This window comes from Lepidochelys kempii, chromosome 23, assembly GCF_965140285.1.
Source record: "Lepidochelys kempii isolate rLepKem1 chromosome 23, rLepKem1.hap1, whole genome shotgun sequence".
NCBI lineage: Eukaryota > Metazoa > Chordata > Testudines > Cheloniidae > Lepidochelys > Lepidochelys kempii.
Window position 1 is genome coordinate 8,154,587 of NC_136402.1, and position 68,455 is coordinate 8,223,041.

At 59.5% G+C, this 68,455-nt stretch overlaps 2 protein-coding genes and 1 long non-coding RNA gene across 6 annotated transcripts; 2 read left to right on the top strand and 1 right to left on the bottom strand.

The window, feature by feature from the left end:
• The first annotated feature begins 7,472 nt into the window (after positions 1–7,472).
• On the top strand, positions 7,473–11,869 carry LOC144929723 (uncharacterized). The gene is made up of 4 exons (XR_013634933.1): positions 7,473–7,573; positions 8,412–8,570; positions 10,357–10,431; positions 11,545–11,869. It is a non-coding gene; the product is annotated as an uncharacterized LOC144929723 (long non-coding RNA).
• A 9,445-nt stretch (positions 11,870–21,314) lies between these two features.
• On the bottom strand, positions 21,315–26,411 carry PPM1N (protein phosphatase, Mg2+/Mn2+ dependent 1N (putative)). Its single transcript, XM_078850355.1, has 5 exons — positions 25,506–26,411; positions 24,559–24,676; positions 24,155–24,266; positions 23,876–23,936; positions 21,315–21,431 (listed from the first exon to the last, which is right to left on the bottom strand). Exons 1-5 carry the CDS (start codon positions 26,409–26,411, stop codon positions 21,315–21,317), a joined length of 1,314 nt encoding a protein of 437 aa, XP_078706481.1.
• Positions 26,412–29,950: 3,539 nt separating this feature from the next.
• RTN2 (reticulon 2) lies at positions 29,951–52,567 on the top strand. 4 transcript variants are annotated; one of them, XM_073321717.2, is made up of 11 exons: positions 29,952–30,162; positions 34,496–34,540; positions 35,952–36,440; positions 38,212–38,466; positions 39,780–39,875; positions 43,952–44,159; positions 45,558–45,696; positions 50,012–50,081; positions 50,248–50,294; positions 50,906–50,964; positions 51,783–52,567. In XM_073321717.2, the coding sequence occupies exons 1-11, from the start codon at positions 30,132–30,134 to the stop codon at positions 51,823–51,825; spliced, it is 1,482 nt and encodes a 493-aa protein (XP_073177818.1). In that variant the 5' UTR covers positions 29,952–30,131; the 3' UTR covers positions 51,826–52,567. The 4 variants fall into 4 exon arrangements, with proteins under 4 accessions (XP_073177817.1, XP_073177818.1, XP_073177815.1 ...); XM_073321714.2 differs by lacking the exon at positions 39,780–39,875 and adding an exon at positions 41,684–41,740 and having other exon boundaries at positions 29,953–30,162; XM_073321716.2 differs by lacking the exons at positions 39,780–39,875; positions 50,248–50,294 and adding an exon at positions 41,684–41,740 and having other exon boundaries at positions 29,951–30,162.
• Positions 52,568–68,455: the final 15,888 nt, after the last annotated feature.

A 68,455-nucleotide genomic window follows, 5' to 3' on the forward strand; every position in this document is an offset into this window, starting at 1 on the left:
CCCCTAGTTTGTGTGTTATGAGAAGGAGTAAACAACACTTCCTTCCTTACTTTCTCCACACCAGTCATGATTTTATAGACGTCTATGGTATTCCCCCTTAGTCCTCTGTCTTCCAAGCAGAAAAGTCCCAGTCTCCTTAATCTCTCCTCATACGGAAGCTGTTCCATCCCGTTCTCTGTGCCGTTTCCAATTCCAATACACCCATTTGGAGATGGAGTGACCAGAACTGCACACAATAGTACAGGAGTGGGCGCACATGGATTTCTCTAGAGGCAATAGGATATGTACTGTCTTATCTATCCCTTTCCCAACACTGTTCACTTTTTTGACTGCCGCAGCACCTCGAGCAGGTGGTTTCAGAGAACGATCCACAGTGACTCCAAGATCTCTCATTGCGACCCCGTCATCTTGTAGGTACAGTTGGGATGATGTTCTCCAATGTGCATTCCTTTGCATTTCTTAACACTGAATTTCGGCCGCCATTTTGTTGCCCAATCACCCAGCTTTGGGAGATCATTTCGCATGCTGCTTTGGACTCGTTACATCACAGCCCCGACCAGATGACACCATTTCCTTCCACTGCATCACACTGTGAAATCAGAGGCCCATGCTGGGTTTGTCCCTGGGGAGCAGCTGTCAGGACCCCACAGTGTGTCCCTGGGATTTGAATCCAGCTCCACTGGGCAAGGGCTAAGGGGGCAACCCCGTGAGCAGGGAGCAGCACTCGCTTCTCACGAGGCAGCTGTGTGTATTGTGACAAAGTTCCTCCGAGACCTTGGTGGGTCTTGTGCTTATTGGCGGATTTGCTCGCCTTGGAGCTTCACGGCAGCCCTCAGCTTGGCCGTTTTTCTGAACCCACAGTCTAGGTCGACGACTCCTGTGTCTGACCAGGAGTTGGGAGGAACCCAGGCCCGCCCTTTACTCCGGGTTCCAGCCCAGGGCCCTGTGGAATGCAGCTGTCCCGAGTGCCTCCTGGAACAGCTGTGTGACAGCTAAAACTCCCTGGGCTACTTCCCCATGGCCTCCTCCCAACACCTTCTGTATCCTCACCATAGGACCTTCCTCCTGGTGTCTGATAATGCTTGTACTCCTCAGTCCTCCAACCGTCCGCGTTCTCACTCTCAGCTCCTAGTGCCTCTTGCTCCCAGCTCCTCACACGCACAGCACAAAGTGAAGTGAGCTCCTTTTTAAAACCCAGGTGCCCTGATTAGCCTGCCTTAATTGATTCTAGCAGCTTCTTGATTGGCTGCAGGTGTTCTAATCAGCCTGTCTTAATTGTCTCCAGAAGGTTGCTGATTGTTCTGGAAACTTCCCTGTTGCCTTACCCAGGGAAAGGGACCTACTTAGCCTGGGGCTAATATATCTGGCTTCTATTACTTTCCTGTAGCCATCTGGCCAGACCCTGTCACAGTATGCATACACACGGGCGGGGGATGTGCACGCACACACACATGGAGTAGGGGGATGTGCACACACATACACAGAGTGGGGGCTCTAGATTTTATTCTAGAGGAGGTTCTAGATTTGATTATAAAGGTTCTAGAGGCTGTTCTAGATTTGGTTTTGACAAATAGGGAAGAACGGGTGGAGAATTTGAAAGTGGAAGGCAACTTGGGTGAAAGTGATCATGAAATGGTAGAGTTCGTGATTCTAAGGAATGGTAGCAGGGAGAACAGCACAATAAAGACAATGGATTTCCAGAAGGCAGACTTTAGCAAACTCAGGGAGTTGGTAGGTAAAATCCCATGGGAAGCAAGTCTAAGGGGAAAAACAATTGAAGACAGCTGGCAGTTTTTCAAAGGGACGTTATGAAGGTTACAAGATCAAACTATCCTACTTTGCGTAGGAAAATAGGAAGTATGATAAGAGACCACCCTGGCTTTACTAGGAGATCTTCAATGATCTGAAACTCAAAAAGAGTCCTACAAAAAGTGGAAACTCGGTCAAATTACAAAGGATGAATAAAAACAAAAACACAAGTCTGTAGGGACAACGTTAGAAAAGCCAAGGCACAAAACGAGATCAAACTAGCTAGAGACATAAAAGGAAACAAGAAAACACCCTACAAATACATCAGAAGCAAGAGGAAAGCCAAGGACGGAGTAGGCCCGTTACTCAATGAGGGGGGGAAGACAATAACAGAAAATGTGGAAACGGCAGAGGTGCTTAATGACTTCTTTGTTCCAGTTTTCACCAAGAAGGTTGGTGGCGATTGAACGTATAACATAGTGAATGCCAGTGAAAATGAGGTTGGATCAGAGTCTAAAATAGGGAAAGAACAAATCAAAAATTACTTAGACAAGTTAGGTTTCAGAGTAGCGGCCGTGTTAGTCTGTATTCGCAAAAAGAACAGGAGGACTTGTGGCACCTTAGAGACTAACAAATTTATTTGAGCATAAGCTTTCGTGAGCTACAGCTCACTTCATCGGATGCATCCGATGAAGTGAGCTGTAGCTCATGAAAGCTTATGCTCAAATAAATTTGTTAGTCTCTAAGATGCCACAAGTCCTCCTGTTCTTTTTTAGATAAGTTAGAGGTCTTCAAATCACCAGGGCCTGATGAAATGCGTCCTAGAATACTCAAGGAGCTGACTGAGGAGATATCTGAGCCATGAGCGATTATCTTTGAAAAGTCATGGAAGACGGGAGACATTCCAGAAGACTGGGAAAGGGCAAATATAGGGCCCTTCTATAAAAAGGAAAATAAGGACAACCCGAGAAATTACAGACTGTCATGGAGTGTGGGGGAGTCCGGGCCCTGCACCCCTCTTCCTGGGTTTCACCGTGACTCTCAGCCAGCCAGTAAAACAGAAGGTTTATTGGATAATAGGAACACAGTCTAAAACAGAGCTTGTAGGTACAACCAGGACCCCTCAGTGAAATCCTTCTGGGGGGCAGGGAGCTTAGACCCCAGCCTTGGGGTTCCCTGCATTCCACCATCCAGCCCAAAACTGAAACCCTACCCCCCCCCACTCCGCAGCAGGCTCTCTCCTGCAGCCTTTGTCCAGTTTCCTGGGCAGAGGTGTTACCTTCCCCTCCCCCTCCCGGCTCAGGTTACAGGCTCTCAGGTCTCCCATCCCCATCCGATGAAGTGAGCTGTAGCTCACGAAAGCTCATGCTCAAATAAATTGGTTAGTCTCGAAGGTGCCACAAGTCCTCCTGTTCTTTTTACGAATACAGACTAACCCGGCTGCTACTCTGAAACCTGTCATCCCCAGTAAAACTCCCCCGCCACATTCCCAGGTCAACACTCCCCGCTCCCTGCTGCGGCACACAGACCAGTCAGCTTAACTTCTGTACCCGGAAAGATAATAGAAGAAATAATCAAGCAATCAATTTGCAAACACCTAGAAGCTAATAAGGTGATAAATAACAGTCAGCACTAATTTGTCAAGAACACATTGTGTCAAACCAGCCTGATAGCTTTCTCTGACAGGGTAACAAGCCTTGTTGAAAGGAAGGAAGTGGTATATCTTGACTTTAGTGAGGCTTTTGATACTGTCTCCCATGACTGTCTCATAAACAAACTAGGGAAATGCAACCTAGATGGAGCTACTCTAAGGTGGGTGCGTAAATGGTTGGAAAACCGGTCCCAGAGAGTAATTATGAGTGGTTCACAGTCATGCTGGAAGAGCATAATGAGTGAGGTCCAGTGGGGATCGGCTCTGGGTCTGGTTCTGTTCAATATCTTCATCAACAATTTAGATAATGGCATAGAAAGTACACTTATAAAGTTTGGGAGGGGTTGCAAGTGCTTTGGAGGATAGGATTAAAATTCAAAATGATCTAGACAAACTAGAGAAATGGTCTGAAGTAAATAGGATGAAATTCAATAAGGACAAATGCAAAGTACTCCACTTAGGAAGGAGCAATCAGTTGCACACATACAAACTGGGAAATGACTGCCCAGGAAGGAGTACTGCGGAAAGGCATCTGGGGTCACAGTGGATCACAAGCTAAATATGAGTCAACAGTGTAATGGTGTTGCAAAAAAAGCAAACATCATTCTGGGATGTATTCGCAGGAGTGTTGTAAGCAAGACAGGAGAAGTAATTCTTCCACTCTGCTCTGCGCTGATTAGGCCTCAGCTGGAGTATTGTGTCCAGTTCTGGGCGCCACATTTCAGGAAAGATGTGGACAAATTGGAGAGAGTCCAGAGAAGAGCAACAAAAATGATTAAAGGTCTAGAAACCATGACCTAAGAGGGAAGATTGAAAAAATTAGGTTTGTTTAGTCTGGAGAAGAGAAGGCTGAGAGGGCATCTGATAACAGTTTTCAGGTACACAAAAGGCTGTTACAAGGAGGAGGGAGAAAAATTGTTCTTCTTAACCTCTGAGGCTGTGACAAGAAGCGATGGGCTTAAATTGCAGCAAGGGCGGCTTAGGTTGGACATTAGGAAAAACTTCCTAACTGTCAGGTTAGTTTAGCACTGGAATAAATTGCCTGGGGGGGTTGTGGAATCTCCATCATTGGGGATTTTAAGAGCAGGTTGGACAAACACCCGTCAGGGATGGTCTAGAATAGATAATATTTAGTCCTGCCTTGAGTCATGCAGGGGACTGGACTAGATGACCTCTCAAGGTCCTTTCTAGTTCTACGATTCTATTCTACACACACACACACTGTCCTGCACCCCACAATGCCAGGGCTCCTGCTCTACTCCCCAAAGACTGCCTACCCCATCCCCTAAAGCACCCCCTGCCCGACACCCCACAGCGCCCCCTCCCACATCTCCTACAGTGCCAGGGCTTCTGCCCTGCCCCCTGCCCTGCACCCCACAGCACCCCCTTCCCTGTGCCCCACAATCCCAGGCTTGTGCCCCACATCCTACAGTGCCTGCTGTCTACCCCCAACTCTGACTTTGCCTGGCTTGCACCCCCCCAGTTCTGACTGTGCCTGGCTTGTGCCCTTCCCAGCTTTGACTGTGCCCAGCCACTCCCCCCAGCTCTCACTGTTCCCTCCCTGTGCCCCCCCAGCTCTGACTGTGCCTGGCCTGTGCCCCCCCCCAGCCCCAGTTGTGCCTCCCCAGCTCTGGCTGTGCCTGGCCAATCCCGCTCCAGCTCTCACCTCTGCCTGGATTTTGTCCCACCCAGCTCTGCGTGTGCCCAGCCTGTGCCCCCCCCAGCTCCAGCTGTGCCCAGGCACCCCCCACCCCGCCCACCAGTTCTCAGGACCACCCAGCACTCCCAGGGGTCTCCAGAGCTAGCAGCTGCTGGACTGGGGGGGCACCAGGTTCCCCCCCACTCCTCTCCCAGGCTGCCCCAGGGCCCTGCTCTGAGCCTCCCCTGGAGCTGAGCAAACCCCTCCCATTGCAGTGTTGGGGGCTCCCATCTCCCCCCACTACCACCTGGCTCAGACCCCTCCCACAGCAGGGGTCAGGCGGGGGCTTCCCCAAACCAGCCCGCCAGTCCCGCACCGTTCAGTTGGGCCAGCCTATGGGGAGCCATAGGCCAGGCTGGGCCTGGGGAGGGGGGTGTCGGCTCCCTCCAGGACGGGGCCCAGCACCAGGGCCTGAATCTGCAGCCCCTGCAGCCAGGCTAGGCAGCCCTACACACCTGGGCAAGAGCAGCGGGGGGACGGCAGGGACTAATGGGGTGCTGAGGTTAATGGAGGGCCGGAGCTCATGGGGATGTTGATTGGGGGGCCGAGAGTTGATGGGAGACTGGAGTTCAGGGGAATGTTGATTGGGGAGCAGGAGGTTGATGTGGGGACTGGGTTTCATTGGGACACTGATTGTGGGGCAGGGAGTTGATGGGAGCCAGGGTTCATGGGGACGTTGATTGTGGGCGAGGGGCCTGATGGGGGGCCGGGTTCAGGGGGATGTTGATTGGGTGGCAGGGGGCTAATGGGGAGCCGGGGTACATGGGGATGTTGATTGGGGGACAGGAAGTTGATGGGGAGCTGGGATTCAGGGGGACATTTATTGGGGGTCAGGGAGTTAATGGGGGCCAGGTTTTATGGGGATGTTGATGGGGGCAGGGGGGTCAATGCGGGGCTGGGGTTCAGGAGAACATTGACTGGGGGGCCAGGAGTTGATAGGGGCTGGGGTTCATGTGGATGTTAATTGCGGGGCAGGGAGTTGATGGGACTGCCGGGGTTAAGGGGAATGTTTATTGGGGGGCAAGGAGTTGATGGCAGATGATGTTTCTGGTGACATTGATTGGGGGGTAGAGAGATGATGGGTGGCCGGGGTTCAGGGGAACGTGGATTGGGGGGCAGGGGGTGGTTGGGGTGGGGCCGGGGTTCATGTGGATGATAATTGGGTCCCAGAGTTAATGGGGACGAGTTCAGGGGGATGTTGATTGGGAGGGCAGGAAGTCGATGGGGGACCGGGGCCAAGTGAAAGTTTATTGGGGGGCAGGAGATTAATGGGAGCTGGGGTTCAGGGGGATGTTGATTGGGGGGAAGGAAGTTGATGCGGGGGGCCGGGGTTTATGGGAATATTTATTGGGGAGCAGAGGTTTGATGGGATTGGGGTTCAGGGTAACAATGATTAGGGGTTGGGAGTTGATGGGGCCCAGGGTTCATGGGGACATTGACTGGGGGACCGGGAGTTCATTGGGGGCAGGGAACAGGGGAACGTGGAATGTGGGGCAGGGAACAGTTGGGGGGGCGGGGTTCATGTGGATGATAATTGGGGGGCAGGGTGTTGATGGGGTGGGTTTCAGGAGAATGTTAATTGGGGGACGGGAGTTGATGGGGGGTCGGGGTTCAGGGGAATGTTGATTGGGGGGCTGGGAGTTGATGGGGCCCAGGGTTAATGGGGACATTGATGGGGGTGCATGGGGTTAATGGGGGCCAGGGTTCAGGGGATGGGGAGCTGAGTTCAGGGGAAAATTGATTGGGGGCAGGGAATTGATGGGGTTCTGGGGTTCAGGGGAATGTTGATTGGGGGGCCAGGAGTTCATGGGGGGGCTGGGGCTCAGGAGAACGTTATTTGGGGGCCAGGAGTTGATGGGGGCTGGGGTTCATGTGGACATTAATTGGGGGACATGGGCTTAACGGGGGTTGGGGTTCAGGGGAACATTGATTAGGGGGCAAGGGGTTGATTGTGGGCCGCGGTTCAAGGGGATGTTAATTGGGGGACAGGGGTTGATGGGGGCTGGGGTTTAGGGGAACGTTGATTGGGGATGTGACGATGTGACTCAGCAGGGAGGGGGAAGTGTTGACCTGGGAATGTGCCCTGGGGATGGGAGACCTGAGAGCCTGTCACCTGAGCCGGGAGGGGGAGGTGACACCTCTGCCAGGAATGTGGACGGAGGCTGCAGCAGGGAACCTGCTGGGTGGGTTTAGTTTCAGTTTGGGGCTGGGTGGAGGAACACAGGGAACCCCAGGGCTGGGGTCTAAGCTCCCTGCTCCCCCAGAAGGACTTGACTGAGGGGTCCTGGGTGTACCCACAAGCTCTGTTTTGGACTGTGTTCCTGTTGTCCAATAAACCTTCTGTTTTACTGGCTGGCTGAGAGTCTCAGTGAATCCCAGGAAGAGGGGTGCAGGGCCTGGACTCCCCCACACTCCGTGACAGGGGAGCAGGGAGCTGATGGCTGGTTGGAGTTCCTGGGGACATTGTTTGCGGGGTAGGGAGTTGATGGGGGCTGGGATTCATGTGGATGTTAATTAGGGGGTAGAGGGTTAATGGGGGTGGGGTTCAGGGGAATGTGGATTGGGGGCCATTGGGCAGTTTGGGGGGGCAGAGTTCATGTGGATGATAATTGGGGGGTAGGGTGTTGATGGGGTCTGGGTTTCAGGGGACTGTTAATTGGGGGTCAGGGAGTTGATGAGTGGGTGGGGTTCAGGGGAACATTGACTGGGGGAGCAGAGAACAATGTGTTCCAGAGGAGAGCCCAGAGAAGGGGTTGGGGACCTCAGAAACCACTAAGGTGGGTGAGGATTCCTGTGACTCTGTAACAGAGGGAAGCAGGGTGTTTCCCAGCATGGAAGGGGGCAAGACTAGCTCCTTTCTGGCAGAAGGCAACATGCCCTCGGGCCAGGGGCAGGAGAGGTGTTGTCAGTGGTTAAGGAAACTGTCCTAGTTGTTAGCTGGGAGATTATTGCAGCTGAACAAGAGATAGAGCCCTTCCTCGGGAGCACAGAGAAATGTGTCTCAGGAGGGGGCCCAGGGGCATAAACTGGGGAAGGAATAGTGGGTGTACAGGAATGTCTCCTCACTGGTCACTTGGGGCGGGATGCCCAGGACTCTAGGAGGATGGCTGGGTCAGCCTCTATGCACCCAGGCACTCAGCCTGTGACCCAGGTTTTGAGAGGGAATTGTGTAACCGGCCTCCTGGAGGGGAGCAGCTGACTTCTCGGGGATAGAGAAAGGGGTGGCGGAGGGTACCCCAATCCAGGTCCTAGTTTTTCAGGATGCTATTTCTGATAAGGTTTTGGAAGGTAACTGTGTCTCTTTACATCAAGATGCAGCTCCAACGCTTGTGACGGAAGAGGAGTTGAGACCAGGACGTTGCCAGGTGGTGGTTTGTGAGAACACAAATGACTCAACTGACAGAGAGGGGGGTGTTTCCCCCCAGGCTGGTGAGAGGCAGGGAGCAGTTATGGGAAAGCTGCCGGGAAAAGGTGAATCTGATCGAAGGGTAAACACCTAGCCCAGAGAGCACCGATCACAGCCCTCTAGGGGGCAGGGGAGGACTCAGTGCTGGGAGGGAGAACTACAGGATAACCCCAAAAGGGGAGCTGGATTTTCTACATATGTACAGTCCTGGGGTTGGGAGACTGCTCCCCAAAGGGCCAACCAATGTGCAGGATCCCCCTGGACCCTTATCTTGCCAGCCCCTGAGATATCAAAATGCCAGAAACATGATTAAATTAACAGCCCATACAAAGGGAAACACTGGAGGGAAAGAGAAGTGAGTATTCCCCCCTATTCGGCACTGGTGTGGCCACACCTGGAGTATTGCATCCAGTTTTGGTCCCCCCACTACAGAAGAGATGTGGACAAATTGGAGAGAGTCCAGCGGAGGGCAACAAAAATTATCAGGGGGCTGGGGCACATGACTTATGAGGAGAGGCAGAGGGAACTGGGGTTATTTAGTCTGCAGAAGAGAAGAGTGAGGGGGGATTTGATAGCAGCCTTCAACTATCTGAAGGGGGGTTCTAAAGAGGATGGAGCTCGGCTGTTCTCAGTGGTGGCAGATGACAGAACAAGGAGCAATGGTCTCAAGTTGCAGTGGGGGGGTTCTAGGTTGGATATTAGGAAACACTATTTCACTAGGAGGGTGGTGAAGCACTGGAATGGGTTACCTAAGGAGGTGGGGGAATCTCCATCCTTAGAGGGTTTTAAGGCCCGGCTTGACAAAGCCCTGGCTGGGACGATTTAGTTGGGGGATTGGTCCTGCTTTGACCAGGGGGTTGAATTAGATGACCTCCTGAGGTCTCTTCCAACCCTAATCTTCTATGATTCTATGATTCTAAGCCAGTGACTGATTACATGGGAGAGAGTCAAAGGACACCATGAGTAATGAACAAAGTAACCTCAAACTACACTAACTGAACAGAGAGTGTGGTATCATAAAGATACTTGTAAACGCACAGCTGGGATAAAAATTTTGGTGTTAATGTTAAGTTGGGGTAAGTATTTTGACACAGATGTTAAACCTTATGATAATACTACTTCTCAATTAGTACCTGTAAACAGGTCTAAAGCTTATCACGGTAGAGAAACCATAAAAACCTGTTTTACTGTGTGTGAATGGGGAATCTGAGGCATGCTGCCTCATGGCCTTAATGGCTGGATGCCAAGAGAACTGTAACAACAAACTGCCTTCAAGATCATCAGTGACTAACCCTCTTGCAGTAAACTAAGAGGGGAGGTGTGATGCTCTGTGCCTCGGGGTAACACCCTACACCCCATGTCCATCTTCATAAAGTGATTGTGTGGTATCCAATGCAAAGTTAGTCATGTTGGGTGTCTTCGGAAGGTTCATGATGCCCGGAGCATGAATGTTATAGTGATGTTATAGTAATTGTTACAGTAATGTTATAGTGAAGTTATAGGTTATAATTTCACATATATAGTTATAAGACTGAAAATGTATCCTCATGGCCTAAAGCGAGCCCAGACAAAACTCTCCAAGAACAGAGAGGCAGTTCACACCTCATCAGGGCATGGATGGGACAAACCCAGCCCAGCCTCACAGGAACAATGGACACTGGCTTAGGCAGCAACAAAAGAATCTGTTAGACCCTTGAGCAAGTCACCCCCTTCCTTTGGGCAGTTTGAGACTGCGATAAGGTAATGGTCATCTGACTCTGGAAGGGGTGGGGGGCAAAGCCAAGAGGAAAGAAAGGGCATGATAAAAGGGAGAGACGTTTGCCATGCTCTCTCTTCCACCTACATCTACAGACACCACCACCACCAAGTGACTGAAGCGCTGATCAAAGGGGAGAGCCTGACTGAAGAGCAACCAGCCAGCCTGTGGTGAGAAGCATCTAAGTTTTTAAGGACATTGAAAGTGTTGAGATCAGCTTAGAATGCGTTTTGTTTTTATTTCATTTGGCCAAATCTGACTTGTTATGCTTTCATAGATTCATAGATATTAAGGTCAGAAGGGATCATTATGATCATCTAATCTGACCTCCTGCACAATGCAGGCCACAGAATCTCACCCACCCACTCCTGCAATAAACCTCTCACCTGTGTCCGAGTTATTGAAGTCCTCAAATCATGGTTTAAAGATGTCAAGGTGCAGAGAATCCTCCAGCAAGTGACCCATGTCCCATGCTACAGAGGAAGGCGAAAAAACCCGAGGGCCTCTTCCAATCTGCCCTGGAGGAAAATTCCTTCCCGACACCAAAAATGGTGATCAGATGAACCCTGAGCATGTGGGCAAGATTCACCAGCCAGATACCCAGGAAAGAATTCTCTGTAGTAACTCAGATCCCACCCTATCTAGTGTCCCATCACAGGCCATTGGGCCTATTTACCATGAATAGTTAAAGATCAATTAATTGCCAAAAACGCTTTGACTCATAATCACTTAAAATCTACCTTTATAGTTAATAAATTGGTCTGTTTATTCTACCTGAAGCAATGTGTTTGGTTTGCAGTGTGTCAGAGGCCCCCCTTCGGAGAACAGGCCTGGTAAACATCCATTTCTTGGTTAAATTGATGAACTTATATAAACTTCCAGCGGGTATAACTGGACCCTGCAAGACGGCGGTTCCCAGGGTTGTGTCTGGGACTGGAGATATTGGCTAGTGTCATTCGGATGCAAGCAGCTGGGAACAGCTTACATGCCAGGGGCTGTGCGTGAACAGCCCAGGAGTGGGGGTTCTCACAGCAGAGCAGGGTCAGGCTGGCTCCCAGAGTCAAGGACTGGAGTGACCTAGCAGATCACCAGGTCCAGATAACCCCAGAGGGGAACGTCAGAGCGGTGCAGTGAGCAGGGTGTATGTGTGGCTTGTTACTCCAAGTGAAGTTCCCCTTTAAGCACTGATATTTGTGACTCTAAGTGAGTCTTAAGTACAGTGGCTAAGAGCAGTCAGGAGGAGGTCACAGATTTGTTATTTGCTGTTTGTTTATTTCGGGAAGGGGAAGTAGGAAGAGAAAAGCAGGAAAATGACAACCAGAGAGGAAGCTACAAACCTAGAGCTGGCCAGACTGGAGGTGGAAGAGAAGGCAAAGGACCGGGAGTATCAAATGTGGCAGGCAGAAACGAGGCTCAAAGAAGAGGAAGCTGCATGCAGAAGGGCCATGGAAGAAAATGAGAGAAAGCAGGAAGAGAGAGAGAGTGAAAACACCAACTGGACCTGCTAGAGAAGCAGAACCAGAACCCCTCAACCCTGACGACTCCCATCTCTCCAAAAATTCGCAAATGGGAACACTTATGCCCCGCATAGAGTGAGGATGATGATATTGCTGAATGGGGGGCAGAGATTTGATGGGAGGGCCAGGGTCAAAGGGAACGTTGATGGGGGGAAAGTGGGTTGATGGGGGCCAGGCTTCTGGGGAATGTTGATTGGGGGCAGGGGGTTGATGGGGGACTGCGATTCTGGGGAGTGTTGATGGGGGGGCCAGGAATTGATGGGACAGGGTTCATGGGGACGTTGATTGGGGGGGCAGGAAGTTGATGGGGGGCCGGGGTTTATGGGAAAATTGATTGGGGAGCCGAGGTTTGATGGGATCAGGGTTCAGGGTAACAGTGATTGGGGGGTTAGAGGTTGATGGTGCCCAGGGTTCAGGGGGACGTTGATTGGGGGGCAGGGAGTTGATGACAGGCCGGGGCTCAGGGGAATGTTGACTGGGGGGCAGGGAGTTGATGGGAGGCCAGGGCTCAGGGGGACATTCACTGTGGGGCAGGGAGTTGGTGGGGGGCCGGGGTTCAGGGGAATGTTAATTGGGGGACCGGGGGTTGATGGGGGTCAGGGTTCATGGGGACATTGATTGAGGCACCTGAGCCCCTTCTGTGATACCCCCTCCCCCTGCCCCCCAGACTCTGCTGGCTCCGGGCCTGGCCTCCCTCAGCCCCCCTAACCTGGCGGGTCCCTCCTGTTGATTTCTAACACAGCGAGCAGTAGAGAGCAGCCGCGGGCCAACCCCTGCCTACTGCCCCAGGCCCCCCTCCCCGCCAGCTGCACCTGACTCCCCCGCTCACCCTGGCTCTCTGGGGCATGAGGAACTGCCTCCCCGCTTCATCTACCGTTTGGGGGCCCCCACCCTGATTCTCACCCCTCCTAGAAGGCAGCTCCTAGGGTCCCCCAGGCCTCACCACCACCTGGCCCCACAACTGTGATTGGGGCTTCCCACCTCCCCCCCAGTCCAAGAGGGTCCTGCCACTGTGGGCTGGGGCATTAGGGGGGATGTCTGCGCCCTTGCTGCTTCCCAATTCCTTAGTGGGGTCAGTGCTGGGACATTGGTCACCCTGACCACCCACCCTCTGCTCTGGGGCCATGTGGGTCCCTGTCTCCCCCCCCGCCCCGGCAGGCCCACACTCACCCCCCCAGCTCCCCGCAACCCTCACCACCCAAGTCAGGGGAGATGGGGGTGTGGAAGGCTGGGGGGAGGGATAGCTCAGTGGTTTGAGGGTTGGCCTGCTAAACCCAGGGTTGTGAGTTCAGTCCTTGAGGGGGCCTTTAGGGATCTGGGGCAAAATTTGGGGATTGGTCCTGCTTTGAGCAGGGGGTTGGACTAGATGCCTCCTGAGGTCCCTTCCAACCCTGATATTCTGTGATTCTGTGACTCCTGACAGCAGGGGGGGCAGGGCAGATGGGTGAAGAGGATGGTGCCCAGCAGGAGGTGGATGAAGGCCCCTACTGGTTCCCCACCCCCGAGACAGAGTTCTGTCCTGCGAAGACCAGCCTGACCCTCCCCCTGATCCCTGCTCAGCTGGTGGGGCCCTGTGGCACCTGGCCCAGGGGCACCTGCTCCAGCCACACTCCGGCCTGGCTCAGAGGGGGCTGAATCCTGCACCCCCCAGCCCCCAGCACAGGGCTCGGCCCACGGACGTGGCCAGAAGAGTGCCCCTCCCCAGACACAGCTCTGCCGATGCCTTTCACTCCCCACCCACAGCCCCCTGCCAGCCCAGCCCTGGGCTCCCCCCAGCTCTGCCAGTGCCCCTCACTCTTGACCCACAGCCCCCTGCCAGCCCAGCCCTGGAGTCCCCCACTCAGATCTGCCACTGCCCCTCACTCCCGACCCGCAGCCCCCTGCCAGCCCAGCCCTGGGCTCCCCCCAGCTCTGCCAGTGCCCCTCACTCTTGACCCACAGCCCCCTGCCAGCCCAGCCCTGGAGTCCCCCACTCAGATCTGCCACTGCCCCTCACTCCCGACCCGCAGCCCCCTGCCAGCCCAGCCCTGGGCTCCCCCCAGCTCTGCCAGTGCCCCTCACTCTTGACCCACAGCCCCCTGCCAGCCCAGCCCTGGAGTCCCCCACTCAGATCTGCCACTGCCCCTCACTCCCCACCCACAGTCCCCTGCCAGCCCAGCCCTGGGCTCCCCCCAGCTCTGCCAGTGCCCCTCACTCTTGACCCACAGCCCCCTGCCAGCCCAGCCCTGGAGTCCCCCACTCAGATCTGCCACTGCCCCTCACTCCCGACCCGCAGCCCCCTGCCAGCCCAGCCCTGGGCTCCCCTCCTCCAGCTCTGTCGGTGCCCCTGTGACAAAGTGGATTTTTCCTCCTTATTATGTTGTATGGGAGCCTATGTGAGTCTTACTGTTTTGCATGAATACTGTGGGTGCCTCAGTTTCCCTGTGTGCCGCACCAATGCCTCGGTGGTGGGCATAAGTGTGGGTGACTTTTGCTAAGACCCTCGGCGCCAGGCGAAGAGGCTCCAGCTGTTGCTGGCTGTTATGGCCCCACAGCGGCCTCTGGTGGGCAAAGGCGGTTTCCCCGTGCGCTGCATAAGGTGGTGGCGGAGCGTTTGTTGTTGCAGGGGACCAGGTGTGACCTCGCCTGGCAGCCGGGACCCCAGACAAACGGCCTGGAGACTGGGGACCCCAGCGACGGGTGACTGGGAGGCCCAGCCCAGACCCGCTTGGGAGCCAGCCAGTTCTGGCCAGTGGGAGGACAAAGGGCTGAGGAGAGAGGGCTCCCGCGCCCTGTTTACCTGGGACGGAGGACAAAGGACAGGGGAGGAGCTGTTGGGGGAGATGATATAGGATGGTCGGCTGGAAGGAGGGGGCTGCTGGACTGGGAGAGAGCAGCCAGAGCCCCCTTGGAGGCTGGACGAACCTAGATGTATGGTGCTGAGGGAGGCCCTGAGAGTTTCCTGTGCTGGGTTCAGATGCTCAATAGACCCTCCTGTTTTACGCTGGCTGAGAGTCGCTCCGGTCTAGAGAACAGGGGGGCATTATTCCCTCTGGGAGTGGAGGCCCCGGGGGTCCAAAGCAAATGGACTCCCTATGGGGGTCCACGGCGAGAGACAGGCGCACTGAAGGCTCAGAGAGGTGCGGTTCCAGGAGGCGGAGGGGCTTAATCCCCGAGGGAGAGTGGACCCCCGAGAAGGGCTGTCGCACTGAAGGGGGTTCCCCCCAGGGACCACATGGAGCTGAAAGAGCACGAGGGCCTGTGAGTCCGTGACAGCCAGTTCGTCAAAGGAAATTCCCCGAGCACGTCAACCGAAAGCACACTGTTCTAGGTAAAATATAAAACAGATTTATTAACTCCAGAAAGACAGATTTTAAATGATTATAGGTAACAAGTGAGAGATCCAAGTTGGTTACATAAGAAAAAACTAATTTGCAGTGTAAATTCTACAGACTAAGCAAGATTTGAATTAAGCAGTGTCTTGCCCTCATAGACGTTAAAGGCAGCTCACAGGTCTCAATACACAGGCTGGGTTCCCTGCCAGCCTGGGACCAATCTCCCCAGTTCAAAGTCTCTGTCTTCCAGGTGTTGAGATGGGGGAGGAGAGAGGCCAAGAGGTGATGTCATCGATCCTAACACCAGCTAAGTGTCTCGACCAGTTGATGACCCACGGGCTCCCAGCACCTTCACAAAACTGTCTCTCCAACGAACACCCCGAAGCTGGTCCAATTCCTAGAGCTGGTCATGCCTTGAATATTGCTGCAGATATAGGTTCCCTGTCCCGGTGCTGTGAGTCACAGCCTCTGGGGAAGGCCCTTTGGTGCCGAGCCGGAGCACACGCCCCAGGTGTGCACCCCAAAACTTTAGAATGCGCAGAACATATCGACCCTCCTGTGTTCCTGTCGCTTTGTCTCTGGCCTCCCGGGCTCAAGTGGACCCCAATTTGCCCCACTAACCCTCCCCTTGGACCTGGTGCGGCCCAGCAATTTGCAAAACTGTCTGCATCAGCGGGTGAATGTTAGAGCACCATGAAGCATGGGTTCGTACCCTAAGGCTGGTGCAGTGAGGGCCAGCCCACAAGTTCTCTGCTCAGGTACCTCAGGGAGCTCAAGGTCAGTTGGTTCACCGGGACACCCCCCACACACACACACACTTCCAGAGTCGCTACTCCTGAGGGGGTGATCCCCATCCTGGCCGCGTGACCGACAGCCCCGGCTCCTAGACGTGACCTGCCATTTGGCAGTGAAAACGCAGCTTGGCCCCATGTGATGCCATCATTTACTTCCCCGGCTACTGTGGCATCTGCAGCTTCCCCCAGCTACGGGTTGATATTTTCCTCCTGATCATTGATAAAGACACTAACATGCGTCCGGCTGACACCCAGTCCCCTAGTAGACGTGCCCCACAGGGGACAATTCCCCCTTTCCCGTGTCTTTTTGAGCGCTAGCCAACATATAATCTGGACTCTGTGGCTCCCGGAGCGTGGAAATTTTCCATCATATGGAGTCAAGTGCCTGACACAGGCTGACCCTCTTCTGCCAACACAGTCACTTTTAGCTTTTAGCACATTTATAAGCTCATCAAAAAGCCATAGAAGCGTTTGCCAAGCCCTATGTCCCGTGTGCTCCCTGTTCATTACACTGACGCCCTTCAGTGCAGTACTGATCGTCTCCTGGATCAGCCTTCCCAGGATTTTACCCAGGATCAATGTCCCACTGTGACATAATGGGACTGTTCTTAATGCTTCCTCTGAATACTGTAGGGGTGCCTCAGTTTCCCCTATGCAGTTCTTAAGTCTCTAGGTGGTGGGGTAAGGGTGTATGATCATTGCAGAGCCCTAGAGGGCAGGTGTGTGCAGGGGTCTGGACACAGAGAATGGCCGACACCCTGTTTCCTGGCAACTGATGACCTGGCCCTTCCCCACTGCAAGGTGAGAGCTAAAGGGATGGAGAACAAAGGAATCGGGTGACATCCTGGCCCGGGAAAGGGACAAAGCCCAGAGGAGGAGGGGCTGGAGAGAGTTTGGAGCCTGCTGGGGACATGGAGTGAAGTGCAGACGTGGTTGTCTGGCTCACTGCCCCCCAAAATGGACCTAGCGGAGGGGTCCTGTTCTCTGCACCTACAAGCTCTGTGTTAGACCATGTTCCTGTCGTCTAATAAACCTTCTGTTTTACTGACTGGCTGAGAGTCACGTCTGACTGCGAAGTTGAGATGCAGGACCCTCTGGCTTCCCCAGGACCCCTCCTGGGCTGACTCGCTGTGGGAAGCACACGGAGGGGCAGACCCAGGAAGGTGGAAGCCGTGTGAGCTGTGTGTCCTGCAGACAGGCTGCGCACAGAAAGGAGACTTCCCCAGAGTCCTGACTGGCTTCGTAGGGAGCAGTTCCAGAGCATCGCCCGGGGACTCCGTGACACCCACTAACCGGCCTATTAGGCAAATCATCCCATTTATAACCATGGCATTTCCCCAGATCCCTGGACCTTCCCCAAAAGGTCAAAGATCTGTTAGAAAACCCCACTAATGGTTCTGAGAGCTCCTCAGCCAATGCTTTGAATACTCTTGGGTGCAAGTTATCTGGTCCTGCCAATTGAAACAGATGTTTGACTTCAGTTCTCGCTGGAATAGGATGGTCTCATCATTGTAAGATAGGGAAGCCCCATACTGATTCTTCCCAAACCACAAAATATGTACGAAACACAACTGTTTTTCTGTGTCAGGGCTGAGAATGTCAGTCCCCAGGACCCCTTCGGTTCCAGGTCTAAGCTCCCAGATGGAGCAGGAATCCACCCACTCCCTGCCCCCAGACAGGCAAAGTCCCAGAGCCCCCACCCCGACCCCCATGGCATGAGCCCATCTCTCTCCAGTCTTGTATCCATCCCAGAGACCCCTGGTGCCCCACGCCCCCTGTCTATTGCACTGTGGGGAGCTTTGGGCTGGGTGACAGCCACCCATGGCTGGGAACTCTGGGTTGGCACATCAGGAGCCATGGATTCAGCGCCCGAGTCCAAACAGGTCCTGTACCTCATGCCCCAGCACGAGCTGCATGGCCCAGCTGCCCAGACCTTCCCCTCTCACGGGGCAGGGAAAGGACCCACCACCCTGGGCTGCTGCCAGCTGGCCTGGACCCTCCTAGGAGACAGCGCCGGCCCCTGGCAAAGGGAAGGGTACGTGGGATGGCCGAGCCAGGTGAGCTCAGCCCTGCGGCCCCAGGGCCCCACCCCACGGCCTCCCCAGGCCACGAGGTGGGTGGGTGGGTGACCCCAGCGTACGCTTCGGAGCACAGGACTATATGTTACAACCCCCCCATCACACAGCCCTCCTTCACGCACACATGCCCAGCCCCCCCCATGCACACGCTGCCCCCCATGGGCCCATACACACACACGTCCAATCCCCCACCATGCACGCGCTGCCCCCCACGACCCCCATACACACACGTCCAATCCCCCCATGCACGCGCTGCCCCCCACGACCCCCCCCCACACACACACGCAGCCCCCCCATGCAGGTGCTGCCCTCCGCGGCCCCCATACACACACACAACAAGCCCTGCCATGCACGCGCCTCTCCCCATAGCCCCATACACACACACGTCCAGCCCCCCCCATGCACGCGCTGCCCCCCATGGGCCCATACACACACACATCCAATCCCCCACCATGCACGCGCTGCCCCCCATGGGCCCATACACACACACATCCAATCCCCCACCATGCACGCGCTGCCCCCCACGACCCCCCCCCACACACACACGCAGCCCCCCCATGCACGCGCTGCCCCCCATGACCCTCACACACACACACACCAAGCTCCCCCATGCACGTGCTGCCCCCCACGGCCCCATACACACACACGTCCAGCCCTCCCATGCACGCGCTGCCCCCCATGGGCCCATACACACACAAGTCCAGTCCCCCCATGCACACACTGCCCCCCCACAGCTCTCCACTCACACCCAGCCCCCCCCACATGCCCCCCACAGCCCCATACACACACACAGCCCCCCATGCACTCCCTACCCCCATTACCCCCCCACACACACGCCCGTCTCCTGACATACACACACTCCCTCACATGCCCCCAATACACACACATCCAACCTCCTCGTGTACCCTGTGTCCCCTCCCACAGGCCTCCCCACACAGACACCCAACCGCCCCCCCCCCCGCATGCTCAGACATGCTCCCCCACAGGCACCGTCCCCTGGTGTCACAGACGTCCGTCAGTGGGTCGTACCACACCTCGTGCTCGGCTGTCCTGATTGTTACTCAAAGGGCAGCATGTAACATAGCACTGGGAAACTCACCACATACCAATGCTTCGGGGGGGGGGAGGTATAGGATTTAGACGTGTGTGTGTGTGTGTGTGTGCAGGGTGTGTCTGTAGGTGTGTATGGTGTATGCATGTATATGGTGTAGGGGGGTGTGTACATGTGTGTATTTGGGGTGTGTACAAGTGTACGTATAGCATGCTTGTGTACAGGCTGCCTGTGTATTGTGTGTGCGTGTGTGTGCATACAGGGTGTGTACGTGTGTGTGTGGGGGGTGTGAGTGTGTATGGGGTATGTATGTATGTGTATGTATAGCGTGTGTATACAGTGTGTGTACAGGGTTCATGTGTATTGTCTGTGTGTGAACGGGATGTGTGTGTGGGGGGGTGTACGTGTGTGTGTGTGTACAGAGGGTGTATGTATACAGTGTGTGTGTGTGTGGGGGTGTACAGTGGGTGTATGTATACTGTGTGTAGGAATGTGTGTGTGTGTACAGTGGGTGTATGTATAGCGTGTGTGTGTGTGTACAGTGTGTGTACAGGGTTCATGTGTATTGTCTGTGTGTGAACGGGGTGTGTGTGTGTACGTGTGTGTGTACAGAGGGTGTATGTATACAGTGTGTAGGAGTGTGTGTGTGGGGGTGTGTGTACGTGTGTGTGTACAGTGGGTGTATGTATACAGTGTGTAGGGGTGTGTGTGTGTGGGGGTGTGTGTACGTGTGTGTGTGTACAGTGGGTGTATGTATACAGTGTGTAGGGGAATTTGTGTGTGGGGGGTGTGTGTACGTGTGTGTGTGTACAGAGGGTGTATGTATACAGTGTGTAGGGGTGTGTGTGTGTGTGGGGTGTACGTGTGTGTGTGTACAGAGGGTGTATGTATACAGTGTGTAGGAGTGTGTGTGTGTGTGTACGTGTGTGTGTGTGTACAGTGGGTGTATGTATACAGTGTGTAGGGGTGTGTGGGGGTGTGGGGGTGTGTACGTGTGTGTGTGTACAGAGGGTGTATGTATACAGTGTGTAGGGGGGTGTGTGTGTGGGGGGGTGTGTACGTGTGTGTGTACAGTGGGTGTATGTATACAGTGTGTAGGGGTGTGTGGGGGTGTGGGGGTGTGTACGTGTGTGTGTGTACAGAGGGTGTATGTATACAGTGTGTAGGGGTGTGTGTGTGTGTACAGGGGGGTGCATGTACAGCCTGTGTAGAAAGAGTTCTGTATATGGGCTACAATCATATGCTTCAAATGTGTTTGGCAACCAGTGCGCGAGCCCAGGCTGCCCGAGCCCCAGGAACCTCAATTTGCTTCTCTGACCAACCCGCTTGTCAAGCAGAGCTGCCAAAGGCCTATTCTACCGCTGAGGGAAATCTGAGCCACTGCGTGTGCGCAGAATTCATGTCCCCCGCAGATTTCTTTGCTTCCCCACGGAATAATGACTTACCCCCCTGCACTCAGAAACCCCCCTGACGAGCCCCACTCCCTCTACGGCTGGATGACGAGCCACCTGCACCCAGATTCCCAACTTCACTGAGCCCCGACCAGCTACACCTGGATCCCCACCCCACTGAGCCCCACTCCCCCAGCATCTGGACCCCCCACTAAGTCCCCCACACCCAGACCCACTTACCAAGCTCTATCCCCCCACTCTAAGCCCCTCCACACTTCGATCCTGCCGGGCTGAGCCTGCCTGCTCACACCTGGTGCACCTGGCACAGAGGGGCAGGGCCCTGGGGTGTTTCTGGGGCAGGCCCGGTCCTTGCGCTGTGTCAGGATTGGGTACAGCAGAGTGATCTCCCACCTCTGTGCAGGCAATGGCCTGTGCTCCCCAATGCCATGCTGGAGCTGCCATATTTGACAAATAAAATTTGCAGAATCTTGCAGCATTTTAAAATATCGTGCGCAGAATTTTTATTTTTATGGTGCAGAAGGCCCTCAGGAGGACCTTTTACACAGCAGGTAACCAGAGCTCTCGAGCCGGGGAGGAGCCAGCTGGACATCGACCCAGCCAGAGAGAACAGCTTGGTCTGCATTTTCCTTTCCAAAGAATCCACTGCAAAGGGTCACTGGGCTATAAAGCCAGGGACTGACCCTCGAGCGAACAGCCGTTGCAGCAGCTGGCTGCGTGCAGAGTTACTGGGCTATAAACCTGGGGGCGGTGTTACCGGGCCGTCAAGCTGGGGGCGATCCTGGCTGGGGCGGGGGCGGTGTTACCGGGCCGTCAAGCTGGGGGCAATCTTGGCTGGGGGCGGCGTTACCGGGCTGTCGAGCTGGGGGCGATCCTGGCTGGGGGCGGCGTTACTGGGCTGTCGAGCTGGGGGCGATCTTGGCTGGGGGCGGCGTTACCGGGCTGTCGAGCTGGGGGCGATCCTGGCTGGGGGGAGGCGTTACCGGGCTGTCGAGCTGGGGGCGATCCTGGCTGGGGAGAGGCGTTACCGGGCTGTCGAGCTGGGGGCGATCCTGGCTGGGGGCGGCGTTACCGGGCTGTCGAGCTGGGGGCGATCCTGGCTGGGGGCGGCGTTACCGGGCTGTCGAGCTGGGGGCGATCCTGGCTGGGGGCGGCGTTACCGGGCTGTCGAGCTGGGGGCGATCCTGGCTGGGGGGAGGCGTTACCGGGCTGTTGAGCTGGGGGCGATCCTGGCTGGGGGGCGGTGTTACTGGGCTGTCAATCGCAGCGAGTGCGGTCGGTTCCAAAAGCCGGGGCAGCTGGTGAGGAATATCCCTGTGCCAGGGCTGTATTCCCGCTGCACGGGGAGCTATGGACACTCACCGACACTCTGCTTGGACGGCTGTGGCCGAGCCCAGGGAGGACCAGGCAGGAGGGACGGGCGTGGCTGGCGACCTGTCCCCAGTGAGACTGAGCAGCATGGGATCAAAGGAAGCCCCTGTCTCCATATGATTCAGCATGGGATGGGAAGGCCACAGCCAGGAAGAGGAGGCCTCCTGGGCTCTCCAAACAGAGACAATCCACTCTGGGGTACCAGGTGGGGGGCACAAAGCCGCTGGAGCCGTCCATCATGGAGGGGGGATTCGAGGGACCAGAGTCCCTGAAACCACAGAACTTTGGGGCCCCTCAGCCAAAGGGGGCTGGCGTCTCGAGGAGCCAAGTACGGGGGAGAAACGGGTTCACGCTTTGCTCCTCGGGCTGGGGATCCCGGGGGGCCGGGACTTTCTGTTGGGCTTTCCCTGCACACCAGGGCTGGGCTGGGCTTGAGCTCAGAGCGTGTGTCAAGCCCCCATTACAGCGATGAGCTCTAGGTGCAGCGACCTGATTCACTCCCGGGAGCGTCCGGGTGAGGGCTGGGCATGGCCAGGAGCTGGTCTGGGGGGATTCGGGACAGGGGGACACTGGGGTCACTGCAAACAGCGACGGGACGGCGGAAGCCAGCAGGTGACGTGTCTGTTGCTCCACTTGTGAGCGGCACCAGACGGGGAGTGAGTGGCACTTTGGGGGCACCAGACGGGGAGAGGTCTCTAGCTGCCCTGGAGGGAGGCTGCGGCAGGATCTGAGCGCCTGTCAACGAGCATCAGTCTTTGCTGGGGGGGAGGAGTCCTTTGCTCTCAGTCCTGCCCCTGCCTTTGAGCCCCGGGCTGCCCCCTAACCTCCAACGCCCCCTCCCTGTGCCATGCACTCCCGTGCGGTGATGGGGGGACCCACGCAGGCCCCGGCAGCATCCGTCCCCTTGTGCTGCGGCCTTTCCTCTGGCACCAGAGCAGAGCCAGGCAGGGAGCCCTGGGCCTGGCAGAGCCGTCGGGGCTGGGGAAGGTCAGGGGGCCTGTCAGAGCCATCGGGCGGGGGGGCACGTGGAGCTGTCAGGGAAAGGGGTGGTCCAGTATCCTCTTCCCATCCTCTGCCCCAGGAGGTCTGCTCAGCAGGGGACACCACTCTCACAGCGTCCCTGCAATGGAGCAGACAGCAACAGGGATGTCACATGGGCCCAGGCCCAGGTGGGGGCTACAGGTCGGGGTTTACAGGGAACGCTGGGAGTGCGGTGGAGGGGGAGAGAACAGGATGGGGGACAAGGTAGCTGGGGTGGGGAGTGGAGGGGCTGGGTTGGAGGCTGTGGGGTGGAGAGAGAAGGGGATCATGGGGTGAGCAGAAGGGGGCTTGGCTGGGGGCTGGGAGCCCTGGGGCAGAGAGGGCAGGGAGCTGGGCTGGGGGCCCTAGGGAGGAGGGAGCAGGAACTGGGAGATGTAGGGCGGAGGGAGCAGGGGCTGGGGGTGACAGGGCGAAGGAGGCAGGGGCTGAGGGCCATGGGGTGGAGGAGATAGGGGCTGGGGGAGGTAGGGGCTGGGGGCCATGGGGTGGAGGAGGCAGGGCTGGGGGCCGCAGGGCTGAAGAGGCAGGGCTGGGGGCTATGAGGCGGAGGAGGTAAGGGCTGGGGAGGTAGGGGCTGGGGGCTGCAGGGTGGAGGAGGCAGGGCTGGGGACCGTGGGGCAGAGGGAGCGGGGGCTGGAAGCTGCGGGGCGCAGGAAGTAGGGGCTGCAGGGCGGAGGAGGTAGGGGCTGGGGGAGGCAAGGGCTGGGGCAGGAGGCGGAAGGAGCGGGAGTTGGCGGCTGCGATGTGGAGGAGGTAGGGGCTGGGGGAAGTAGGGTGGAGGAGGCACGGCTGGGGGCCATGGGGCAGAGGGAGCGGGGGCTGGGGGCCGTGCGGTGGAGGAGATAGTGGCTGGGGGAGGTAGAGGCTGGGGGCTGCAAGGCAGAGGAGATAGGGGCTGGGGGAGGTAGGAGCTGGGGGCGATGAGGCAGAGGAGGCAGGGCTGGGGGCTGTGGGGCAGACGGAGCGGGGGCTGGGCTGGGGGCCGTGGGGTGGAGGGAGTGTGGGCTGAGGTGGGGGCCGCAGATTGCTCAGTCCTTACTGGCAGCTGGGCCTCATAGCTCCGACGCAGGCGCTCGTAGGCCTCCATGATCACGGCTCTTCTGCAAGGGGATAGCAGGGGTCAGCCCTGAGGCAGTGCCTGGCCCCTCACTACCCCACCCCCTCGGGGTCCCCTAAGGGCCCGGGGCTTCTCACCCCCTCCCCTCCCATGGAGCCACATGGGACTGTGAGCCAGACCCCAGCCTGGGGCAGAGGCACTGTGTGCCGGGGGCTCCATGTAGTGGGGGTGCTCGCTGTGGGGGGGGGAATCTGTACTCACTTGCTGGCAAGACCCCCGCCGGGGGGCAGGCTGGGGTTCACCTCGGACGCCAGGCACCGGAAGATGGCCACGAGGCTGGCAGCCCCCTGCTCCTGCAGCTCCCCATACAGCTCTGTGGGGAGAGGGGCTGGCTCATGACTGGCTCTGCCCAGGCACTCAAAGCCCCGCTCTGCCCCTGCACTGCACCTGGTTACCCCCTCCCCACTGCCCCTGCCCCCCCGTCCCGTTCTCACCCCATTTGCCCCTGCCCTCCCCCTACTCCCCTCCCTGTTGTCTCTGCTCCCGCCCATGACCTGACGGGCAGTAGCTGGCACAGGCAGGCGTGGGTGCCCCGCTCTGGGTCCCTTGGTCTAGCTGCCCTGTAGCCAAGGGCCTGGTGCTGCCCAGGGCTCAACCTCACCCACCTGCCACCCGGCTCTCCAGGTGGGCGTCCAGCTCCCGCTCCTTCTGCAGGGCGGCCTGGGAAGTGCCGGGGGCCCCCCGGAAGCACACCACCATGCAGGTCATGTTGTCGCGGCTTCCCTGGGCAGGGGAGAACCAATCAGGTCAGGGGGCAGCGAGCGTGGGGACAGGCGGCTGTAGGGGGCCCTGATGGGTCATTAGAATGGTGGGAGCCCAAGGGGGCATTATGCCCGGATACAGCCCAGCATGGAGCCCAAGGGCCCATACAACAGCCAGACAAGGAGAGCAGCTGGATCTGTACCACCCCAGCCCAGAGCAGGAAATCCATCGAACCAGACAGTGTTGGGCAGGGGGGTCCCTCATCTCCCCCCAACCCCTCTGCCCCAAACATCTGGCCAGGCAGAGATAACAGAACCACTGTCTGCTGGAGGGGAAAGGCCCTGTGTCCCATTCCCTGCCCCCTGAGCCAGCCAGTCCCTGCCTTGGGGTCATATGGGAGCCGGCACCCCCTACAGGAGACAGGCCCCATGTCTCAGTCCCTCCCCTCCACCTCCTTGCACCAGCCAGTCCCTGCCCTGGGGCCGGATGGGAGTCAGCGCCTTCTAGAGGGAACAGGCCCCATGTGCCATTCCCCCCGCGCCCCCATGCTGTGGCTGGCTGGCTGGGAGCAAGCACCTCCTAGAGTGGAAAATAACCACGTCCTATTCCCCACCCCACCTCCCCACACTAGCCAGTGCCCTGCCCTGGGGTCAGTGCCCCATAGACAGTAAAGGTCCTGTGCCTCATTCCCCGCCCCCCTGAGCCAGCCAGTCCCTGCCCTAGGGCCGGATGGGAACCAGTGCCCCCTAGGAGAAAGGTCCTATGTCCCGTTCCCTGCCCCACCCCACCCTGCAGCTGGAAACCAGCGACCGCTAGAGGCCAATGGCCCTGCCCCCCATCCCTGCCTCACCTTGTAGAGCCCGGCCTCCAGGACCTCCTCGCACACGGCCTGCGGGTCCCTGCCGAGCTGCAGGCGGGAGCGGACGAAGGCGCAGAGCCCCTCGGTGTCGAAGGCGTCCCAGACGCCGTCGCAGGCCAGCACCAGGAACTCGTCCTCGCCCGGGCAGCGCGCCAGCTCGTACACCTCGGGCTCGGGGGACACCAGCTGCTCCGTCTGGCCCCGCCAGGCCACGGCCTTGTAGTCAAAGTCGCCCAGGGCGCGGGAGACGGCCAGGGAGCCGTTGACGCGCTGCAGCAGGACGGTGCCGCCGGCGTTCTCGATGCGCTCCCGCTCCCGCGGCCGGCTGGGCTTGTGGTCCTCCGTGTAGAAGGTGAGGCGGCCGGCCCGGCACAGCAGGGCCCGCGAGTCGCCCAGGTTGATGAAGTAGAGGTGGCGCGGTGAGACCAGCACGGCCACGGCGGTGGAGCCGGCGTGCTCCCAGCCCTCGGCACGCGCCAGAGCCTGCATGCGGCTGTCAATGTGCAGGAAGCCCTCCCGCACCGCCCTCTTCACCGCCTCTGGCGACTCCACGCCCCCCGTGAAGGCCTCGCCCACCACCAGCTCCCCCAGCAGGTGGTGGGCGCAGAACTGCGCCACCGTGCTTCCCGCATGCCCGTCGTATACGGCAAAGAAGGCCCAGGTGGCCAGGCTGCCCGGCAGCTGGGGTTGAGCCGTGTGCGCGTCCTCCATGTGGGCCCGCCAGCCCTGCATGGCGCCCAGCCCGTAGCGCAGCCCGCCCCCCTCGCCCTGCTCCAGCAGCTTCTCCGTCCGCGGAGCCTCCAGGAAGGAGCCGGGCCCCTCGCCACGCTCCGCCTTGAAGAGACGCGAGACCATCCGCTCTGCCTGTGACACCAGCAGTCGCACAAAGGTCGCCATCCTGTGCCCCGGGTACTCACCCTATTGCCAAGCCTGGTGCCCCCGACCAAGTGCCCTGGGGAATCGCCCGGTCACCGCTTGGCACCAGCCCTCTGATCTCCGGTAGGTTTCAGTGGCTCAGCTGCAGGGGCTGCACCCTGCCCCTGCCGACTCCCCGGGGCCTTCCTGGCACCCCCATGATGCTGTGCGGCTGGCTCGCCCCCTGGCAGCCCCAGGGACACATGCACTGCGGGGGCTGTGGTGGCTCTGTCCTCCCTGGCACCATAATTCCTCATCCTGCAGCTAAATATGGAATGTTAAATCTCCTAATCCCTGCCCGGTCATGGCCCAGCACGCAGCATGGGCCATGCAAAGCTGGGGTGTGGGTAGCGGGACCCAGGGCCAGCCCCGCCCTAGCCACTGTGGGTATTCTGCAGAGTGCAGCCAGACTGGCAAGCGGGACCAGGCCCACGGTGCCATCACGAAAGTGTCCATTTGGGGCCCATTGGCCGAGTTGTCTGGGGGTTGTTCCTTTCTGGGCAGGGGGAGCAGCATAGCCCAGCTGGGGGTGGGGGGAGCTGCAGGGCGCCGCTGGGGTTGTGCGCTGGGGGCAGCAGCAGGGCCCAGCTGGGGTTGGGGGGTTGGGGGGAACAGCAGAGCCCAGCTGGGGTTGTGTGTGGGGGAGTAGCAGGGCCCAGCTGGGGTTGTGGGGGGAGGGAGCAGCAGGGCCCAGCTGGGCTTTTGCGGGGGAGCAGCAGGGCCCAGCTGGGGATGGGGGAGCAGAAGGGCCCAGCTGGCATATGCTGCTTTTCTCCCAGGTTGAATTCAGGGCTTCTCCCCACACAGCTTCACACAGAAACTTGACTTGTTTTCACTTCCTGTCCCAAATTGCTGGGCAGCGTTGCCGGGCGACTGTATTTCTATATCCTACCTCCCCCCAGAGGTGGCTGCATCTCAGCACCAGCCGACGGATCTCTGTATAAACAGTCCCACGCCCTACCCCAGAGGTGGCTGCATGGCATGCTGGGGGTATCCGTGGGGAGAGGCGCTAGAGAAGCATTGGGTCATTACTAATGTAGTGACTCTGTTATGCCCAGAAGGGAGCGGTGCTGTCCCCTGGTGGTCCCAAGGTGGGGGGCGGGGGCAGCACAGGGTCCGTGCCCCCCGCTCAGCTCAGTGAGGGGCAGCGCTGAGTCCTGGGCTGGGCTGCACCTGTGACGGACGCTCAGCTCTGGCCTCACCCTCAACCCACCGTGGGGAAGTGATGCCTGGGGTCCCACTGTCTCCATGGAGATGCCCCATCCCCACAGGCCCTACTGTCACGGACTCACAGGTCGTGCCCACTCTTGGCCCTGTGCGGTCCATAGGGGGTGCCCCTTTCAGTGCAACAGCCCTTCTCGGGGGTCCACTCTCCCTCAGGGGTTAAGCCCCTCCGCCTCCTGGAGCCGCACCTCTCTGAGCCTTAGCACACCTGTCTCTCGCCGTGGGCCCCCTCAGGGAGTCCACTCGCTCTGGACCCCTGGGGCCTCCACCCCCCGAAGGGGATGATGCCCCTCTGTTCTCTAGACTGGAGAGACTCTCAGCCAGCGTAACACAGGAGGGTTTATTGAACATCTGAACCCAGCACAGGAAACTCTCAGGGCCTCAGGCCTGGCCTCCCTCAGCACAGCACATCCAAGTCTCCCCTGCATCCAGGTGAGCTCTGCCTGCTCCCTGCCTCCAGCCCTGAGCCCCCCTGCTTCCCAGCTGGGCATCTGCTATCACCAGCCCCAACCCTGGCCTCTGTCCTTTGTCTTCTCTCCAGGTGAACAGGGTCGCCTGAGCCTCCTCTCCTCTCTCCACAGCCTATTGTTCTCCCACGGGCCAGAACCGGCTGGTCAGGACACCGGGGTCCTCTCTCCACAGCCCATTGTCCTCTCACTGGCCAGAACCGGCTGCAACTGCTGAGCTGGGCCTCCGGGTCACCAGGTCACCGGTCGCTGGGGTATCCATTCTCCAGGCTAGTGGTTGGGGTCCCAAGTTCCCTCGCCGGTCCTTGAGCTGGGCCTCCGGGTCACCAGGTCACCGGTCTCTGGGGTATCCATTCTCCAGGCTAGTGGTTGGGGTCCCAAGTTCCCTCGCCGGTCCTCTGTAACAACAAACTCCCTCTCCCATCACCTTGTTAAACCTGTAGCACCTAGGGAAACTGAGTCCCACCCCCTCTGCATGCAAACTATAGGAAAACCAAGAAAATTCCACCTAGGCAACAAGGAAAAACAAGAAACTCCCCCACTTCATCACAGTTGCTGGATGACTGTATTTATGCATCCTACCTCCCCCAGAGGTGGCTGCATCTCAGCACCAGCCGACGGATCCCTGTATAAACAGCCCCACGCCCCACCCCAGAGGTGGCTGCATAGCATGCTGGGGGTATCCGTAGGGAGAGGCACTAGAGAAGTGTTGGGTCATTACTAACGTGCTGACTCTGTTACGCCCAGAAGGGGGCGGTGCTGTCCCCTGTGGTCCCCAGGCTGTATACCCCCAGGCAGGAGGTGGGGAAGTGCAGGGTAGGGTGATCAGATGTCTTGATTTTATAGAGACGGTCCTGATTTTTGGGTCTTTTTCTTATATAGGCTCCTATTACCCCCCACCCCTGTCCCGAATTTTCACATTTGCTGTCTGGTCACCCCAGAGCAGGGTCCGTGCCACCCCACTCAGCCTGGCGAGGAGTCCCAGGCTGGGCTGCACCTCTGGTGGGGGCTCATCTCTGGCCCCGCCCTCAACCCACCGGGGGAAGTGATGCCCGGGGTCCCACCATCTCCATGGAGATGCCCCGTCCCCACAGGCCCTACCAGCTGCACCCCGGGTGGTGAGCCAGGCACTCCGGTCCCCATGCCCAGGAGCTGCAGATCTGGGTGCTTGGGGTGGCATGAGAGTGAGTGAGAAGGGGCTCAGAGTGCCAGGGGGGCATGGCATGGGCTGGGGGGTAGCGGTTTGGGATGACCAGGTGGAGGAGGGGCTCCTACCCTCGCCCAGCATGGCCCCTGCGACTACCCCCCCACCACTCCCATCCCATCACGCCGTTAACGCCTCTTTCCCCAGAGTGCTCTCAGACACGTCCTACCCCCATCCCTCCCTCTGCACCCACCCCAGGACCTACCCCCACACCTCCCTCTCCACCCACCCCAGGACCTACCCCCACCCCTCCCTCTGCCCCCACCCCAAGGCCATACCCCCATCCCTCCCTCTGCACCCACCCCAGGACCTACCCCCACCTCTCCCTCTCCACCCACCCCAGGACCTACCCCCACCCCTCCCTCTCCACCCACCCCAGGATCTGCCCCCACTCCTCCCTCTGCCCCCACCCCAGGACCTACGCCCACCTCTCCCTCTCCACCCCTCCAGGACCTACCCCCACCCCTCCCTCTCCATCCCCACCAGGATCTGCCCCCCACGTTCTCTCCCTTCCCCTGCGCCTTTGTCTCAGTCCCCCTTTGTCTGCGTCTCTCCCCCCCGCACACAGACACTCCCCGCCCCTCGCCTTTGTGAGCCGCCGCCCTCCCTCCTCCGCAGCCCCCCCCACTCCCCCCCCGCAATCGCTCGCAGGCCGGCGCGGAGGGGGCAGCGAGCTGCAGAGCCGCGGCTTCCCCATCAGGCCGGCCGGCGGCAGCAGCATGGGGCCGGGGAGATGAGAGCCGGGGGGAGCCGGGGGGCAGCGCCGCCGCAGCGCACCGCGAGCCCCATGAAGGGAACTGCGGGGCGATGGGGCAGGTCCTGGGGTTCGCCCACTGCAGTACGTAGCGGGCGGGGCGGGGCGCGGGGCTCGAGCCCGGGCGGGGGGGGGGGGGGGAGGAACCAGAGTCAGGCCGGGGGATCGGGCCCGCGGGGGGGAGGATCGGGACAGGGAGGTGGGATGGGGCCTGAGCGGGGGGCGACCAGGGGCAGGCTGGGCAGGCTGGGGGAGCGGGCCCCGAGCCGGGAGGGTGGATCGGGACTGGGTGGGGGCATCGGCCCGGCCCGGCGGGCGGGACCAGGGTCAGGCTGGAGGATCGGGCCCGGGCGGGGCGGGGGGGGGCGTGGGGAGGATCGGGCCCGTGCGTGGAGGGATCTTGTCCGGTGCCCCCGTGCGCCCCCCGCCCGGCCTAGCGGCTCCAGCTGCGGTGCTCGCGGGGTCCCCGGACGGAGCCGGGCCGCTGGGGACCCGACGCGGGGGAATCTCTCTCCGGCTCCGCGGGCAGCTGCTCTGCGCCCCGGGGCCTGGCCGTGGCCCGGGCGCGGCGGCAGGCGGCTTCCCGGGGGCTGCAGGGCCCCTGGGCGGGGCGCGTCGCGGGCTCCGGGCCGGTTCAGCACCTGGGCTGGGCGGAGAGCGGCAGCCGAGGGCCTGGGGCGGAGTCTGGCCCCTGCCGCAGCTGGTGCCCCCAGGGGCGCTGCTCCATCCGCATCCCCAGGCTGGGGCCGCTCCCCGCCGTTGCTCTGGGGGGTCGGGGGGACAGTGCTGAAATTCGACGGCGGGGCCGGTGGGTGACCCAGCCACCCCCCACTCCGGCCCAGGACGCAGGGCCGGGGGCGGTCAGGGCTCCGCGGGAGCTGGGGGGACTCCGAGGCCTGAGGCTGCTAAGGATCAAGCGGCAGGGTACAAGAGGTGCTGGCAGGAATGATTATTGTTTATTAGGTGTATTAGGGTACCATCCACGAGCCCCAGCCATGGGGCAGGCCCCCATTGTGTCAGGTGCTGTACATTTGTATTGCTATTGGGTGTGTTACTGTAGCAGCTGGGAACTCCAGCCATGGGGCAGGCCCCCATTGTGTCAGGCGCTGTACATTTGAATTGCTATTAGGTGTATTACGGTAGTGCCTAGGGACCCCCCCCAGCCATGGGGAAGGCCCCATTGTGCCAGGTGCTGTACATTTTACAGCTATTAGGTGTGTTATGGTAGGGCCTAAGACCTTACAGCCATGGGGCAGGCCCCATTGTGCCAGGCCCTGCACACACACAGAGCTGAATGTCCCTGTCGGGAATTTACTACTGGGAATTTACTACTTTCTGCAACATTGAACATTTCTCAGGAAAATTTCAGTTTTGCTCTAAAATTTCCCTTTTCTGTCAGAAAATCGTTCCCAGCCCCCAGGCTTCTCTGGCCCTGGGTGGCCGAGACATCATGTGCTCTGTTCTGGGCAGCTCCCTAGATGCGCCTCGGGGAGCCGACCTCATTCCGGCTTCAGGAACATGCAGGAGGGGTTTGGTCCCAGTCAGAGATTAAAAACAAAGTTCCAAAAACTCTTTAAGTATTTGGTAAAACAGGAATTTCATTTCCCTGCCATTATTCACCGGGACTCGATGGGCGGAGTGGTCAGGGCTAACTCCATTCCTGCAGTTTGCACTAGGGGGCGCTGTGCTATTGGCACCGGCAGGGCTGACCCATTCCCGCAATCACACTAGGGGGCGCTGTGCTGTGGGGCACATTTGCAGGCAGGGCTGACCCCAGGCACCAGCGTTACTGGCTGTTCCCCAAGTGAGAGGCTGGCCAGTGCCCTGGGGTCGGGGCTCAGCCCTTTGCGGAAGAGCCTGGGGAACTGGAAGGTGAAGGAGTCAGGGCCTTAACATCAGTGATTCAAAGGACAACAATCTCCCACCAGCAGCACAGCGCCCCCTGCTGAGCCTTGCCCCTGACCACAGGGCTGAGCCGTGCCTCGATTGCACAGCGCCCCCTGCTGAGCCCTGACCTCACGGCACCCCCTGCTGAGCCTTGCCCCTGACCACAGGGCTGAGCCCTGCCTCGATCGCACAGCGCCCCCTGCTGAGCCCTGACCTCACGGCACCCCCTGCTGAGCCTTGCCCCTGACCACAGGGCTGAGCCCTGCCTCGATCGCACAGCGCCCCCTGCTGAGCCCTGACCTCACTGCACCCCCTGCTGAGCCCTGCCTCGATTGCACAGCGCCCCCTGCTGAGCCCTGACCTCACGGCACCCCCTGCTGAGCCTTGCCCCTGACCACAGGGCTGAGCCCTGCCTCAATCACACAGCGCCCCCTGCTGAGCCCCGCCCTGACCGCATGGCGCCCCCTACTGAGCCCTGCCCCTGACCACAGGGCTGAGCCCTGCCTCGATCGCACAGCGCCCCCTGCTGAGCCCCGCCCTGACCGCATGGCACCCCCTACTGAGCCCTGCCCCTGGCTGCACGGTGCCCCCCTCCTGAGCCCTGCCCTGACCGCACAGCGCCCCCTCCCGAACCCTGCAGCACAGTGCCCCTCCCTTCACCCCTGGCCCTTTCCTCTCAGCAGCTGGGCTTTGCCTTAAGCCCCCCTGTCCTGACCAGACCTGCCAGGAAACCGGACAGTTTGGGGCAGGAGGAGGCTCCTTCACCTGCCAGGGCCCTGGCACCGGCCCAGCTCCTGCATTAACCCCCTGGCCTCAACATGGCGGGGCTCTGAGCAGCCGTGGGGAGGGGATGAGGTCAGTTCCGGGAACAGACTGTGGTGGGAGGTGGCAGCACCTGCCCGACCGTCTGTGGGGAGAGACCTGCCTCAGCCAGTGGGGCTCGCACGTGGTGCCCCCTGTTGGGCAGCCTGAAATAGGCCCCCTGGGTCTGGCTAGGGCAGGGGTGGGCAAACTATGGCCCGGGGGCCGGATCCGGCCCACCAGGGCTTTGGATCTGACCCGCGGGATTGCCAGCCCTGTGGCGCAGCGGGGGTAAGGCAGGTTTCCTGCCTGCCCTGGCCCCATACTGCTGCTGGAAGTGGCTGGCACCATGTCCCTGCGGCCCCTGGGGGAGAAGGGGGCAGATGGCTCCGTGTGCGGCCCTTGCCTCCAGGCACTGCCCCCCGCAGCTCCCATTGGCCAGGAACAGGGAACCGTGGCCAATGGGAACCGTGGCCAGTGGGTACCCACAGGGGAGGGCAGTGCGCAGAGCCCTCTGCCCCCCGCTCACCCAGGGGCCGCAGGGACGTGGTGCTGGCCGCTTCCTGGAGCGGCGCAGGGCCAGGGCAGGAAGGGAGCCCGCCTTAGCCCCGCTGCATGCTGCTGCCATCCTGGAGCCACTCCAGGTAAGTGGCGCCAGGCCAGAGGCTGCACCCTGAACCCCTCCTGCACCCCGCACCCCAACTCCCTGCCCTAAGCTCCCTGCCGGCACGCCAACCCCCTGCCGCACCCTGAACCCCTCCTGCACCCTGTACCCCAACCCCCTGCCCTGAGCCCCCTTGTAGCCCTCACACCCCTCCTCCGCCCCAATCCCCTGCCCTGAGCCCCCTGCCGTACCCCTCCTGAACCCTGCACCCCAACTCCCTGCCCTGAGACCCTTCCTGCATACCGCACCTCCTCCCACACCCCACACTCCCTCCCGCACCCCAACTCCCTGCCCCAGCCCTACATTCTTGGCCCTGCATGCAATATCCCCATCCAGATGTGGCCCTCCAACCAAGAAGTTTGCCCCAAGGGGCTGCCCCAAGAGTCAGTGTCCCAATAGGGGGGGTTGCAGGGTAAAGCCATCCCAAGGACCCCAGCTCAGATCAGCCTGTCTCTGAGTCTCCCCAGCAAACTGCCCCTGCATATATTGGGGGGCAGTTAGAGCAAGGGGGGTGGTGATGGTTGGGAGGGGCTGGGGGAAGGAAGGGGAACAGAGTGGGAGACAGCATGTGGGGGAAGGATGCAGCTTGGGTGCTGGAGAGATCCCCTGGGTCTTTGCATACAGGTACTTATATCCTGCAGCTGAATGGGGCATTCTCCCCTGGGGTTAGTGAGGACGCTGGTCAGCAGGGCCGGGAATAGGAGAGAGTTTGTTGCAATGGATGTTCTAGTTGGCACCTGCCCGCAGCCTGGGCATCGGGTGAGGCAGTGGGTTAGATTGCGCTGCTTGGAATCACTACTCAGGGTTTGGTCTGGTAGTAAAAGATGCAAAATGGTTGAGCCCCCAGGAATGCTCAGTGCCTGGCAGGGAGTGGGTTGAGGTGCTCAGTAGAGGGTGCTCTCCCCTGGCAGTCAGTGCTGGCCCCGATGCGCCAGTGTGGCGCTAGGGGGCGCTGGGCTGCAGGGAGTGGGGTGGAGGGGTTGGGGGCTCAGGGGTGTGTGGACTCATTGCTGGTCTGGGGCTTTGGAGTAGACTGACCCTCGTGCCTCCCTCTGTCTCTTGCAGAAGAATCTCCTTCTACTGTCTCCACCACACCTGACTCCACAGACGGTGAGTCTCTGCCCCCCATGCCCTGTCCCCAGAGCTCCCAGCACGGGGGGCGGAGCCCCTCACAGTCCCATCCCTGATGGGGTTTGGATCCCCCACAGCCTGGAGGATGGGGGGCAGATCCCCTCCCAGCCTGGTCCCCCATGAGGGTTGGGGGGTTGGATCCCCCATGGCCCAGTCCCCATTGGGAGGTTGACAGTGTGTGGGGGGCAGATCCCCTCACAGCCCCGGTCCCTGGTGGGGTTTGGAGGGTTGGATCCCCCACGGCCTGGTCTCCATCGGGGGGATGATGGGGTGTCACAGACTCACAGGTCCTGCCCACTCCTGGCCCAGTATGGTCCCCTTCAGTGTGACAGCCCTTCTCGGGGATCCACTCTGTCTGGGGGGTTAAGCCCCTCCGCCTCCTGGAACCGCACCTCTCTGATCCTTAGCACACCTGTCTCTCGCCGTGCGCCCCCTCAGGGAGTCCACTCGCTCTGGACCCCTGGGACCCCCACGCCCAGAGGGAATAATGCCACCCTGATCTCTAGACCAGAGCGACTCTCAGCCAGCGTAAAACAGGAGGGTTTATTGAGCGTCTGAACCCAGCACAGGAAACTCTCAGGGCCTCAGGCCTGGCCTCCCTCAGCCCAGCACATCCAAGTCTCCCCTGCATCCAGGTGGGCTCTGCCTGCTCTCTCCCTCCAGCCCTGAGCCCCCCACCCCCCACCTCCCCTTTCCAGCTGGGCATCTGATATCACCTGCCCACAAGCCCCACCTCTGTCCATTCTCTTCTATCCAGGTAAACAGGGTTGCTTGGGCCTCCTCTCCTCTCAGCCAGTCCTTTGCTGGAACCAGCTGGTCAGGACACCAGGGTCCTCTCTCCGCAGCCCATTGTTCTCCCACTGCCCAGACCCGCCTGTGACTCCCGAGCTGGGCATCCTGGTCACCAGTCGCTGGGGTCTCCATTCTCCAGGCCATTGGCCGGGGTCCCAAGTTCCCTCGTGGGTTCTCTGTACCAACAAACTCCTTCTCCCATCACCTCGTTAAACCAGTAACACCCAGGGAAACTGAGTCCCACCCCCTTCTGCATGCAAACCATTGGAAAAAAACAAGAAAAAAACAAGAAAAGCCCCCACTTCATCACAGGGGGGCAGAGCCCCTCACAGCCTGGTCCCTGGTGGGGTTTGGGGGGTTGGATCCCCCACAGTCCAGTCCCCCATCGGAGGCTGAGGGGGGGCAGAGCCCCTCATAGCCCGGTCCCTGGTGAGGTTTGGGGGGTTGGATCCCCCACAGTCCGGTCTTCATCAGGGAGTTGTGGGGGGAGGGGGGCGGGGCAGATCCCCCACAGTCCAGTCCCTGGCAGGGGTCTGAGGTTCCTTTTCCCTCCTTGCCCGGCCTCTCTGCCCCAGTAACCCCCGCGCCTCCCCGGCAGGCGGCAATGACGAGTCGGATTTCCCGGAGCTGCAGACGGCGCGGGAGTTCTCCGAGGACGAGGAGGAGGAGACATCCCTGGACTGGGGGACCCCGAGGGAGCTGACCTTCTCCTACATCACCTTCGCGGGTGGCCCCGACGCCATCCCCCCCAGCGAGCCTGGCCCCCGGGGGCGGCGGGACTCCCTGGCCCGCCGGATGAGGGGCCCCCTGCCCCGCCCCGAGACCTGCGAGACCTTGGTGCCCGCGCTGGGCGACAGCCTGGAGAACATCCCCAGCCTGTGCCAGTCGCCCGAGGGCGAGCAGGGGCTGCTGGCCGGGCAGTGCCAGGGGCTGGAACCCTTCTCGGCCTGGGATGCCCCGCTGAGCTACGCGGATGAGCCCAGCTCCCTGGGGTGGGAAGAGCCACAAGTCATGCCAGGCAGGGGTGGGCCCTGCCCCCGCCCTTTTGGGGCAGCAGAGCAGCCGGGAGCCCTCGCCGCACACTCAGGTAGGAACCATGGGAGAGGGGCTCTGTTGTGGGGGGGGGAGGGAGGAGGGGCTCTGTTGGGGGGGAAGGGAAGGGAGGTGGCGGATGGGGGGATGGAGGAGGGGCTCTGTTGGGGGGAAGGGAGGTGGCAGATGGGGAGATGGAAGAGGGGTTCTGTAGGGGGGGAAGGGAAGGGAGGTGGCTGGGGGGATGGAGGAGGGGCTCTGTTGGGGGGGGAAGGGAAGGGAGGTGGCGGATGGGGGGTTGGAAGAGGGGCTCTGGCGGGGGGAAGGGAAGGGAGGTGGCAGATGGGGGGATGGGGCTCTGGCGGGGGGAAGGGAAGGGAGGTGGTGGCTGGGGGATGGAGGAGGGGCTCTGGTGGGGGGAAGGGAAGGGAGGTGGCGGATGGGGGGTTGGAAGAGGGGCTCTGGCGGGGGGAAAGGAAGGGAGGTGGCAGATGGGGGGATGGAGGAGGGGCTCTGGCGGGGGGAAGGGAAGGGAGGTGGCAGATGGGGGGTTGGAAGAGGGGCTCTGGCGGGGGGAAGGGAAGGGAGGTGGTGGCTGGGGGGACGGAAGAGGGGCTCTGGCGGGGGGAAGGGAGGTGGCGGATGGGGGGATGGAAGAGGGGCTCTGGCGGGGGGAAGGGAGGTGGCGGATGGGGGGTTGGAAGAGGGGCTCTGGCGGGGGGAAGGGAAGGGAGGTGGCGGATGGGGGGATGGAGGAGGGGCTCTGGCGGGGGGAAGGGAGGTGGCGGATGGGGGGATGGAAGAGGGGCTCTGGTGGGGGAAGGGAGGTGGCGGATGGGGGGATGGAGGAGGGGCTCTGGCGGGGGGAAGGGAAGGGAGGTGGCAGATGGGGGGATGGAGGAGGGGCTCTGGCGGGGGGAAGGGAAGGGAGGTGGCAGATGGGGGGATGGAAGAGGGGTTCTGTAGGGGGAAGGGAAGGGAGGTGGTGGATGGGGGGATGGAGGAGGGGCTCTGGCAGGGGGAAGGGAAGGGAGGTGGCGGCTGGGGGGATGGAGGAGGGGCTCTGGCGGGGGGAAGGGAAGGGAGGTGGAGGATGGAAGAGGGGCTCTGGCGGGGGGAAGGGAAGGGAGGTGGCGGCTGGGGGGATGGAGGAGGGGCTCTGGCGGGGGGAAGGGAGGTGGCGGATGGGGGGATGGAGGAGGGGCTCTGGCGGGGGGAAGGGAAGGGAGGTGGCAGATGGGGGGATGGAAGAGGGGTTCTGTAGGGGGAAGGGAAGGGAGGTGGTGGATGGGGGGATGGAGGAGGGGCTCTGGCAGGGGGAAGGGAAGGGAGGTGGCGGCTGGGGGGATGGAGGAGGGGCTCTGGCAGGGGGAAGGGAAGGGAGGTGGCGGCTGGGGGGATGGAGGAGGGGCTCTGGCGGGGGGAAGGGAAGGGAGGTGGCGGCTGGGGGGATGGAGGAGGGGCTCTGGCGGGGGGAAGGGAGGTGGCGGATGGGGGGATGGAGGAGGGGCTCTGGCGGGGGGAAGGGAAGTGAGGTGGCAGATGGGGGGATGGAAGAGGGGCTCTGGCGGGGGGAAGGGAAGGGAGGTGGTGGATGGGGGGATGGAAGAGGGGCTCTGTTGGGGGGGAAGGGAAGGGAGGTGGCTAGGGGGATGGAGGAGGGGCTCTGGCGGGGGGAAGGGAGGTGGCAGATGGGGGGATGGAGCAGGGGCTCTCTTGGGGGGCTGGAGCAGGCTGTGTTGCTGGAGGGGACCACCGCCGGGCTCGTGGGGTGTCAGGCAGGCGATGACCCTGGCAATGACCCCTCACCCCCCTGCCTGTGGCAGAGGCTGCTCCGGAGACAGCACCAGGGGACCGCCCGGGGCCCAAAGCCCTCATGCCGTGTCCTGCAGGGGGCACCCCCGGGCTCGCTTACGCCGAGGGCAGCCAGCCCCCCCCCCAGATCTCAGCCGCCCCCAGCCCAGGGGAGGAGGAGCTGGAGCCAGAGGAGGAGGGGGAGCCGGCAGATTTGGAACCAATCACAGAACAGCAGCTGGATGGGCTGGACCAATCCGGGAGCACTCTGGGCGTATACATGATAGGTGAGCAGCCAATGAAGACGCAGAAGCTGGGAGCTGGGGGGGGGGGGGCAAGGGACAGGTGAATAACAGGGCTGTGGCCGAATCTCGCAGCACTGGAGTCCCAGGCAGGGCACTGCTCTGGGGAAGCTCACCGCACTGGTGTTCTGGATGGGGCATTGCCGTGGGGAACTCGCAGCGCTGGAGTCCCCAGCTGGGTGCTGGCAGGGCTGCCTCAGTCCCCGCCCCCAAGAGCTCCTCCCATCTTGTGGGCTGGTGCCAGAGCAGGATCCCAGGGCAGGCGAGTCAGCGGGTAAACATAGCCCCGGTGCTGACAGCAGCACGTCCCGGAGCAGTAGAGGAGAGACTGGGGCTGGCACATGCCTCCCAGAGAATGCCACAGCTGGAAGGGGGACGCTCCAGCCTCCTGCAGGGCCAGGCTGGGCTGGGGCTCAGGGGCTGGTTTTACAGGGAGCCTTGCCCAGTGCTGTAATGCAGCCAGCTCTGGGGTGGGGCACAGGGGCTGGTTATACAGGGATCCCTTGCCCAGTGCTGTAATGCAGCCAGCTCTGGGGTGGGGCACAGGGGCTGGTTATACAGGGATCCCTCGCCCAGTTCTGTAATGCAGCCAGCTCTGGGGTGGGGCATAGGGGCTGGTTATACAGGGATCCCTCGCCCAGTGCTGTAATGCAGCCAGCTCTGGGGTGGGGCACAGGGGCTGGTTATACAGGGATCCCTTGCCCAGTGCTGTAATGCAGCCAGCTCTGGGGTGGGGCGCAGGGGCTGGTTATACAGGGATCCCTTGCCCAGTGCTGTAATGCAGCCACCTCTGGGGTGGGGTGCAGGGGCTGCTACACAGCTGTGCAGCACTGAAGAACAGGGTGTATCCGACTGACCCTGCAGGGGAAGGGGTTCCAGTTAGCAGAATCCTTCTCAGCTGGAGTCAGCTCGGCATTCTGTGGTTCACACTGATCTGTCCACAGAAGAGCACGGAATAGAACCTAGGAGTCCTGATTTCCCCCGTTTCACCCTTGGACCCCACTCCCTTCCCAGAGCTGGGGACAGAACCGAGGAGTCCTGGCTCCCAGCCCCCCCGCTCTGATCACTGCACCCCACTCCCCTATAGATCCAGGGGCAGAACCCAGGAGTTCTGGCTCCTAGTCCTGTGCTTTAGGCACTGGACCGTCCTGCCCCCCCACCGCTGCCCATCGGCACCGTCCCTCCCATCCTTGGTGTGGCCGAGCCCCCGTGCAGGACAGGAAGGGGGATGGGGTGATGGGAGATGGCAGCTGGCATTCGTTGGCTATAAATAGCCCCCGGGCTCCCCCCTTGTGCAGCCCTGCAGCCCCCAGCCCCCACCCGGAGACGGTGTGCCGAGGCGACGGGACCCTCGCACCGTGCTGCAGGGAAAGGACTCGCGATGGGTAGCGCAGGTTAGACATGCCCCATCGGGGGGGGTATCACAGGGCTGAGGACGGCTGGGGGCATTGGGGGGCTGGGCTCAGACAGGGACTGGGGCTGGGTCATTCTTGGGGGCCAGGGAGTGGCTGGGGGGACGTTGCGGGCAGGGCTGGGCTGGGCTGGGAGAGCAGGGCAGATGGAAGCTCTGTGGGGGTTGGGATCAAAGCTGGGGGTCATAGTGATTGCTGGGGGGCCCCAATCCTCAAGGTTGTGACCACCCCACCCCAGTCAATGCCTGTGAGCAACATGCCCCCAGCCTGGCATTTGGGCCTGTCAGTTACTAGGTGGAGGAGGGGGAGCGGCACCATCCCGACAGCTGCAGGCCGGCAGCTAAACTTAGCCACGAGTCGTCCACAAAGGGGTGACCTCCCCCAACCCCCTGGGAAGCAAGGCCCCCCCACTACCATGTAAAAGGGCAGGGCTGGGGTGGCACTTAGCAGGATGGGCGATGGGGGTGGGAACAGGGTGTCCCCAGCTCCTGGGCATCTCGTGTTACAGAGAGAGGCATCTGCCTGGGGAGGAACAAGGGCACTGGGAACATACATGGAGTGGGCACTGATGTGGCACGGGCACAGGAGGGGAGTGGGCACTGGCAGGGTGTGGAAGGGGAGTGGGCACTGGTGGGGCAGTATATGGCACGCCCTGAGGGGTGGAAGCTGGCACATGCAGCCTTTCAGGGAGTCAGGCGTTACCCCTGTACACGCAGGGCCAGTGGCCGGGGTACTCTCATGCCTTGGTGTGACGAAGCGGGACTGTTCTTAATGTTTCCTCTGAATATTGTGGGGGTGCCTCAGTTTCCCCTAGGCAGTTCTTAAGTCTCTAGGTGGTGGGATGAGGGTGTATGATCCTTGCAGAGCCCTAGAGGGCAGGTGTGTGCAGGGGTCTGGACACAGAGAATGGCCGACACCCTGTTTCCTGGCAACTGATGGTCTGGTCCTTCCCCCCTGGAAGGTGAGAGCTAAAGGGTTGGAGAACAAAGGAATCCGGTGACCTCCTGGCCCGGGAAAGGGACAAAGCCCAGAGGAGGAGGGGCTGGAGGGAGTTTCAGTTTGGGGCTGGCTGGAGACATGGAGTGAAGTGCAGACGGGGTTGTCTGGCTCACTGCCCCCCAAAATGGACCCGGCTGAGGGTCCTGTTCTCTGCACCTACAAGCTCTGTTTTAGACCATGTTCCTGTCGTCTAATAAACCTTCTGTTTTACTGGCTGGCTGGCTGAGAGTCACGTCTGACTGCAGAGTTGGGGGGCAGGACCCTCTGGCTTCCCCAGGACCCCGCCTGGGCGGACTCGCTGGGGGAAGCGCATGGAGGGGCAGAGGATGCTGAATGCTCCGAGGTCAGACCCAGGAAGGTAGATGTTGTGTGAGCTGTTTGCCCTGCAGACAGGCTGCTCACAGAAAGGAGACTTCCCAGAGTCCTGCCTGGCTTCATAGGGAGCAGTTCCTGAGCATCGCCCAGGGACTCAGTGACACTTGGACATTGTGTGGGGCGTGGCTGAGCATGAGGAGGGTCTGGGCACTGGCTGTCTAGGAGCGCTGAGATGGCCCTTCTGGGGCATTGGCACTGTGGAGTGCCGAGCTGTGGGCACTGCAGGGGGCACTGAGGTGTGGGTCCTGCAGGGGGAGCTGAGATGGGGGCACTGCAGGGGCACTGGCTCTGTTGGAGTGGGGGTGGGGGAGTCTCCTGTATCTGGCCCCAGGGGGTCCTGGTTTCAGAGCTGGTGTGAGATGCCTGGCCCAGTGTTAGGGGTTTTCCTTTCACCCTCTCCTCTGGTTGTCACGCAGACAGCAAGCAGCAAAAGACCAGAAGTCCGAGGCGCAGACAATGCGATGTTTATTGGGGTTAGTTTCCAAGCAAGCATATTCCGAAGCCCTTCACACCACTCGGGCTTATCTCTATATATGCCGATAGAGTCTGTTCCCCAGTGTCCCCTTCCTGGCTCCCACGCCGCAGAGCCTTCCCTGTGTCCCTGTTCCCATTCCCCCTCTCCTTAGCAAACACGATTCCAATTTCCCATCCACTCCCTGTTTGACCCATTTATATAGTAATAGTCTCAGCTATTCCTTAACCAATCATTTTACTGAAATTTAACTAGCCAATCCTAAAATATTGTAACATAATTCTCTAACCAGTTATATCCCACTACCCTCATTAACTTACACCTAGCAAAATTAATTATACAACAGACAGAAACAATTAGAGAACCAGACAGATTAACAATAGAAAAGTGGGGGCCATAAAGATAAAACAATACAGAAATGAGGGTTTCACAACCACTGATAAGTGATTGCTTGCCAGACAGGATGCTGTCAAACTAAGTTTTCTTTAACCATCTTAAGATCTTTTTCTTTATCTGGTGGTGATGGGCACTATCAGGACAGGATCTGGTTTGGGATGTGACTGTTCGTGTCCCAGCTTCTGGCTGCCCCTGGTGCTTAGCCAAAGGCCTTAGCCTAAGAACAAGGCCTCAGACTATCCTAGTGAGACAAGACCCGTACACAAGCGGACTGTGATTTTGATTCTTTGTTTTAAACCTCGATAACTAACTAAGTGATAAAAACACACCTAAGTTCTATATTCGAAGGGAGTCTCCTGTCTCTGGCCCCGGGGGGCGGGGGGTGTCCTGGTTTCAGAGCTGCTGTGGGATGCCTGGCCCAGTTTCAGACCCCCTGTGCGACGGGAGCCCAGAGCAGATGGTGCCTTGACTCTCCATGCCCCCTTATTCCTTTTCCCCAAGTATCCTGTAGCCTGGCCCGTGGGGAGGACTGGAACAACCCAATCAGGGCTGGGCACTGGACCTGGGCTAAGCAGCAGCTACCAGGGTCTGTCACCCCCTCCCCCCAGTCTGTGCCCGCAGCCCTCCCTCGCTCAGAGTGCCTGCCCCAGGGCTGTGCCCACCAGAGCAGAGCCCAGACCCCTATGGGGGCCTCGGCCCATCCCCAGATCCCTGACCCTTTGGCTGTTCCCAGTGGAGCGCCCGAGGCCCCAGGCCTGCTGCAGAGCCCGGCCCCAAGGATGCCCCCCAGGCCCCGCCAGAGACCCAGACCCAGCCTCCTGGACTCGGCCCTGCTGCTGTGGGTCCTCCCCCCAGCACCCCTGCAGGGACCGGGTGTGGCTGAGGGCCCCTCCTGGCGCGGCGCTGCTGGGGGGAACCTCAGCAACCGTCCAGGCCTGGGTCTGGCTGGCTGGGCCCTGCTGGCGGCTCGTGCCCTGGCCTGGCGCTGCAATATCCAGGGGGCGGGGGACTGATGGGGGCACAGGCTGGAGGGTTTGTGCCCAGGAGCTGGGCACTCACTGCATGGGGCTCTTCGTTGTTCTGACCAAGCATGAGATGCAGTGTTGGGCCAGGGCCTGAGCCAGGGACCCAAGCTTGGGGAGGGGGCTCAAGAGGGGGGACTGAGCCGGGTGTCCCCAGGTCAGGGAGGAGGGGTTCCCTGAAGGGCCAGGCGGGGGGAGGGGGTCCCAAGGGACTGAGCGGGACGTCCCCAAGGGGGCGGGGGATCCCTGAGGAGCCAGACAGAGGGAGAGGGTCCTGAGGGATGGAGCCAGTGTCCCCAAGTGGAGAGCGCTCCTGAGGGGCCAGGCGGGGGGAGGGGTCCCGAGGGACTGAGCGGGACGTCCCCAAGTGGGCAGGGGGTCCCTGAGGGGCCACGCAGGGGGAGGGGGTCCTGAGAAACTGAGCGGGACGTCCCCAAGGGGGCAGGGGGTTCCTGAGGGCCCAGGTGGGGGGGGGGGGTGAGGGTCCTGAGGGACTGAGCGGGACGTTCCCAAGGGGGCAGGGGGTCCCTGAGGGGCCAGGCGGGGGGTGGGGGTCCTGAGGGACTGAGCGGGACGTTCCCAAGGGGGCAGGGTGTCCCTGAGGGGCCAGGCGGGGGGTGGGGGTCCTGAGGGACTGAGCGGGACGTTCCCAAGGGGGCAGGGTGTCCCTGAGGGGCCAGGCAGAGGGAGGGGTCCTGAGGGACGGGGACAGGGTCCCCAGGGGAAGCCCCAGGCCATGGACACATCTGGCTCCAGGACCCCCCGTCACGCCCCGCTAACGCTCTCCCCCTCAGTGGCGGACCTGGTGCACTGGCGGGACACCCGCACCTCGGCGCTCGTCTTCACCGGCATCATGGTGACTCTGCTGAGCCTGCTCCACTTCAGCATCGTCAGCGTGGGCTCCTACGGCGCCCTGGCCGTGCTGGGCATCACCCTCACGCTGCGGCTGAGCCGCAAGGGGCTGCAGGTCCTGCACCGCTCCGACGGCGCCAACCCCTTCCAGTGAGTGTGAGCCCCCCGGGGCCCCGCCAGGGAGTGTGACCCCCCCGGACCTTCTGTGCGACCCCCCCCGGGGCCCCGCCAGGGAGTGCGACCCCCCCGGACCTTCTGTGCGACCCCCCCCGGGGCCCCGCCAGGGAGTGCGACCCCCCCCGGAGCCCTGCCAGGGACTGTGACCCGCGGCTCTCTGCCAGGAAGTGTGACCTTCCCCTGGGGCCCCGCCAGGGACTGTGACCCCCCCGGACCTTCTGTGCAACCGCCCCCCAGGGCCCCACCAGGGAGTGCGACCCTCCCCTGGGGCTCTGCCAGGGACTGTGACCCCCAACCCTCTGCCAGGGAGTGTGACCTTCCCCTGGGGCCCCGCCAGGGACTGTGACCCCCCCGGACCTTCTGTGCAACCGCCCCCCAGGGCCCCACCAGGGAGTGCGACCCTCCCCTGGGGCTCTGCCAGGGACTGTGACCCCCAACCCTCTGCCAGGGAGTGTGACCTTCCCCCGGGGCCCCGCCAGGGACTGTGACCCCCCCGGACCTTCTGTGCGACCCCCCCCCCCAGGGCCCCGCCAGGGAGTGCGACCCTCCCCTGGGGCCCTGCCAGGGACTGTGACCCTTCGACCCGCTCCCAGGGAATGTGACCTTCCCCCGGGGCCCCGCCAGGGAATGCAACCCCCCGGGGCCCCGCCAGGGAGTGCGACCCCCCCAGAGCCCTGCCAGGGACTGTGACCCCCCGACTCTCTGCCAGGGAGTGTGACCCCCCCTCAGGCCCTGCCAGGGAGTGTGACCTTCCCCCGGGTCCCTGCCAGGGAGTGTGACCCCCCCGACCCTCTGCCAGGGAGCGCGACCCCCAAAGACTCCAACCACACACCCTTCGCCCTTTCAGTGAGTACCCCCATCCCGACATCCTCCTTCCAGAGAGTCCCCTTGGTCCCCCAGCATACCATTGGCCAGCCCCCCGATCCTCTCCCCTTCAACTGAATGATCCCCCACAACCCTGCACCCTCCCAGCCAGAGATTAACCCTCAGAGCCTCCCCTCTCTGGTGGGTCTAACCCTCGCCCCCAGACTCCCACTTTAGTGGGTACCGCCAACACCCCGTCCGCATGAGTACCCCCTCCCCTTCCAGTGAATTCCTCCCTCAGCAGCCACCTGACTATGCCAGCCCCGGCCTCTCCCAGCAGGGGGCACTGTGGGGAGCGTGGTGGGGCGCTGGCTGTGTGGGGAGCCCCCAGGTATGCCAGCCCCGGCCTCTCCCAGCAGGGGGCACTGTGGGGAGTGTGGCGGGGCACTGGCTGTATGGGGAGCTTCCAGCTACACCATCCCTGGCCTCTCCCAGGGGATGCTATGGGGTGGGTGCTTGGCTGGGATCCCTCCCACTCGCTAACCCCCCACTCCCCCATGTGCGCAGGGCTCAGCTGGACGCTGACCTGCCGCTGTCCCAGGAGCAGCTGGAGCGCCTCACCGCACGGCTCAGCCGGGACATCCTGGCGGCCGCACACACCCTGCGACGCCTCTTCCTGGTGGAGGATCTGGTGGACTCGATCAAGGTGGGTGTTGCCCCCCCCGGCAGGGTCACCCCAGCTCCCTGTCCCTGCTGGTGTAGGGGGTTTGGGCCCCCTGTGAGCATCCTGGAGTAGGGATGGGAGAAGTATTCTTGTCAGCAAGTTAAGGAAGTATGGGCTGGATGAATGCACTATAAGGTGGGTAGAAAGCTGGCTAAATTGTCGGGCTCAACGGGTAGTGATCAATGGCTCCATGTCTAGTTGGCAGCCAGTATCAAGTGGAGTGCCCCAAGGGTCGGTCCTGGGGCCGGTTTTATTCAATATCTTCATAAATGATCTGGAGGATGGTGTGGATTGCACTCTCAGCAAATTTGCGGATGATACTAAACTGGGAGGAGTGGTAGATACGCTGGAGGGGAGGGATAGGATACAGAAGGACCTAGACCAATTGGAAGATTGGGCCAAAAGGAATCTGATGAGGTTCAATAAGGATAAGTGCAGGGTCCTGCACTTAGGACGGAAGAACCCAATGCACAGCTACAGACTAGGGACCGAATGGCTAGGCAGCAGTTCTGCGGAAAAGGACCTAGGGGTGACAGTGGACGAGAAGCTGGATATGAGTCAGCAGTGTGCCCTTGTTGCCAAGAAGGCCAATGGCATTTTGGGATGTATAAGTAGGGGCATAGCGAGCAGATCGAGGGACGTGATCGTTCCCCTCTATTCGACATTGGTGAGGCCTCATCTGGAGTACTGTGTCCAGTTTTGGGCCCCACACTTCAAGAAGGATGTGGATAAATTGGAGAGAGTCCAGCGAAGGGCAACAAAAATGATTAGGGGACTGGAACACATGAGTTATGAGGAGAGGCTGAGGGAGCTGGGATTGTTTAGCCTGCAGAAGAGAAGAATGAGGGGGGATTTGATAGCTGCTTTCAACTACCTGAAAGGGGGTTCCAAAGAGGATGGCTCTAGACTGTTCTCAATGGTAGCAGATGACAGAACGAGGAGTAATGGTCTCAAGTTGCAGTGGGGGAGGTTTAGATTGGATATTAGGAAAAACTTTTTCACTAAGAGGGTGGTGAAACACTGGAATGCGTTACCTAGGGAGGTGGTAGAATCTCCTTCCTTAGAGGTTTTTAAGGTCAGGCTTGACAAAGCCCTGGCTGGGATGATTTAACTGGGAATTGGTCCTGCTTTGAGCAGGGGGTTGGACTAGATGACCTTCTGGGGTCCCTTCCAACCCTGATATTCTATGATTCTATGATTCTATGATTCTAAGTGTTGACCTCTGTTTACCCCCCCTTCCCATGGGGCTTGGGGCACAGTGGGGGAAGGTTTTTTGCCTTCTCCCCTTGGATTTATCTAGCCCCCCATTATATGCTCTCCTTGGCCATTAGGGAGTCATGGGTGGGGAGCTGGTACCTACCCCTGGGTCTGGCAGGAGGGAGCAGGAACTGGGGGGGGGGGGGTAGTCAGCAATGTGGGACTCCTTTCCATGGGGGTGGGGGTCAGTGATTAGCAAGGGGTGGTGGGGAGCAGGTGAAGGGCTTCCCGTGCCTGCTGGAGGGGGATACCCACTCTGCAGAGTTTTTGGGGGTTCCGGGAGAGCCAGAGCCTGAGGCTGGGGACATGGCCCAGCAATGCCCAGGCCGTTTGGCCAGTCGGGAGGCGGCCAGGTGATGGCCACGCCAGGTGGGCGAGGGAGGTGGCCCGGTGATGGTCAGGCCACTTGGCTGGGGCTGGTGCAGGGCGGGCGCCAGGCCAGGGCACTGGGAAGATGCAGGCACAGCCGTCACACACTCACAGCCGGCCTTGAAGCACCAGAACTGACCCCCATGGCTTCGCACGCAGGGATCAGACCTCCAGCTGCCCTCCCCATGCCCCTGCCTGAGCTGGAAGGCGCTGGGGCTGCTCCTGCTCCGGCACTCAGGCCCAGCGCAGAGTCAGCTGAGGCCGGTCTTTCCCCACTCCTCCCCGGGCTCTGACCCTGCCTGCGTGACAGATTTCAGTTATCAATTTGCCTGAGGCATCAGGTGATTAGGCTGAGGCTGCAGGGTTGTTAGGGGAGGAGATGATGGAGTACACCAAGGGTTTAAGTTTTAAAGTTTATTGATAAAATAATAAAATAACAGCGGAGAGCACTGGGGGGTTCCCCACGTCACTCAGAGGAAGGAAGGAAGCGTTAGTGCCCCAAGCCCTAACCCACTTTCATACCTACACCCGTACTACCCAAGGCTGGCCACGCCGGGGTGTAATGTAAGAAGAAGGGGAGGGGTGGACGGGTTGTTTAGGATCTGCTGTTGATCTCCGATTTGCCTCAGCTCTTGGGAGGGTTTTTAAGACCCTGGGTTTTTTTGGGGGTGTTTTTTTTTGGGGGGGACCTTTGGTTTTTAAGCTCTGTGTGCCAGTTTAAACCGGCCTTTTGAGGCTTTCTTGGTTTCCCCAAAACACATTGGCTTCAGGGTCGTGAGACTGTTATGTTCCCAGTTGCTGAGCTTTGCATTTTTACTAGCTTTGCACCCCATTTTTAGGTCTGTTTGGTTCAGTTGTTTTTCTTTTACAGGCTTTTGGCTGTTTAGCAGCAGGGAGCTTGTTTGTGTGTGCATTGGCCTTGAGCGGCAGTTTTGCCCCTTATTTTCAAGCCTAGCTGAATCGTTGAGTTAACCTGTTCCTGTCTTTCTCCCTCCCTCTTCGGCCTTTTGCAACCTGCAAAGGAATTTTCCACTCCACACTTACACCTTTAACTCTTCCCAAAATGCTTTGTGATGCCTGCAACAGCATTAGCAACATACAGTGCTGATCTGTCTCCCCAGGGGATCCCCTGAGGGAGGGGGCCATTGGGTTGTGACACCTGGTACCCTGCAGCAAGCTGTGCGGTGTTCTGGATTCCAGCGCTGGCCTGTCTGCGCACAGCCCTCCCCTGCCCCTGCTGTCGGGCAGCGACCCCCACGCGCCTGCAGCACCTGGGCCCCTGGGACTCTGAGAGTTGGATTTAGGGTTGTCAATTTTCTAATCTCACAAAATCGAACACCCTGGCCCTGCCCCCTGCCTGGAGGCCCCGCCTTTTCTCCAAGGCCACACCCCCTGCCCACTCCATCCCCCCTCCCTCCATTGCTTGCTCTCACTTTCACTGGGCTGGGACAGGGGGTTGAGGCTGGGGTGTGGGCTCCGGCTGGGGTGCAGGCTTTGGGGTGGGGCCGGGAATGAGGGGTTTGGGGCATTTAGGAGGGAGCTCTGGGCTGGGTCCAGGAGTTGGGGTTGGGAAGATGTGAGGGGTCTGACTAGGGGTGTGGGCTCTGGGGTGGGGCTGGGGATGAGGGATTTGGGGTGAGGGGGGCCAAGGGATTTGGAGTGCAGGAGGGGGCTGTGGGTTGAGGCAGGAGGTTGGGGTGTGGGAAGGGGTGAGAGCTCTGGGTTGGGGGTGCGGGCTGGGGGGTTGGGCTGAGGATGAGGGGTTTGGGGTGCAAGAGGGGGTATGGGCTCAGGGTGTGGGGTCTCGGCTGGGGCTGGGGATGAGGGGTTTGGGGTGCAGGAGGGGGCTTCGGGTTTGGGTGGGAGCTCAGGGCTGGGGCAGGGGGTTGGGGCATGGGCTTACCTCGGGCGGCTCCCGGTCAGCGGCGCAGTGGGGCTAAGGCAGGCTCCCTGCCTGTCCTCTCTTTGCGCTGCACCCCAGAACCGGCCAGCATGTCCGGCTTCTAGGCAGGGGGGCCAGGAGATTCTGCGCGCTGCTCTCGCCCGCAGGTACCGCCCCAAACCCCAGCACCCATTGGCCACGGTTCTTGGCCAGTGGGAGTGCAGAGCCAGTGATCGGGGCAGGGACAGCCAGCGGAGTAGGGCTAGCCTGCCTTAGCCTTGCAGTACCGCCACCCGGACTTTTAACGGCTGGTCGGCGGTGCTGACCGGAGCCACCAGGGTCCCTTTTTGACCTGGTGTTCCGGGCGAAAACCTGCTACTAGCATCCCTGGCAGGGAGCGGGCACGCGGGGCCAGGTGGGGCTGCCGGCTTGGACGGATGCGCCCAGGACAGAGTGGGTCGCAGCTGCACGCTGGTCTCTGTGGGTCTCAGGCGTCAGGCCAAGAGCCACGGCCATGAACCCACAAGACTAGCAGGGAACTGCTCCCTCTCCCCAGCCCTGCTGTGCACCTGCCAGCTTCCCTGGGCAGGAAGCCCTGGCTGCTCAGCGACCCCTGCTGGAGGCTGGGAGCAGGGACCCGCATGAGTCTCTGCTGAGCAGAACCAGCCCGGCTCCTTCCCCCCACGTGGGGCTGCTGCTCCCTGGCAGGCTGGGGCAGGCTGCAGCCCCTGGACGGGCGGGGGGGAGGGAGGCCTGCCCCACTCTCACTGTGCTCTCTCCTGCTTGCAGTTCGCCTTCCTGTTCTACATCCTCACCTACGTGGGAGCCGTGTTCAACGGGCTGACGCTGCTCATCCTGGGTAAGGGCAGATGGGGGTGAAGGGGGGTCGGGGAGGGGGTGTGTGCGGGGCAGGACCACCGTGTAGGCAGCAGGTGGGTAGTGCTGGCTGTGGGGGCCTCCCCCAGCAGGGGATGCTGGGAGCAGCAGGGGGTGTGTGTTTCTGACCTGCCCCTTTCTGCCCCCAGGTGTGATAAGTGCATTTACTTTCCCCCTGCTCTACCGACAGCACCAGGTGAGTGGTCGGGGGGTGGCTCAGGGCCACGTGCGCCATCGGGAGGGGCTAGCCTGACCAGCGCACCCCAGCTCACGGGCTGCTGCTGGCAGTTCTGCAGCCCCAGGAGCCGTCTGGCTCTGCACCCGCCCCAGGGCAGGAGAGACACAACACCCCCTAGGGGGGAAAGGCCCCATGTCCCACTCCCCACCTTCTGAGCTAGGGAGTCCCCCGCCCTAGGGCCGGCTGGGATCCAGCGCCCCCTAGATGGGAAAGGCCCCATGTCCCATTCCCTGCCCCCCTGAGCTAGCTATTCCCCCACCCTGGGGCTGGATGGGAGATGGCGCCCCCTAGAGGGGACAGGCCCCGTGTCCCATTCATAGAATCGTAGAATAGCAGGGTTGGAAGAGACCTCAGGAGGTTCGAGTCCAACCCCCTGCTCAGAGCAGGACCAACCCCAACATTCCCTGGAGCTCTCACCTTTGTTCAGGGATCCCCGGAGGCGTCGGGGGCACCCCAGGCAGTGAGTCCTGGCTCTCCAGGGGCCCCATAGTTCTGCGATGGTCTCTGGTGGGGGCTGTTGCCCAGACCCCCCCCCAGCCCCCGTTTACCTCTCACTTCATCTGTTCCAGGCACAGATCGACCAGTACGTTGGGCTGGTGAGGAACCAGCTGAGTAACCTCAGAGCCAAGTAAGGGCCCCCTGCACCCCTTGTGTCTAGGGTGACCAGACAGCAAGTGTGAAAAATCAGGATGGGGGTGGGGGGGTAATAGGAGCCTATATAAGAAAAACACCCCAAAATCGGGACTGTCCCTATAAAATCGGGACAGCTGGTCACCCTACCCGTGTCTGCCATGGAGGGAGGGGACGAGCTCCTGGCTCTGCCAGGAACCACACAGGGGCCACAGCTCATTGTCTCCCAGGCAGCTGTAGTGACCCCACAACACAGCCCAGAGATGACACCCCCTGCAGTGCGGCACCCCCCCGCCGAGCACCCAGTCCCGGCAGTGCGGCACCCCCCCGCCAAGCCCCCGGGCCTGCTCCCTGCAGCACAGCGCCCCCTGCTGAGCTCCCTGCAGCACAGTGTCACCTGCCGAGCCCCCAGCCCCTTGCCCTTGCACGACAGCACTCCTTGATGAGCTCCCTGCCCCACTGCTGGGGTATTGGGGTCAGCACTGAAGGCAGGGGGAGAGGGCCTGCAGCACGGTGTCCCCACGGTATTTCCCTGCGGGGCTGCTGGGTTGAACGCCCTGCAGTGACTCCTTTGCCCGTCCAGCCCTGCCCAGCCCAGGTGTCCTGCGGGATGTGAGCATGCTCCCCTCTAGGGGCTGGCCCGGGGGGCTGAGTGCCAGGGGGTCAGACCTGGGGAGACAGGGCTGGAGCATGGGTAACCCAGTGACTCTGTGCCCGTCTTGCCATGCGTGGGTGCCGAGGAGGCGGGGGAGGGGCTCCAGCCCAGGCCAGGGGGTATTAAACCGCCGTGGTGATGTTTCTCTTTCTCCCCTTTAGGATTCAGGCCAAGCTTCCAAGTGCCAAAGCGAAGCCAGAATGAGCGACTGCCCCAGCCCGACTCACAGCAATGATGCCCCTGCCCCCCCCCACTGCTCCCCCCCGGACCCTTTCCTCGCCGGTGACACCTCCCGCCTCAGGGAAAGGGACTGAGGCCCCTCTCCTGGTCAGGAACCTGCCTACACTTCAGCCCCTGCGCTGCCCCCCTGGCCCTGTGTGTTGTGGGGCTGGGGCAGGAGGCAGCTCCCTGGACATTCAGGGCTCCGGAGGTGGCGGGGGGTGACTGAGAGGGGCCCCTGTGATTCGGCCACCACCCTGGGCTGTAGCACCGGGTGCAGCCTGCCCTAACAAGAGGCCCCTGCATGCCACCCACTGCCTTGGGCCGAGTGGCACGGCGTGCTGGGCCCTGCCTGCTTCCTGCCTCCAAGCCGCAGCCCCAGCATGAGCCCGGCAGGGCCTGGCCCTGCGAGGTGGGGGTGGGGAAGGGGCAGGCCCCTGGCTCCTCAGGGCTGGAGGGGTCTGGTTTCCCCGGGGGGGCAGGGGGGCTTGGACCTAAGTGAATTCAGGGTCTGTGATTGGTTGGGAGCCCAGGGGCTGGCAGCCTGTTGTGTCCGAGCCCCAACCCCGCCCCCCCCCCGCCGCCTCTCCACACTGTTTTTAGTCCGGTGGACCCTTCTTGGACTTGGCCTGGGGCCACCCCCTGGTGCCGTGGGGCAGGCGCAGCCCTGGCGCCCGCAAAGCTCCACTCAGATTTACACTTTAATAAAAACGCTGGTGGAAAAATCCGCTGGGCAGGGTCCTTCACTGCGGCCACAACTGGGCACAGGGGGTGGGAATGGCTCCCAGCCACCAGCAGGGGGAGCTCCCGAGGCTGGGAGAGTAGGTGGCGGGGGTCACAGCAGGGGCCCTCCCACCCCGTAATCGCTGCCCACCCAGCCCCTGAGCAGTCGGGGAAGGGAGGGGGATGCTCAGCTTGGGCACTGGTCCAGAAGCAAGACACAGGTGGGGGAGGGGGGCTGCATGGAGCCCATCCCACACTGTCTGGGCAGCGGCTGCCCCTGGGATGCCCCCCTAGACGTGATCCCTTAACCCAGCACAGAGCTGAGCAGAGCGAGGGGAGGGGGGGAACTGGCAGGAGGGGAGGGGGGGGCCAGCAGGGCAGAGCGAGGGGAGGGGGGAACCGGCGGGAGGGGAGGTGGGGGCCAGCAGGGCTGGGTCATGGCCCAGGGTCTACACCATGGTCTGTATCTCAGGTGCCCCCTGCACTTGGCACCATCAACCCCAAGGCAGCTGGCACCCTGAGCTGGGAACGTGGCACCCCAGAGCTCCCCCTGCTCCCAGCAGGACCCCAGGCCAAAGGCCATCTCCAGGTGTTGCTCAGTCCCTCCTCGGACTCTGGACCGCTATCCCCATGGCCGGCAGGGGAGCCCGGGCCCACCCGCTACCCCGGGTTCCAGCCCAGGGCCCCTACAGCAAGCAGGCCAGGTCTGCTTAGGCCCCATCCCTGTTGCTGTTTCCCTGGACTGCCTCCTACCAGCCTCTCCGTCTTCTCCTGCCTGGTCCTGGGTCCCAGGGGCTCCCTCACCTCGCCCAGCTTCTTGCCCACTCCTTGCTCCAGGGCAGCCTTGCAGGGCTTGGTCCCCCCCTGCCCTCCCGCCTCCTGAGGACCTCCCTTGTCCCAGGCAGTGACTGCAGCCCCCTCCTGCTCGTGCCTTCCTGGCCATCTAATGCCGGCCCAGCCCGGCTCCATGTCCATGAACTTGGGCCTTCCCCCACCCAGGAGAGGCCAGGCCCTAGTTAACCCTCTCAGGGCTGGTGTGGGGTGCACACCCACCACACACCCTGCCTGCCTCGTGGGGGAAGATGTCTTAGGCTGCGCCCACAGGGCAACTCACGTCTGCTCCAGGTTGCCTGCCACTGGCTGCACTTGCTCCTTTTCTTCCCTCATGTCCGGTCCTGCTTCCGCAGGGACTCTTGGGCCTCTGCTCACAAGGCCTGTGCTACGGTGACTAGTGTCACCTGAATCCTCCACGCTCGCTCCACTGCCCCCCAAGCCCCTCCCCGCCGGGGCTGCAGGCCCACCGGAGCTGGTCCCGTGTCTGGGCCAGACCCAATTGCAGCCTCTTCTGTCTCACCCACCCTTGGTTTTTAGCCCTCTGTGTCCTCCGAGCGACTGCGGGGTGAATGGCGAGGTCCACGGGCGTCGCCGCCACTTCCACGTTGCCTGCCTCCTGCCTGGCCCTGCGAGAGGCCACCCCTCCTGGCCCCTTGGGTCCATGCCGCAATGGGGTGCTAAACTGCACTGTATGGTTCTGCCACCAGGCGGCGCAGCCCTCCCAGACCTTATTTCAGCGAACCTGGCCATACCTGGCAGAGCATTAAAGGGTCTTACAGCTGGGGTCTGTCTTTGAGGGACGCCCTGTATCCCCTCCGTATCCCCACAGGGGCCTGGCCTGGGCAGTCTCTGGGAGGGACACCCTGTAACCCGTCCATATCCACAAAGGAGCCTGCCCTGGCGGGGTCTGTCTGGGAGAGATGTCCTGTAACCTGTCTGTATCTGCACAGGAGCCTGCCCCGGGGGGTCTCTGGGAATCACACCCTGTAGCACGTCCGTATCGCCACAGGGGCCTGCCCCACTAGTTGCAGCCCTGCAGTCTTTCCGTTGCCCACTCTCTGTTTCCTGCGAAGTCAGCATCTTTTGACCCGGCTTCTTGGCATCCAAAACACACCCTCAGCCTTGCCCTGCCGGCAGGCCGTTCTTCGACGTTTTCACCCAGTTGCCCACCCCCACCCCACCGGGGCTGGCATGCTCCTCGTGGTTCATATAAGGGCCTGCCACAGGCCAAACATACCCTAGGCTGTGCTTTTGGGCTCCTGGACCCTGCTGCTGTTCCCTTCCTGGATGCCCATGGCCTGTGGGGGTTTCCCTTCACAGGATCCCCATCAGCCACTGACGTTGCACCTCCAAGAGCAGCAGGTGTCTCCGCAGGTCCGCCTGCCCCTGCCTGTGTCTGTGCTGGTTTTCCAGGGGCTGTGCCTGGACTTGCTCCGGCTGCTCCCCACAGCTGACCAGGGGACTCAGGTAACTAAGCCTGCCCCTCTGTTCGCAGCTTGGGAGCGCAGCCCTTCCTCCCGTGAAGGCTTCCACGTATGGTGGCTCCATATTCTAACTGATGACCCCTAGTCTTCCCTCGTTTCATGGTGAACCTTTGCCCGCATTCCCCACCTATTGTCATGGGGTTGATATCCACCGCTAAAGAGCCTCTTTGGGTCCAGATCAGGGAATGGGGCTCTTGCTGCGGCGGTTGCCCCCTCGCTGTTTGCTCTGCAATAGCCTTATTCCCAGGCACTTGGCCCTCCGGCCAGCGCAACATGTAGTCCACCCCTTCTGGGGTTATAGAGTCCAGCAGGACCCTGTCCACAGGCCATCTCCATATGGTGCTCAGCCCCTCCTTGGGCTTTAGGCCACTATCCCCATGGCCGGCTGGGGAGCCTGGGCCTGCGTGCTACCCCAGGTTCCAGCCCAGGGACCCTACAACAAGCAGCCCAGGTCTACTCAGTCCTCGGGTTACCAGGTGTCTGGTTTTTGACTGGAAAGTCTGGTCAAAAGGAGATGCATGAAGTGTCCAGGCAGTTATGCTGACCGGACACCAAATGTCCGGTTCCCGCAGTAAATGCCATTGACCTCCGCCACTGGGAGGGTGGGAAGAGCAGCTGCTGCTGGAGGAGGAGGGATGCTGACAGCGCCTGGCTTTTGAGGAGCAGGGTCGGTCGTTGGGTTTGCCTCCCGTGAGGGCCCGTCCTGCCTTCTCAGCCTCCCGGGACCTTGGCTCTCTCCCCGCCATGCCCCAGTTGGGCAGGCAGGTAGGCTCTGCATCAGCTCCTCCCAACCCAGCTCTGCGGGCGGCAGGTGAGTCCTGGTGTTACCCCCACAAAATTCTCTGTTACTCGCACATTCTAGGGGCACCCACCTTTACCCAGTTCCTAGGGCTCAGAGTGTAGCCCTCTTAATTTAGGCACCACCCTTTCCCAGTTCCTAGGGCTCAGGCGTAACCTTACTTTTTGCGGGTTTATGGGATCTTTTACCAGTGAAAGAGCCTTACACACTAATATCCTTATCCTCTATTTATTAACAATCACCAAAAACAGACTGCACAGGCTACACATACAGTGCTCACCGCTCCCAATAAGACACATGAACTTTTCTTGATGGCCAGTCAGGGTCAGGTTATCTGGGGAACTCCCACTTTTGCATGGTGTGGCTGGCAGGGTGTTGAGGTCTGGGAACTCTGTTCTTGGGGCTGTGTCCTGGAGTTGGTTCCCAAAGAACTTCCGTTTGGACCCCAGTTTATATAGTGAAATTTGAGTCCTGCTTAGCTATACCTTAACCAATCATTTTACTAAAAAATTTTCTAATCAATTCTAACATAATGTGAAACAATTCTTCAACCAATCATACCCTGCCACCTTCATTGATTTACACTTAGCAAAATTAGTTATGCAACAGACAGAAACAATAAAAAACCAAACAGAGACCATACTGATAAACAATAGAGAAGTGAAGACCATAAACACAAAACAATAAAGAAATGAGGATTTCACAACCACGACTTGTTGAAACATGATTTCTTGCCAGACAGAATGCCAAAAAACAACGTTTTCTTTAACCACCTTAAGATTTTTCTTTATCTGGTGATGATAGGTACTATTAGGACAGGATCACCTTCTTAACAGCCCAATATTACTGTGTCAGGCTTCTCCCTGGGGTGCCACCTGGAACTGGAGTACCACTGAGCCCCCTGACCCATCACCCTTCTCACACTGTACTGCTGTGACAAGCTGCAAAGCCCTCCAGCCTGCACTTTCACCAGCATTCACACACTGAGCTGCATTTACATGCAGACTCTGACAAGCCCCTACATAAAAAGGCTACAGCCAAGGCAACCCCCAGGTCCCCAGGCATACACCACCTCTGGAGTATAAACCCAAAATTATACTATCTTGCACTGCAGAGGGAACTGTACAGCATAAGCTCATAAAGTTCACCCCCTCCCGCAATGTGGAGAGGAATATGCAACAGCCTTTGACCCTTGGGTTATGATTCCCACACACTTCAGTCCAAGTCATTGGTTTAGATAAAGCAAAAACAAGTTTATTAACCACAAAAGATAAATTTTAAGTGATTATAAGTAACACTGCGAGTTTGTCACAGAGGTCACAGATTTCATGACTTTCTGTGACCTCCGTGACTTTTGCAGCAGCCGGTGCACCTGGCTCAGGGGCAGCTCAGGCAGCCACTGCACCCGTCGCACTGGCTGCTGCTGGGACAGCCTCAGGCCACCCCCACCCCAACCCAGCAGCAGAGTTTGGGTGTGGGAGGGGGCACGGGGTTGGAGCACAGGATGGGGTGAAGCAGGCTCTGGGCAGTGCTTAACTTGGGGCACTCCCTGGAAGCAGCAACATCCCCCTTGCTCAGCACCTCGGTGGAGGCAGTTCCCAGCCAATGGGAGCTGCAAAGCCAGCGCTCTGGGCTGGCCACGCCTACACCTGAGCCTCCTCTGCTGCTGTTGGGGAGCGGGAGGCATGGAGCCAGGTAGGGAGCCTACCATTCCCACCAAACCCCACCCCGCAGCACCAGCGGGGGTCCCAGGCCACATGCCACTGCCCGCCTCCTCCCCAGCACCAGCGGGAGTCCTGAGCCAACCCGCCCACGTGCCACTGCCGCCTACCCGCCCCAGTCTCCGGGCTGCCCTCTCCCAACACCCATGGTGCCCCCGGGCAGCCCCCCGAAAGTTTTAGCCAGGGGTATATAGGAAAAGTCATGGATGGATCACGGGCCACGAATTTTTGTTTACTGCCTGTGACCTGTCTGTGACTTTTACCAAAAATACCTGTGACTAAAATGAAGCCTTAATGATAAATGATAGCAAACAAATCAAAGCAGATTACCTAGTAAATAAACAAAAAATGCAAACTAAGCTTAATATACTTGCGATGGGCTGGACTAGGCCCTGAGGCCCCCTGCTGGAGGCCTTGTGGCCCTGCCACACCCCGCCCCAGAAAAGGGCAGTATAGAGGTCCTCCAAGCTGCCTAGAGTGGCTGTGTGGGAAGCAGCCAATCAGGGTCCAGCAGGTCAGTATAAGAAGAGCTTCAGGGCCCCTGCAAGTTCCTTGCTAGAGCTGGAGGAGGGTGGCTGCTGGTCCAGGCTGGCTGCTGGGACTCTGCCAGGACAAGGCCCTGAAGCAAGGGGGAAGCGGTCCAGGGATTTATAGCAGTAACATAGTTTATTTAAGGGGACATTATGGATGGCTGCTATCTATAAGGTCCATGGGCTGGGACCTGGAGTAGAGGGTGGGCCTGGGTCCACCACTGACCGCTAGGAAAGTGGCCTGGACTTTGAGGCACCCAAGAAGGGGAACTGACCTGTAGTGGCCCAGCTGAAGAGCTGGGGCCTGAAAGGCCCTGAGGGGGTGAAGACACTGCCTCCAGGGAAGGAGTTATAGGGCACTGTTCTAGTCCAGAGCAGGGAGAAACTGAAAGACTCCTGTTGGACTTGTACCCTGAAAAGGGGTTTGCGTTGCTTTTATCCCAAACAGACTGTGTATAACTTGGCTGAGTCACTGAAGATCCCCCCACAAACCGAAAGTGTGGACTTGGCTGGGGGTGCTCGCAAGAGGTGAGTGTGACCCTGTTATAATACTAAATAGGATACAAATTAGCAGATTCTCACCCTAACTGATGGTACAGACACACTTGTAGCTTGTGCCTCAAGGATCTACAATTGCTTTGCAGCTTGGAATCTCCAGGTGTTTCATACACAGGCTGGAAATCCCTTAGCCTGGGTCCAGCACTTCCTCCAGTTCAGTTTTTGTTCCTCACATGTTCCCCAGAGCCCTCTTGTGTGGGGAGTAAAGAACTCCAGATGTCACTCCCTGTCTTATATGGCTTTTGCATATGGCAGGAACCCTTTGTTCCAAAGCTTGGTTCCCAGACCAATCAGTGGAATAATCCTGACATCCCAAGATGGAGTCCAGCATCATGTGGCCTGATCACATGTCCTTGTAGTGTCATAGCAGCCATCACTCGCAGGCTGTTTGGAGTGTTCTCAGGAAGGCTCATCACCAGGTGAGGGATGAGATTCTCCTCAGGTCTGTTCTTCCTAATGGCCCATCGCCCTGAATAGGCCCTTCCCCACCCATTATCTAGACTGAAAGCATCTTGTTACCCTGGGTAGTGCCCACTAGACTACATTTGAAATACAGATACATAGTCAATATTCATCACTTCAGATACAAAAATGATACATGCATACAAATAGGATAATCAAATTCAGCAAATCATAACCTCTCCAAGGACACCTTACATGACTTGACTTGTACAAATGCATCATAATTATGTCATAATCCTGTCATACTATCACCATGGAGAATGAGGTGCAGTGTCACAATTACGTTGTTTTAATGTAATTTGCTGATTTCCTAATAGGGCTGCAGATAAAGGTCTCGGACCATACAATATGGCTACAAGAAAAGGCCTTATCCTTATGGTGGGAGAGGGAGGACCAATTGACGGGGGAGCGAGCGACAGGAGGGGGAGGCCTGTACCAGCCAGTTTTGAAAAATTGGAAAGTTGGCAACCTTGCTCAGTCCCTGTCCCTGGTGCTGTTTCCCTGGGTTCCTTCCTTCCTACCCAGCCTCTCCATCTTCTCTTACCTGGCTCTAGGTGTACCTCAGGAGATGCTCTGCTCCCCGGGGCTCTCTTGCCAGCTCCTTGTTCCAGGGCAGGCTCTTAGGGCTTAGACCCGGTCTACACTACAGAGTTAGGGTGACGTGCTTACATCAACCCAACTCCATAAGCGTCTACACTCCAATGCTGCTCCTGTCCATGTAAGCATAGGCGCCGACTTCTCCTGGCGCCCATGGGTGCTTGGACACCCCCCCCCCGACTCTGCCCCTGCCCTGCCCCCATCCCACCCCTTCCCCAACGTCTCCACCCCCTCCCTGCCCCTATTCCGACTCCTTCCCTATATCCCTGGCCCCGCCTCCTCCCCCAAGCGCACCACGTTCCCACTCCCTCCTGGAGCTTGCTACAGCTGTTTGGCAGCAGCAAGGGCTGGGAGGGAGGAGCGGAGACAAGGCATGCTCAGGGGAGGAGGTGGAGGCTGAGGAGGGGGGTGGGGAGCTGGGCTGCTGGTGGGTGCAGAGCACCCACTAATTCCCCCCGACCCCCCAGGTGCTCCAGCTCCAGAGCACCCATGGAGTCGGCGCCTATGCATGTAAGTAACTCACTGCACTGCTCAAGAACTCCACCTCGGCGAGGTCAGGTTTTTGAAACCTTGGATCATTTTTGTTGCGCTTCTCTGGACTCTCTCCCATTTTCTTCCAACATCACAGCATCCAGCCGAGGTCCTACAGGGCTGAGTAGAGCAGGCAACTACCTCCCGTGTCTTGATACACCCTAGAGTGATATTCGCCTCTTTCCCAACAGCATCACACTGTTGACTCCTAGTCAGTTCAGCTCCATTATAACCCCCAGATCCTTTCCTGTGGTACCCCTGCCTAGCCAGTTAGTCCCCGTTTTGTAGTCGTGTGTTTGAGCGTCCCTTCCGATGTGCAGTACTTTGCACTTGTCTTTACTGAATTACATCTGACTTTATTTCAGACCATTTCTCCAACGTCTCAAGGTCACTTTGAATTTGAATACTGGCCACTGAAGTGCTTGCAACCCTCCGGGCTTGGGGTCGCCAGCAGCGTTTATAAGCGTACTCTCCATTCCCTCCTCCAAGTTGCTAATGAAAATATTGAATAGCACGGGATGCAGGACGCCTAGAGACACCTTCCCAGTCTGACACCACACAATTGACGACGACTCTTTGAGTAAGGTCTTCCAAACGGTTGTGTACCCACCTTATAGCAATTTCACCTAGGCCACATGGCCCTACTTTGCCCTTGTCAAGGTTCCTTCCCCGCTCTGAATTCTAGGGTACAGATGTGGGGACCCGCATGAAAGACTCCCTAAGCATATTCTTACCAGCCTAGGTTAAAAACTTCCCCAAGGTACAAACTTTGCCTTGTCTTTGAACAGTATGCTGCTGCCACCAAGCATCTTAAACAAAGAACAGGGAAAGAGCCCACTTGGAGACCTCTTCCACCCAAGCCCTACACCCCCTTTCCTGGGGAAGGCTTGATGATGATCTTCACCAATTGGTACAGGTGAACACAGACCCAAACCCTTGGATCTTAAGAACAATGAAAAAATCAATCAGGTTCTTAAAAGAAGAATTTGAATTAAAGAAAAGGTAAAAGAATCACCTCTGTAAAATAAGGATGGTAAATACCTTATAGGTTAATCTGATTCAAAACATAGCGAATCCCTCTAGGCAAAACCTTAAATTACAAAAAGACACAAACAGGAATCTACATTCCCTCCAGCACAGCTTATTTTACCAGCCATTAAACAAAAGAAAATCTCTCACATTTTCTAGCTAGATTACTTACTAATTTAACAGGAGTTGGAAGGCTGCATTCCTAATCTGTTCCTGGCAAAAGCATCACTCAGACAGAACCCTTTGTTTCCCTCTTCCCCCCCCCCCCCACCTCCAGATTTGAAAGTATCTTGTCCCCCCATTGATCATTTTGAGTCAGGTGCCAGCAAGGTTACCTGAGCTTCTTAACCCTTTACAGGTGAAAGGGTTTTGCCTGTGGCCAGGAGGGATTTTATAGCCCTGTATACAGAAAGGTGGTTACCCTTCCCTTTATATTTATGACAGCCCTAGAGAATGTCATGGGATTGTATCAAAACTGCACTAAAAGCAAGTCTCTGCTTCCCCCAGCCACTGGGCTGGTTACCCTGTCAAAGAAGGAAATTAGGTTGGTTTGGCATGATTCATAGGTGCCAACGTTTGGGTTTTTTCCCCCAGGGCTGCCCCACCCCGAGGCCCTGCCCCCCACTCTGCACCCACCTCCCACCATTCTGCTGCTCTCCACCCTCCCTGAGCAGCCAAACAGCTGTTTGGTGGCACCCCTGATTAGCTGATATGGGGTGCTGCTAAACAGCTGTGGGTGCTGAGTCCCCATTATTTTTTCCATGGGTGGTCCAGCCACCGAGCACCCCTGGAATCTGCGCCTATGGCATGGTTTGCTTTTGACCAATCCATGTTGGCTGTAACTATCACTGAATTATCCTCCCAGTGTGAACAGGGTTTAATACCTGGAACAAGTTATCAGAGTTAGGTTGCCTGGTCTAGAATTCCTGGGGTCTTTGTTCCCCTTTGGAAGATAAGTATGATGTGTGTTTCCCTTCTCCAGTTGTCTGGGACCTGACCCACCCTCTAGGAGCTCTCCAAGAGAATTGCTAATGGTTCTGAGCCGGCTACGGCCAGTTCCTTAAATAGCCCAGGGTGAATTTTATCCAATTAAGGGATCTGGGGTGCAGTGGGTCACTTCCCAGCAGGGTCAGGACCCTAGTAAACAGAGGGGGCTGGAGGCACAGAGATGGGGTTGCTCAAGAGGCTGTGTCAGAGCAGGCAACTGAGCCCAGGTCTCCCGAGGCTGGTGACCAAATGTAGAGGGGGCGTCTATGTCCATGAGGGGCTGATTCTGAAGTCCAGGACTGGGCTTAGCCTGGACATTGGGTTGAGCTGGGGGTTGGGAGATGCTCCCTCTCCGCAGCCAATGGAGCGTCTCAGCCACCCCTGTCAGGCGTGCATCCAGGTGTCCTTTTCGACTGTGCCCTGGCTGCCCCCTCATCCACCTGCCTGGCTCCATCAGGGCCCTGGGTGGAGTTTGGGGTGCCAGGATTGGGCAGTGCCCCATTCACCCCCACTGGAAGGTGCAGCCAAGCCCTTTGCCCAGGGCCAAACCCTCTAGACAGGTGCTGAGGTGTGGGCAGGCCTGGCTCTCCCAGTCTATGCACTGGGAGGGGGGAACCTCATCAGCTCCTTAAATTGGCAGCAGTACAGACCCCCCCCATCTCCCAGTGTAACACCTGCCCGAGACCGAGCAGAGCCCCCTGAGGGCAGTGCTTCTGCCCCACTTTTCAGAGGGTGGCAGAGGCTCCCCCACCCTGGGTGCCCAGCTATCCTGTTTGTTGCCCTGTGTGATGCCCAGCTCGTGGGATCCGGGTGCCAGGGCTTGGGTGCTCAGTGACAGGGCTGAGCCCCCTTCCATGGGGGTGGGGTGGTGGGTGGTTCTGGGTGAGTGGGAGCTCTCTGCATTCCTAAGATCCACCATTAGGTGGCGACCCCACACCAGCCAATTCCCAACACCTGTCACCGTGAGCAAAGTGTTGCCTCCCGTGGGAGGGTCCTGGGGGTGGGGGCTGTCAGCACCTCCTCTAGTGGCCCCTTTCCTCCAAGTGTCTCTTAGAGCTAATCAAAGGGCTGTGGGGTCTAGTGGTTAGAGCAGGGGGGGGGTCTGGGAATCAGGGTTCCAGGGCTCTTGCCCCAGCTGTGACACCGATGAGGCCTTTCCCGCGCCTCAGTTTCCTCCCCTACACTGTGGGAGCCATGGTACAGTGCAGGCTGGGGGCTGTTGGGTCCTGCGCCCAAGTGAAATGGGTTGGGGGGTTTGGTTTTCCACAAGTGTGTGGGCACGTGCACCACTGCTGCCCCCTGCTGGAGGGGGCTGGGCACTGCTGTTGCTGGGTGCAATAAGCTCCTGAGCAAAACACCCTTTTGAAACACTTAAAAACCGTTTAGTTTTTTTGTCCAAAGCTAGTTGCCAGGTGTGACCGGAATTTCTAAATCAGTTAGAGGCCATGAAACCTGCATTTTTCAGCAAATTTGCTAGTTGCCCAAAAAAGTCATCGTTCTCCCCCCGCCCCAGCTCTGACAGAGGGCTTACGAGACCCTCTAGCCTGGCCTCGGGCATAATGCAGGGCATCACATCTCACCCGGCCCCTCTGTACTGGGCCCAATCACTCGGGCTTGGCTGAAGCATCTTCTCCAAAGGAGCCAGACTGGCCTGGGACCACCCGGAGATGAAGCCTCCACCCTGGGCTAATCCCCCTCCCTAGTGAACAGCTGCAGCCCCCAGCCCTGGGCTCTTGTCCTGCCTCCCCTGGGTCCAAGAGCCCTTCAGGCCCTGGGGTGAGCAACTGGTTGCAAAACCACGCTCCGGGGGCCACTGTCAGCCAGGGATGCAGCACGAGTGGGCCCCGCAGGGCTCTGGCGGGGTGCGGGGCTCCCCGAGAGGGTGAGGGCAGAGTGGGGAGTCTGTATAACATGCCCCAGGCAGCACCGTGCTGGGAGGGGCCTGAAGCGCCATGGAGAACCTCAGGAGACTTCAAAATGATCCTGAGACATTGGAGAAGTGGTCACAGGGGAGGGGCAGAGGGCTGGGGGGAGGGGAGAGAGGGCTGGGGAGGGGGAGATGGGGGGGCAGATAGCTGGAGGCAGGGGAGGGGGACACATGGGGAGGGGCAGAGGGCTGCGGAGGGAGAGATGTGGGGGGCAGAGGGCTGGGGAGGGGGAGATGAGGGGACAGAGGCTGGGCAGGGGAGACATGGGGAGGCAGAAAAGGGCTGGAAAGGGAGCCTGCCTGGGGAGGGGAGGGGACGGAGGGGACAGAGCAGAGGGGCAGTGGGCTGGGGAGGGGGAGACAGGGGGGGCAGAGGGCTGGAGGCAGGGCAGGGGAGGGGGGCAGAGGGCTGGGGTGGGGGAGACAGGGGGGGCAGAGGGCTGGAGGCAGGGGTCTGGCAGGGGAGGGGGGGCAGGGGTCTGGCAGGCGCAGGCTTCCGCGGCGGGGGGGCGCCGGCCGGGCCCGGAATAGCTGCGCTGACGAGGCTCCGGCCCTGCGCGCAGCGGCCCCCGCGCTATTCCTGGCGCAGCCCGGCTAAAAATAGCAGCGAGCCAGAGGCCGGGCGATGACGGCAGCGGCGCAGGGGCTGAATCAGCCGCTGGAGGGGCCGGGGCTGGATCCTCCTCCCAGTGCCTGAGCCCAGGCAGCCTCCAGGCTCCCAGCTGTAGGGCAGGGACGCTGCAGAGCCTGTGACTGACCGTCTAAGGGACAAGGTGGGGGAGGGAAGAGCCGGGAGGGAGACCAGCTTTCCCCTATTTCCTTCCAGGCCCACCCTATTTCGGTGTTTTCGGTCACCGGCGGGCCAAGAAAGTGGGTGCATTTGCTGCCGTTCTGACTCCGCTCACATCTGGGATACCAAAACGTCTCCGGAGCCATCCCCCGAGTTCCGGCCAGCTCTGCTCCTGCGTAATGACTTGCACACACTGCCGGCCAGCACCCCTCTGTGCCTGGGGCTGCTTTCTTGGCTACTGGATGGGAAGGGGTGGCTCGTGGCAATGCCAGCCAGGACTGGGCACGGCACCAGGGGCACCCAGAGGGCCTCTGTCCAGATTTCTGTAGCACCCAGGAGGCTGGTATGGGGAGTTGGAGCGATGCCCCAGAGGGTGCTGGGAAATCCCAGTCCCCTCCTCCATGCTGCCTGGTTTCCAGGGCTGGCTCAGCAGGAGTGGGCGATGCTCTAGGGAAGCTGGGCCCATAGCTCCCAAAACACATGAGCACTAACCCCCCAGCTGTACAGGGCAGCAGTGTGGGGTAATGGCTAGAGCACCAGACTCAAATCCAGAGATTGATTTCCAGCTTGGGGGTGGGAGTCACTTCCCCTCTCCGAGCTTCGGCTTCCCAGTCTGCAGAATGGGAACAATGCTCCTAGGACGAAGGGGGCATTTTCGGTAATGTTTTTATGGATCTCATGCGTGCCTCAGTTTCCCGCAATGCTTTGCACTACTCCCCAGTGCGGGGAGAAGGGTTAAGTCTGTTTTGGGCTGGCGCAGGCGTGGGGGTTGCCTGGCGATCTGGGGCGCAATGGCTGGGTCATTAAGGAGCTGGCTGCAACATGCTGAAAGCGGCCCCGTATCAGCACCCCAGAACATTCACACCCAGCCACCGGGAGGAAAGGGGTCCCCCCACATGTCCCCAAGCAGACGGGCTGGAGCCAAGGCTCAGGGGCTGTGGGGCTTGCCCTGGAGGAAGAGCGGGACCCCTTGGGGCTCTGCCACGCTGGCTGGATCCTCCAAGGGCCTGTCGACCAGCCCAACCCCCCTGGCAGATCCTGACCTCATGGGTAAAGAGATGAGTAGCCGAGAGCCAACCTGGGTGTCGTGCTGGGGGAGCTGCCTCAGGCGGCAGGCAGGTGCAGCCAGAGAGAGGGGGCTGCCAGGCCCCACGGCATGGTGGGAAAGCAGGTGTGGAGGGTTCAGTTTATTGGGCTCCAGGGAACATTTTGGGGCAGGGGCAGTCCATGGGGAGGGGGAGGGGGAGGGAGATGGGCCCCCAGGAAGCAAAGTGGAGCCAAGCTGCTGGCATGTGTTGGGCACATTCGATCGAAGAGCTGGGGGTGGGTGGCCGGAGGGGCAGCACCTGAGTGGGGTGGTGGCTAACGAGGGCAGTAACAGAGCCGGCCATCTCCAAGTGCCCAGTCACGGGGAGGGAGCAAAGCCCGGCTGGCCTAGAGCAGGGAGGGGCGGAGGCCACACAAGAGAGCCACTGAGAAAGCTGTTTGGGGCAGGGATGGTTCTCTTCTCTTCAGGGCCTAGCGCACAGCAGGGGCCTGGGCCGTGACTCTCTGCTGCTGTCTAGTCACAGGGGGTCACACGCTTCATTGCTATGGCCGAGCTGTACACCCAACTGGACCCCTCACCCCCCACTAGGACTATCCCTCCAGCTGGGCCCCTCACTTCAGGGCTAGCAAGGGCTTCAGCTCAGCCTACATAAGCAAGGAAACAAGTGCCCCTCTAGTACCAGGACAGGTGTTGGATTAAGGAGTCAAATAAAATTGGATCAATACTAAACCTCGCCAAGAATCAAAGCGATAAATGTCTGGGTCTTCATAGGAGAAGCTCGCAGCCAAACTGCAGTGGACGAGACGCCTGGCGATGCACGGAGCTTGGTGCTACAGGCATTATGGAAACATGGTGGCAAGACAAAACCCAGTGGGTGCTGGGATACCTGGGGACAAGCGATCCAGGAGAGACGGAGTTGGATGAAGAGCTGGGGGAGCCAAGCTCTGTCTAACGGAGCCATAGAATCGAGAAAGAGAAATTCTGAGCGCAGAGGATCATGCACTGATCAAACAGCCCAGCAGGATCAAGTGGAGAGGATGATTCCTTGGCTGCTGTTTGGAACAGCTTGTTGGCTGAGCTTGCGAAGACCTTACGCTCACCACCATGGCATCTCTCTGTCCACTTGTCTGTAACATGAGAACTCTTCAAATCCACAGCCCAGCAATTCCAAAATCCCAGGGAATGTTCTAGGGCAGAACTGCCCCAGTCAAGAAGAAACCAGGTGTGAAGGGCTCTGTGTGTTTTTCCAGTTTCCCCCCAGATCAACAACTTTCTGCCCACTGATGCCTTGAACAGGTGGCTCCAGCCTCCTTTTGAAACGTCCAGGAGCTTCCACAACCTCCCTAGGCATCTCTTCCATTGTCCTACTGTTCTTACAGCTAGGAAATTTTTAATCTAGATCTGCTGTGCTGTAGTTTGAACCCACTGCCTCTTGTCCTGCCCTCTGTGGCAAGAGAGAACAACTTATCTCCATCTTTTTTATGGCAGCCTTTCAAGTATTTGAAAACCACTATCATGGCCCCCCTTAATCTCCTCTTTTCCAGACTAAACATACCCAGCTCCTTCAGCCTTTGCTCACATGGCTTGCGTTCCATCCCTCTGATCATCTTTGTCACTTGCCTTCTATATCCTTTCTATTCATTGGTGACCAAAACTGGACACAGTATGCCAGCTGAGGCCTAACCAGTGGTGAGTGGAGCAGCACGATCACCTTGCAGGCTCTGCCTCTGTTAATGCAACCCAAAATTGCATTTGCTTTTTTTGCAACAGCATCGCTTTGCTGACTCACGTTGAGGTCGTGATCCACCACAACTCCCAGATCCTTCTCAGCAGTGCTGCTGCCAAGCTGGTTATCCCCCATTCTGTATTTGTGCATTTGGGGTTTTTCCCCAAGGGTGGCACCTTACAATTGTCTTTGTTGAATTTCATTGTGTTGTCTATAGCCCAGTTCTCCAATTTATCAAGATCCTTTTGAATTCTAGCTCTATCCTCCAAAGTGTTTCTAACCCCCCCCCCACCCCACCCCCGCTTTGTGTCATCTGCAGACTTCATCAGGGTGCTTTCTAGTCCTACATCCAGGTCTTTAATAAAGATGTTAAATAACATCAGACCCAGAACAGATCCCTGTGGAACCCCACTGGAGACCTCCCTCCAATCCGACATCATTCCATTTATAGTTACTCCTTATTTGTGGTTGTTTAACCAATTATGTATCCACTCAATGGTAGTTCTCCTGAGCCCACATTTCTCCAGCTTACTTATCAGAATATCATGAGGGACTGTGTCAAAAGCTAAAGTCCAGGTATATTATATCCACTGGATCCCCCTCATCCACCAAACCAGTTACCCTGTCAAAGAATGGTTTCAGAGTAGCAACTGAAAGCTTATGCTCAAATACATTTTGTTAGTCTCTAAGGTGCCACAAGTCCTCCTTTTCTTTTTCCTGTCAAAGAAGGAAATCAAGCTGGTTTGGCATGATTTGTTCTTGGTAAATCCAGGCTGGTTGCTAGTGTTCAACCTCTTCATCCTCCAGCATTTGATACTGTCCCATAAGGCATCCACACCAAAAGTGAGCCAGGAAGGCAAGGAGTTAAA

Coding starts and splice junctions, on each gene's coding strand:
- PPM1N (XM_078850355.1), bottom strand. CDS start 26,411: ATGGCGACCTTTGTGCGACTGCTGGTGTCACAGGCAGAGCGGATGGTC. Junction 24,677..25,505: donor TGGAGGCCGGGCTCTACAAG/GTGAGGCAGGGA, acceptor TCCCCTGCCCAG/GGAAGCCGCGACAACATGAC. Junction 23,937..24,154: donor GGCGGGGGTCTTGCCAGCAA/GTGAGTACAGAT, acceptor ATCCCCTTGCAG/AAGAGCCGTGATCATGGAGG.
- RTN2 (XM_073321717.2), top strand. CDS start 30,132: ATGGGGCAGGTCCTGGGGTTCGCCCACTGCA. Junction 30,163..34,495: donor CCTGGGGTTCGCCCACTGCA/GTACGTAGCGGG, acceptor TGTCTCTTGCAG/AAGAATCTCCTTCTACTGTC. Junction 38,467..39,779: donor TCTGGGCGTATACATGATAG/GTGAGCAGCCAA, acceptor CCCCTTGTGCAG/CCCTGCAGCCCCCAGCCCCC.